This window comes from Cryptomeria japonica, chromosome 11, assembly GCF_030272615.1.
Source record: "Cryptomeria japonica chromosome 11, Sugi_1.0, whole genome shotgun sequence".
In the NCBI taxonomy this organism is placed as follows: Eukaryota; Viridiplantae; Streptophyta; class Pinopsida; order Cupressales; family Cupressaceae; genus Cryptomeria; species Cryptomeria japonica.
In genome coordinates, this window is record NC_081415.1 from 719,384,642 (window position 1) to 719,456,730 (window position 72,089).

Genomic DNA, 72,089 nt, shown 5'->3' on the forward strand with positions numbered 1-72,089 from the left:
TAAGAAATTATTGCATGCTAATCCTTTAAACAACAAAAAATGGATATATATATATATATATATATATTATGTTTGTATGTTTTTTTATTCACATATTTTGCAAAAACAAATTAAAAAAAAACTTATTTAAAAAAAATATATATTAAACTTTGCAAAAAAAAGAGGGTTTAAAAAAAAACCGAACCACTGTGTGAGAACACAGTGGCCGGTCTCACACAGTGGCCGGCGCGGCTCGGGCCGCCACTGTGGTTTCCCACAGTGGATGGCACGGGAACCACCACTGTGGGCAACCATAGTGGTGGCGCGGGAGGCGCCCGGCTGCCACTGTGTTTACCCACAGTGGGCGGCGCTCGGCCGTCATTGTGGGGAAACACAGTGGCGACCGGGGATACCTCCGCCCGGTGCCCTTTTCACACCGCCTTTCCCCCACTTCACTTCGCCGTTCGGGTCACCTCCGCCATTCCTTCCCCCATCCTCCTCCGCCAAAAACAAACAAAAAAAAAACCCGGCTCGGCCCTGTGCGCGCCACCGTGGGGATAGTAAGAAAGAAAAATAAAACCCCTTTCATGGCCGTTGCCACTCCTTCATCTGCACACACACACACACAACAAAAAAATAAAAAGTCAATCTCACACACACAACACTAAAAAAAAAAGGGAATAATAGATGTTAGCATATTTGCCCTAACCCTAGTTTCGGGTTAGGGCAAGCTCACTTAGATTTTAAAATAGGAGATGTGTGTGTGTGGGAGTGTATTAGAAGGGGTAGGGTTAGTAGTGTGGCTTAGTAGGATTTAAAAAAAAATATAGGTAAATATATATACAGATGGAGGTCCCCATTCTGCTTAGAATATATTCATATATATATATATATATATATATATATATATATATATATATAAGTAGTTTAATTTCTATATTTATTTGGGGGATCAAATAGTTATTTGTAAAATAAGGAAAGTTCTTTTAATTAATAAAGGAATGTAGGAGCAATTAGTGAGGAGAATTTAAAACGTTGGGTAGGATAAACCCTTGGGAAAGCATAATGATTTATGTAGTGCCCTGTTGGTCCATTTATTTTGAAATTTATTAGACACTTTTTCATTATTGGATATTTTATTTAATAGATTTATTAAATCAAGAGTTAGGGTAAATCAATTTTAGACCCACTGCAATTTAAAAACTATAAGATAAATATTGATCATTTAAATTTGAGATTAATTGTTAGGTTTGAGATTTTAATTATTTATTAATGGAAGATTAGGGATAACTCTTTTGGAGAAATATTAGCTCGCTGATGACTTAGTTAATTTCATCACCAAATTAAATTAAATATTTGATTCGCACAAAACATAGTTAAGACCAAACTAGATTTGCATTATTTTAATTAAGTAAGTCGTTATAAGATAAGTAGTTTAAAAAAAAAAAATTTATTCCGTTTGTGCCCAAAAGTTTGGGCATGACAAAATATATAGCGGACACGTTTAAATAACCCGCACAAGAGGGGAAATAAATCAAGGCGGTGGGCAAAGCCCTACCCGCGGGTAGTGCTGTTGTCGGAAGGCAACAACCACTAACTGCTGGTAGTGCTGCTACCGACCGGTAGTAGGCACTACCGCTGGTAGTGCTACTATCGTTCGGTAGCAGTCACTACTGACTGGTAGTAGGCACTATCACTGGTAGTGCTACTATCGTTTGGTAGTAGTAGCAACAATACCGGTCGGTAGTGACTGTATCATTCGGTAGCAGTCACTACCGACCGATAGTGCTGCTACCTTGCGTAACAGTCACTACCGATCGATAGTGCTGCTATCCGCGATAGCAAGACACTATTGTCCCACGTGGTGGGATTAGCCTGCCACATGGGCTAGTTTATTTAATTTTTAAAATTTAAACATCCTTTGCCCTCCATTACTGGTAAAAACCTAGTGCACAGACTTTCGAATTTGAAATGATAATTGTCAATAAGGAAATTTTGCAAATTAATAAAACACCAAAGCCCCAAATATATAAAGATCTTGGGCAAAATCAGAAGAATTAAAGAGAGATAAGAGGGATTTGATTAATTTCAACATCTCTTCTTACACAAGAAGAATCCTTGCATCATGCAAGAGACAATCTAACAATTTTTGCCAACATAAACCCCAAATCTTGGGCAAATAGAAACTTGTAATCACACAGAAAACCAAATATATTCCTTTCTACGCAAAATAGATGAAATAAACCAAGAGCTAGATTTTGCAAGAACATACAACACACAACAAATAGAAAAATGAACTATTTCCTTTCAACATACACACATTTGATTTGAATTCAACAAAATATAATAACAACTACTCTTTCTTTCAAATCCAATGTCGAACAAGAATAGAATCTTCAATAAGGTTTCACAATTTTGAACAAACACACAGGAAGAAAACTCAACATTCAAATTTTTAATTGCAAAACAAGAAGAAGACTCTCCAACCTTCAAAGCAATCTAGGAAGAAAATTTGTGGAAGAGGTCCAACCTTGCAAACAAATTTCAACTCTAGGTTCCTCCTTCCAAATGGTTTTCCAAAATTTGCATTCAAAAATCCACCTCCCTTGTCCCGTGAACTCCCATGAATATATATTTTTAACCTAAACTTTTAGGTTGAAATTTTTTCTCCACCAATCAGAATAAACTATTTTAAAAAGTAAAGGAAATCAGATTTACCTTTTCCATAAACAATTCTTTTTCAACAATATAAAATCTAAAAGCTAACAAGAAAGGTAAAAAGGCAAATGCTTTTATTTATTTATTTTCTATTTCCCATGATACTTTATTTCAACATAAGCATTTAAAATTTAAAATTTAAATGGCAAGGCATTTACTTATTTCTTTTCCCAATATTTAATATAACTATAACACCATATATTGAGCAAATTTAACCATTTAATTCTAGCAACTCATTTATTTAATTAAATCAATAAACTCAAGAGCATAGTAATTAACTAATTACGCCAACGAAATAACATCATTCACTCAATTAAATAACTATTCAGATAATCAGAAGCACACAAATTGAGGAATGATCAATGATGACTCCCCAAATGACAATACCAAAGCACTCTAACTCGCATACCGGTCAAACGGGAAAGACAACCAACTGACAACACTCACACGAGTGTAACTGCGGGTCAAGATAGGGTCCAACAACTATGTCCTCCACTCCCATCGGACAAATAAGGCACTCTTAGACCTATGAAACCAGGTGGAGTTGATACCCCGTACCTACCCGGTACTTGTACCTGCAATGTCCTGCATCAACGAACCACACATGCATATAGACAAATATATAAATAGACACGTCACACACATCGATGAAGGAGTATTGTGGCATTCCTTGTCTCACTGGAGTGAGTGAAGGAAAATCATCCCCTCGCATCCCATACATTTGCAAACACGAAACATACAAATAACACATCACACATATAAAGTAAATGTGTCAGTCCATGTCAGTAATCCATAAAATCACATTTAGCATACGTAATGAAATACTGCATGAAAGCATACACTACACATCAAATTAAAGCTTGAAACAACATCACATAAAGTCTGAATCGATATATAACAATAATGTTCCACTGAACAATCAACTGAAGTCAAACACAGAACCAAAAAGAGTCTGATCGAGAAAGGGTACTAAAGTTTGCGAGAAATAAAGACTAACAAAGGAACTTTCACATGGTCCAATCATAGAGTTGGAGGGGATCATATAGATAAGAAATTAGACAGGTTTTTTTTGGGAGGAAATTGAGCCTCCAAGCCTTTAATATTTGAAGCAGGGGGTCAAACCAATTGTTGCTTTAGATCGTTTTCCTATAGAACTCTTGATATGCCTAGACAGTGTTCCGATCCAATGTCCCTTTAAATTTGAAAAAATGTGGTTAAGGGACTCTGGTCTGAAAGATTTAATCAGTTGTTGGTGGATGGAAGCCCCTGTGGTTTATGGATCGTGGGCTTTAAATATTTTTTTTAGAAACTGCAGTTTCTTAAAGGGAAGCTAAAGGAATGCAACATGGTTAAGTTTGGGAATATTTTTGTGAACAAATAAAATAGAAGCAGAGCTTGAAGACCTGCAGATGGTCATTATGGACCAAGGCATGACAATGGAAACTTTCAACAAGGAAAAGATCCTTAAGTCTAAATAAAATAAAATTTTGGCTAGAGAAGAGGTGTATTGGAAACAAAAGTCTTGTGAAGGTTGGTTAAAGGAAGGTGATAGAAATACAAAGTTTTTTCATAATTCGGTAAAGGTCAGAAGATCCTAGAACAAAGTGACCACAACCAAGAGTAGGGCAAATGTGGTATTGGACAAGGTTGAGGATATTAATAAGGAAGCAGTGGATTTCTTTACAAAACTTCTGACAAAGGACCCGAGTTTAAATTTTTGAAATCAAGACACACTTTTGAATTATATTTCCCATGTTATCTCAGATATCCATAACCAAATCCTCTGCAAACCTATCCTGATCGAAGAGGTAAGACATGCAATTTTTTCAATGGTGGGGGACAAGGCACCAATGCCTGATGGCTTTTCAACATTTTTCTACCAACAATTTTGGGATGTGGTAGGCCCTAAAGTCTGGCAGGTGGTGGAAGAGGCAAGAATTAATGCAAGGGTCGCTAAAGAATTGAACTATACTTTTCTTGCTTTGATCCCCAAAGTCGAGAGACCGGTTTCTTTTGGAGATTTCAGATCAATTTCTCTTTGTAATGTACTGTATAAGGTGATTGCAAAAGTTATCATGAATAGATTGAAACCTCTTCTAAAGTATATTATCTTGGAGGAGCAAAGTGGGTTTGTTATGGGAAGATCGATTGTGGAAGGTATCATAATAGCTCATGGAGCTATTCATACAATAAGAAAAGCAAAGGTGCAACAGATGTTAATCAAATTGGATATGAGGAAAGCATATGATATTTTGCATCAAGATTTCCTTGTCCGAGTTTTGGAAAGGTTTGGTTTCTCTTCTCGTTGGATTAACTGGGTGAAGGTGTGTATTGATGGACCGTGGCTATCTATATTAGTTAATGGGGGCCTGCAAGGATTTTTCAAATCGTCCAGAGGTTTGTGGCAAGGTGATCCTCTCTCTCCCTTCCTCTTTATTCGGTTGGCAGAGTTTTTAGGAAGATTTATTCAGCATCTGAGATGTGAGGACAAGTGGAAAGGTGTACTTGTGGCAGGTGGTGTTGATGCGGTCACTCATCAACAATTTGTTGATGTTACAATTCTTTTTGGAGATGCCTTGCTAAGGGAAGCCCACATTATAAAAAAACTCTTGATGTTTTTTGTGAGGCGTCTGGGTAGCAGGTAAATTGGGCCAAATCATATATTTTCTTTTTTAACACTGATTTGAGGAAGTAGAGAGAGATTGTTAGGATTTTGGGTGTCAAAGCTGGATCTCTCTTGGGTAGATTCCTGGGCACCCCGCTATTTGGGGGACCAAATAGGATGACTATGTGGAAAAGATTGATGGACAGTTGTGTAAATAAATTAGAAGGATGGAAGAGTAAATTGCTTATGTCAGTTGGTAGGTTATTGCTGCTAGAATTTGTATTATCTGCAATGCCTATATCTTCCATGATGTGTTTTAAAGTCTCAGAAAAATTTGTAAGTAGTATTAACTAGTTTATGAGGAAATTCTTCTGGAATGGTAAGAGCGAGCAAGATAAGATCTCATTAGTTGCATGGGATAAATTTTGTCAACCTAAATTGGCAGGAAATGCGGGTCTTAGAAACTAGAGCTTGTTGAGTGAAGCAATGGGTGCAAAACTAATATGGCAAATATATGAAAAACTAGACCCAAAATGGGTCCAAATCCTTAAACATAAGTATCTGGACTCAAATGATAGAGAAATAATTTTTACAATTTGAAACCCCCCGAGAGGAGCTACGGTGTGGAAATTTTTGCTAACTTGTAGGAAAGTGATAAAAAATCATATTACATGGCAATTAAGGAATGGGGAGAAAGAAAATTTCTAGATAGATTCGTGGGATGGCAGACAAGCTTTGTCTTTAAGGGGGGGGGTATCTCAAATCATACATGTGACTGAGGCTCTCTGGGGATCAAAAGTTAAGGACTATTTGGTTAAAGTGAGATGTAATGAAGTGGATGAGTGGAAGTGGAAGGATCTTGATATGCTACCATTATCTCCTGAGTTAAAAACTTTGTTTAGTAGGATTCTGGAAGAGTACTCACCAGTTTGTGGTCTGAAAGATGATGTCCTCAAATAGTGTGGATCAAAATCAGGGAACTGTTCAGTCAAAGTAGGCTATAATATCACTGAAAATGCAAAGACTCAATTAGAGTGGCCTTCAAAGCTATGCTGGAGTTCTAAGTTCTTACCTAAGGCGGGGATGTTTTCATGGCTACTTCTGAAAAGAAGAATTTTGACGAGAGATAGAATGATCAAGTTGGGTTTCAATGGCCTGTTCTAGTGTGTCATGTGCAAAGAAAGGGAATAATCTTTAGACCACTTGTTTCTGCAATGTGACATGGCCTAGGGAGTGTGGAAATTATTATTAAGAAAACCGGGGTGGGAAATTCCTCTCCCAGATAAAGTAATTGATCTTTTCAAAAGTTGGTTCATGAAGTACATGAAATCTGCCCTCTCAAATGTATGGGTTGTCTCACCTTCAAATTCTATATGGTAATTATGGAAAGAAAGAAATAGATGAGTATTCTAAGATAAAGAAGAGTTGCTAGACAAAGTTTGTGATAGAGTGGAGAGGACCATTTCTGAAGTTGTCTCTTCAGCGATAGTTAATCATAATTTTGTAAAATATCTATGTGGCTTGGTGGATAACTTTATTCAAGCCAGGTGGCCTTTGATCCAGATCAAACCCGTTAATGGGTTTCCAAGGGTTGATGCTTTTTGTAAGGATCATGGAAATAAGGAGGAGGTTTGGTCAAAACTTGAGTAGGGATGGGTTAAGATCAACTTTGACAGGGCCCAAGGGGGCAACCCGGGTATTTCTAGAGCGGGATGTGTGGCTTGTGATGATGAAGGGAAGATTATTTTTAAAGGTGCAAAAAGGCTGCAAGATGGAACTAATAATGACATAGAGGTGCAAGCAGCTTTGTTAGCAATTGAAGGTTTTGAAAGTCCATTTGGAGGGAGATTCTCAAGTCGTGGTTAACACAATCATGAAAGGAGTAACCCCAAGTTGGAGATTAAATAAGTTTATAACCTTAATCTGCTCAAAATTAAAAACCTTTCAATTTTTTTGTATTTCTCATGTAAGGAGAAGTGGAAATGTCATTGCTGACGGGTTGTTCAATGTGGCATGCGATTTAGCTAAGGGAGAGGTGAGGTGGTGGGATGGTAATGATATCACCATTCAATGGATTTAAGATGACCTTCTGAATATAGTACTAATGACATACTTGAAATGTGCGAAATGTATTTTTTTTTCTACTGTTCATGTGCCTAGGTTGGCTCGAGCATTACGGGCAATTAATGTTGAATTCCTCTGCAACGGCTGTGGAAGTTGGGAGAGATTCATTAATAGTTAGAATGAGAATGTACGCTCATTCATTGTGGCAAATGAGTGAATTTGGTGGTGGTGAAAGCAATTTCTCTACAGAGAAAGGCGGTTTTGTGTGGTGCTCAAAATGGAAGCCAATTTCACACTGAAAATGACTAAACTCATGCATGCCTTTTGGGGTTCGGTTCCTGAAAAATGACTGCAAAATATATTTCTTGCAAGGGATCCCATGTTCTTAAGGGCTGTTAAATTGGTCCTAGGTGAGGAGGTGGCAGTCATTGGTCATAGATACAAAACAAGGGTGGATATCTACTCCTTAATTATGGCATGGGGGCTCGATTTTGGTTATTCATGTGAGGAGGTTAGAAGTGTGATGACGATGATAGTGTCAAAAGATTACCTTCTTAATATGGTTTCTCTGTTGGAGTGGGTGGTCCCGAGATGAGGCTTTAATGTTTCGGAAGGCATCCCAGAGGAGCATGCAGAACTTAGAGGTAGACATATGCAGATTCCTTTTTTGAGATGCCGAGAAGAAGTAAAAGCCAGATTTCATGAGGATACGAGGAGAGGGTTGGAGGGCCTAAAAATATTTGTTCAAATCATGGAATTGGAGGAGATCATAAGGCAAGCGAGGGAGGAAGCTGGGGTGGTGGATGAGGAGCGAAGGAAGCAACCGATAACTAGGCGTCTATCTGCGGAAATGGCTAAGAAAAATGAGTTGCTGACAATCAGACTGACTGGTGGTGAGAATAGGGTGGGTGGTGTTTCGAGCGCCTCGACTACAGAAGAAGTGAATAAAGAAAGATGATGATTTTGCGGGCCAAGGTACCTTTTGGTGCCAATTTCCTTTTTTTGTTAAATTTTATTTGAAAATCTTATCTTTCTGTTAGAAACTATTTGAATAGTATATGCCAAATACTAAATATGGCATGATGTATATGGAAACTTTCATACTCATATTAGTGGGGTGTGGGGTTTGAGTAGGTTACTCGTTTGTAAATTTCTTTTTGTTGATGGGTGGTTTGGAGTTTTTGTGGGTGGTTTTTTGGGGAAGTGGTTTGATAGTTAAATTCTGGAGATGAAGATGTACTATTTTAGCTTTATTTAATAAAATCACAAATATTACCGATAAAAAAAAACAAAAAAACCTACACTAACAAGAAATGCCCAACCCTTTATGGGTATGTTGTAGAAGACAGGTGGTATAAGGAGGCAATGCTCGGAAATGAGATGGGTAGGAGGGGGATTCCGTTTGGGCTAAATGGGGTTATGTAGTCTCATGGGGCTAGTATATCGGGTGTTTCAGGTGCAACGAAGGAATCACTGATGGTCAAGCCTATCATTGTTAATATGATAAAGGAGATGGAGAAAGAAGTGGATCATAATGAAAGGGTCTTTTCAAGATTAGGGCTCATTGGGCATTTCAGAGGACTATGGTTGAGTCTAGGTGATGTTCACAAGTGGATCTCTGATCATTGGGAACCCATTTTGCATGGTTATGTGTAGATTTATTCGCATGCTTGAGGGTTTTTTGTTGTAGTTTTCGAAAATGAAAAATATAGGAACACAATCCTTTGTGATTGTCAATGGTGTTGGGAGGACAGTCGTGTGTTGATGCTAACACCATGACATTCGACCTTTAATCCTCTATCAAAATCTTGTGACCAAATCCTTCTTTGGATTAGGCTTCTAAATCTTCCCATGCAGTTTTTGTTTGACTTCTGATTTGAGGTTGTAGGGAACTCTTTAGGTAATTTTTTTATGACTGATGAAGGCTCTTTAAACCTTTTGCACACAAACTTTTCTCAAATTCTAGTGGAGATGGATGTGTCTAAAGATCTTCCAACGAAGATCTTTATTAAAAATTCAAAAGGTTTTTGGGTTTAGCCTATGGACTTTGAAGGGGTTCCATTTAGATGCAAGAGATGCTTTAAAATTGGGCATAATGCCTCTTCTTGTGACAGGCGCAGAGTGGAGAAACTAGCAACTTGGTGGAAAGAGGCGACTCCTCAACATTATACGGTGGAGAAATAGGAGGTGAATTATAAAAGCCCTTAGGAGCTAAGTGGTGGGCACACAAATGCCTTTGAAATGGTGCCAAAGATATGCTCTAGTTCACTAAAATGCCTGAAGATAAAATAGGGATTTACAAGTGTTTTTGAAGCTAAAAATTGTGTTATTGCAGGTAGATGTGTTGATTAAGTAGGTAGAGAGATATTTCATGAGTCGAGGGTTATTCTTGATTCAAAGATGGGGTGTGTCACAGGGGAGATTAACGAGAACAATATTGATCTGCAAAGCCCAGAGGAAGGGGGGAGCGATGTGTTGTGGGTTTCAAAATTGAAGTTATTGGAGAATGCAAGAGAGGAAGGGTGGATAGAAGATAAAAGGAAGAGAGAAACAAGAGTTAAGGATGAGAATATTAGCAGGATTCTTGCACTCTTAGGGGATGGGGGAGTTAAACCAACAATGTAATCTTTGACCCCCTAATGGGTCAGTTTTTGTGACTTTGGGGAGGTGCCCCCCTGGATGTAGCCCCACTTGGTTTGGGCCACTTCAAAACTCAATTTTGATAAAATTATCATCTACTATTGATAAAAAAAAAAGATTTTTGTCCTCAATTAACATAGATTGAATAGATTGTTCAAATATTAAAAAATGGACAACAAAAAATGACTTTAACAACAATCAAACGAAAAGCCAAGTGCTCATTTTATAATTATCATTTTTTCAAACAATTGGGTCTTAGAATATGTGTGTATGTGTGTTAAAAAACCTTTTTATAATAACATCTTTAATAATTTGTCCCTTTTAATGAAATATTGGACCTAACTTCAACATTTTTATTTTAATCTAAAAAAGGGGTCATATGGTCTTGCCCTTTTTAAAATTATATACCTACAAACATTGTAAACCTAATTGTTCAACTATCACCATGCCAATATGTCAAATCATGTTGAAATATCCATAGAGTATGGACCTTGTATTTCAAATGAGACATTTTTTTGTTTCTTAAAAACACCATGCAAACTTGGATTCTCAAATATCATCATGCCAATACTATGAATCAAATTGTAACATTTAGATCTTGTATTTTTTATGAGAAAAATTTGGGCCAATAAGTACAACATTAGCCAAATCCATTACTCAATATAATCCTCTTTGATTTGATGATGCATTCCATTAAATCAAAAGTTGCTATATACTCATCATTGTGTTTTGGTTGCAACACTTGGTTTCTACCATGCGATGAAGAATCGAAGACATTTATTTGAGCTTCATGACTAAAACCTTGATTTCTAATGAATCCTCCAATGATGATGTAAATTAGATTGTATATGGGATGAAAAATAGTTATAAAAATCATAAAACACATTGAATCACATCCAAATTAAAACCATGGTGGTTTCCTTCAATTGAAACCTTCTAATAACATCATCAAGTGATGCAAATCTCTTAAGATGTGAAGGCTTCTAGTCGTTTATGATTATTTACAACAATTCCAAACCTATTATTTTAAAAAACAACAACATGACAAAGGTACAATAGTTGCAAAATTGAAACTTCCTCATAAGAATCAAGAATATAGGTAATGTCAAAGTTAGAAACAACCATGCAACGATTGAAAATACTCTCTTAAATCAATGAAAAATTGAAAATCACTTCTTCCCATTATAACACATGCAAATCTACTTGTATGTGTTGAAATGAAGCAATGGGGTGACTAATATGGAAATGACAACAACATTAATGCTAGAAATTATGTTCATAACTATGTTAAGTAGGTTTTCTTTTCCATTTGATAGTGGTATCTTATCACTGTTCATTTCTCCTTGTGCCCTATTGGTGATCTTTGCACAATTATCTAAATTTAGAGTTACTCCACCATGTTAATGTTGCACTACTCTATTTTTCATGTGAACTTTTACTTAAGACCTTGTTGTTGTGTCCACAACTTCTTTAATAAGAAGGATATATTGAAAATAATTCCTCTTTAACCATTGATGTACTCCTTAATGACAATCTTAATAGTGCAAAATCAAACACCATACAAAGTTGATCCAAAGTAGACCAAATACTATCATGACCGTGATTGAGGCTAAAGTTTCTCAACACAGTGCTCTTGGTCTCCTAGGTCCCAAGCTGCTCACCACCACTTTGGTTGTAGGAGTGTTTCTACTGAACATTGTTGTACCTTGCCTCCTCTTGGAGGTGCCACCTCTTGGTGGTCTTCAAGTGGAGCAGGGTTGTTGATTAGTGGTGGTGGTTGGCTAATGCTCGAGTCTTCTAAGTGGTTCCCTCATCTGGCCTTAGCTATTTCTTCAACACATAATGGAGACAAAGATAAGGAGAAGGAAGAAGATAAAATTGATGATGGGTGGTTCATTCCTGACATCACCTTGAACCTCAATGTATGGGGTAAACCGGATGATTGGGACACCCCACCTATTGGTGTTGCTCTTGTTGCTTAGCGACTTTTATTGTTGTTATTGTTAGCTTTCCAAGCGTTGTTCATGTGGACTTTCAGGTGTGATCTTGTATCCACCCACACTTTTTGTTGTGAATATGTGTATATTTAAATATTAATACTAATAGACACACTTATTCTTAAAAACAATTTGTAACTTTATTTGTATTTCCAATACATTTTTTCTTAGAAAGGATTGAATATTGTATGTATTTATAAAGGGTTTAAATATAACTTATAAATGATTCAATTGTAATGATAGCAAGAGAGATGTAATAGCACAAGTGGATAATATAAATCTCTTAATATACAATTGCCGTTCCTTTATACATTTTGAGGCACCTATCGAACCTAATTACTTTCAAGGTTTTAAATAAAATATTTAATATACTTATATTAATTACGTGGAGAGACATTATTTATTGTGGCATAAAAGACTCCAAACTAAATATGTACATAAAACTAAATTATAACTAACATATATTTGAAAAAAAATAAAACAATAAAATGACTTTTAGTAAATAAAAATAAAATAATTATTTAACAGTTTCAAAGTAAAATAAAATTACTATTAAGTAAATAAAACAAAACAAAATAAAATTCATTCTATAAAATAATTCTTAAGTAAATAAAAATAGTTCTTCAAATAAAATAAAATAAAATAAATTTAAACCAAATAACTAGTTCATAAACATTGTAAAATTCTATAATGTTGTGTAACTATAATTTGAAGTACATGGATATTATATTTGTTGTTCATGGTGGACATATGTATAATGAGTCACATATAAATTGCAAATAATCTAGAATAGTAGAAAGTATTTTTCTTCCTTTTAAATTATTTATTTGATAGATCTTAATTTAACATGTTAATAAATCATACGACAATATGCCACACAACAAAATTGACATCAAACTTAAGAGTAAACACCTCCTCTAAATCCTACCTCATTGTTTCAATTTAAATGGTTATTTATTACAATTTAATTACTTTACCTGTAAAATTTCTTTTTGTTTCTTTACAATTAAGAATTGTAAAAATAAAAAGATTTGTCTACTTCAAATGACATTTTATAAAATATTATACAAAATTTATAGAATATTTTATTATTATTACAATAATATTTTCATGAATTCCAGTACTATAAGATTGATTATCAACTACCCAAACGTAAAGCAAAAATATATTCCATTAAATTATTAAACAATTTTGTAATGAATAGGGTGGGTTTTATGTGAAAAAGGACATAAGTAATTCTTAAAAATATATTAACTACTATATTTTTGGGGGGTTGAATGTGGGGTAGTTGCTTCATATAATTGAATGCATGTAAGGGGGTCCATTTTACACATGGCATAATAAATAATTTCAACACATTTGACTTATAAATTATTTTTCTTAAAATTTATCAAATGTCATTTTATTTGTGGAAAGGTAGGAATTCTACAATTTTTGCTCATTGCTCTTAATTGATACATTTTTGTAAAGCTATCATTTGTTCTAATGTTATTTACAGATTAAAGTCCAAGCAAATAAAGTGGTGGTGGAGATGGATCACCTTCAACAATGCCTTGTGTAATGTTGCTAGGGTGTCCCTAGATGATTTTGCCCCCTACGGTTGTTCTCTGCCTCATGATCAACATCAAGGCCAAAGTTTCTTAGAACAACACTTTTAGTCTCCCAGGTCCTAGGCTCCTCGTCACCACTCTGACGATAGGAGCAATTGAACTAGACGCCAGTCTACCTCACCTCCCTTTAGAGGTGCTGCCTCTGGGTGGCCTTTAGGTAGAGCGAGGTCATTGATAGGTGGTGGTGGTGGTTGGCTAGTGCTCGAGTCTTTTAAGTGGTTCCCTTGACCAGCCTTGGGAATTTCTTTAGTGTGGAATGAAGACAAATATAAGGAGGAAGAAGATAAAATTGATGAGGGGTGGTCCATTCCTAATATCACCTTAGACCTCGCTAATGTATGGGGTAAACCAAATGACTAGGACCCTTTGCCTTTTACTAGTGTTGCTCTTGTTGCTTAGTGGCTTTTATTTTTACATTAGTATTAGCTCTTTGGGCATTGCTTGTGTGGACTCTACGGTGTGATCTTATATCCACCCACTCTTTTTTTTTTTTTTGTGAATATGTGTACATTTAAATATTAATAGTAACTGACACACTTATTCATCCAAAAAAATTGTAACTTAATTTGTATTTCCAATATATTTTTTATTAAAAAGAGTTGAATATTGTATGTATCTATAGAGAGTTTAAATGTAACTTATAAATGATTCAATTATAATGATAGCAAGAGAGATGTCATAGAGTGAGTGGATAATTAAAATTCTCTTTGACATTCATTTATAAAAGATTAAGTCCGACACCATCATAACTTAATATGAATTCTAAATAAAAAATAAAAGGAAAATAAGATCATGTTTAGAAAATATTAACATAATTTAGATGAAAGAAACATATATTATAAAATATTTCACAAAACTAAGTTTTTTAATTTTATTATTACAATAGTATTTCCGAAAAGTCTGGTACTGTAAGATTGATTGTCAACCACCCAAATTTAATACAAAAATATACCTCATTGCAATATTAAACAATTTTGTGGATTTCATATGAAAAAGGACACAACTAATTCTTAAAATAAATTACTATTTTTGGTTTAGGTGGGATAGTTGTCCAAATACTTAATTGAACGCATGCAAAAGGGGTCCATTTTTCACGTGGCATATTTAGAATAAACAATTTCAATACATTTGACTTATATATCATTTTTCTTAAATTTGATTGGGGAAGGCCATTTTCTTCCTCTTTCCACGCAAGCATGCCTTAACACGCCAACAAAGACAAATAAAATAAGTCATCTTTTGTTTTTGCCCTCGTGGCAAAAGTCAAAAGATGGTCTATTATGCCACGTCAGCACCAGATCTACGCAAATCATGCATGACCGTCGATATCCCAAAACCCTCGGAGCCGTCCATCGATTTGTCTAGAAGAATCGCGGCAGAATATTCGAGTAGGGCTGATCAGGACCGTCCGATGAAACCAACGGTGTAGATCGTTCGATGCCTAAAACCCCAACTAACGAAGGTGCCGAGGTGTTAAGGGATACCTGTGGCGGGGGTCTCAATATTCGTTGTGGAAGCATTTATTTTCTTTACCTGCTTAAAGCCTCTCTGCATTTGTTGCTTCAGGCGCAAGGGATCTACCGTGAAGTTGCTGTTCCCGGCGTGTTGTTCTCGAAACGGTAAGAGTTCTCTCCAGATCGTGTGCTTTTCAGTTTAGTCTGCTAAAATGGCGCAGAAAAACCCTGATTTTAGTATCTATCGGGAAAAATGGAGCTGGAAATTTTTTTTTAGAGTTGTCTGCGTCGGGTATTTGAGCGCAAATCGGCACCTGTTGTAATAAATTTTCGCATTTTATTTATTTCATGTTTTTTATTCATTGATTTGTTTTCCTATTTCGAAAGCACTATTGTTTGGTCATAGATCGTGTATTTTGCCGGTTCAATAGGGAGAAATGGAGCCGGAAGATAAATGATTTTGTAGTGATTCGCACGAATTGTTTTGTTAGACATTTAAAATTGTGTTGGAGATAAGTTGAGTTTTGTTTATTTTCGTTTAGAAGTCTGCTTGAAAGATGTATGGCTGATTTAGATGCCAATAATGCACAGAATGAGATCTAATGCGATAAAATTCGGCATTTTTTTTTACGGCTGTTTGAAAAAAAATTGGTCGATATGTCTTTGATTCGAAAATGGTAAACAGTTTGTTCAAGATCGGGTACTTCTTCAGTTAAATCGGTAACAATGGCTTTAGGAAATATTTATTTTCGAAATTGGTTTCTATTTTCATCCAATAATCTACTCAAATTTTGTGATTGTTTCAGGTGCGAATAATTCTACACCTAATGTGTCGGGGTTTTAGCATATTTTGTCTTTGGTAACGTCTCTTTGGTTCGATATGCTGTGATTTAGTACAAGATATCGTGATCTTATCGTCCTATCGATAAAAATGTTGTGGAAAACACACCACTTGAGGATTTTGTTGAATTTCATGATTTAAATGTTGCAAGACATAAATTTTTTTGTCGAGTGTTTTCTCTGAGAATTGTGCCTATAATATGTGTGTTTGCTGCAGGGGTAAATATGAGACAAAGTGAGATCTAATATGTTAAGATTTTAGTTTCTTTTCTTTTTAATTTGTTTCCCAAGATTGCTTGTTTTTGTGATTGAATTGGCAAACATGGTGTTGGAAAACATATTTCTGTGTAGTTCATTGGTGAAGAATTTTGTCAAACTTCTTGATTTGAAATGTTTAACACGACGAGTCAAAATTTGAGTGTTCTTGTTGAGAAATGCTTAAAACATATCACAAATTTTTAAAAAAAAAATGTAGTCTAGCATTTTTCTGATGTCTTTCACTAGAAAATGGTAAGATTTTATCAAATCGTGTTTGCATTCATCATGAGGGCACATATCACAAGCTGATTTTTAACTTATGCTTGGAAATCGGCTTAAACTTGTTCGTATTGGGGCCAGAATAATGCACAAAGCTTAGTGCCATGAAATTTACCGTTTGATTTTTTCTTTTGGCACTGTCTTCTAGTTGGGGTGGTTCGCTATATCGTTGAGTGAAACGCCTTTTATATTTGGCAAGGGGTGTCTCTGTTCAATATCAATTATTTGTATTATTAGTGTATTGGAGGGTTTTAAGGTAACTTATTTGAGAGTTAGCTTGGCATATGGACTTTGAAACTGAGTAGATCTTTTGATTTATCAGACCTCATTTGCAATGATGCGCATGAGTATGTGATGTTTGTGGGTGCTTATTTGCCATCACACAAAATTTGATCGGAGTATTTTATCGTTGATTTCGACAAATTCATCCCATTTTGCCTATTGCAGTAAATTAGTTCTTTACATACCGGCTAATCTACTTAATTCTTCGTCAAATTGTTTTGTCCACTGTTTCAAATTTCTTGGTGATTCTTATTTAAGTGTTCTATCTTCATTTATCTAGGATGTAGCGGTGTCAATAGCACCCAATGGTTGTTAGAGACTGATTTGTTGAGCACGAAAATTGTATAGGAGTTCCAGTGACGTCAGTTTTTGTAATAGTTTGGAGATGATAACCGTGAATAGATGTAGTACCTTCGATATCCCAATTATTAGATTTTCAATATATTTACAAGAAATGCCCAACCATTTTTATATAAATCAAGATTCTCTCCACAATGATGACTATTACTGGTATGCTATTGCACATTCCGTTCAGGTGTTATAAGATCCTCCCTTTTAGCAATCAAGAAGTTAAATCTCTTAGATCAGAATTACTTCTTATGTTCGACAAGCGAAGATCTATGTACAGGTTATGTTAAATGTGTCCACTTTTCATTATTTGTGCTTCTGTTGCTGTCGACTAATCTATTTCAAGTTTAACTTATTAGGATATTTTAAATTCTCTACTCACAAATATGTTCTTTAAACAGTCTTTTTCATTGTTAACTGTGCACGTAGTTTTAAATAACTTATTTGTGTTGCCTTTTCTTGAGGATTCTGGCCGCAACAGAGTTTTATATTTGTTGACTGTGATTCTTGTATCTTAGCGATGGATGGTTCGAAGTTTTTAACTTCTAATAGTTTTTTTATGGATAAGCCATTTTTATGGATAAGCCATTCTTGATTTATTTCCGTTGGGGGGATATTTAAGTAGTCTTTTTGCAGTTAAATTTTCCGTAAATTTTTTAGGATGCGGTCCCATGGAAAGGGCTTTAGACTCTTATTGTTATTTCAAGGCCTGTTTTATGGAATCAAATAAAATCCAGCAATAAGAATAAAGTGACTTTTTCTCATTTTCAGCTACCGTTCACAAAAAAAAAAAAATTCAAATGCTACAAAATTTTCTTAGCAGTACACTTGGAGAAATTTTAGTTAGCTTCCCTCCATGGGACTGTAGCTTATCACTGGGAAATTTCTGAGATTTAAGTAGAAACCATGATTTTGATTATTTCTCCTGCCTGTGTGGGGTATTGGAGGGTGTGTGGGGCCATCATCACCAGTCATGTTAAAAAGTTTGTCCAACACACTGCAGATTATAAGGAAGCTAAGTGGTTTCCTGCAGTCTATTTTTAAAAAATATCTTTTAATTGGTTGCATGGATGAGTTACTAATTTACTTCCCTTGTGGTTGTATAGATATTTTAGTGGTCTTTTACAGCTAAACGTTCCTGAGGTTTTAATTTTTTTTAAAAATAATGAAAGATACAGTCCCATGGAAGGGGTTTCAACTCCTATTGTTATTTCAAGGTTTGTCCCATGGAATCAAAAAAATTCAGCTCCAAGAATAAAATGCATTTTTCCCATAAAATGAGATGATCGCATTTTTCAGTTTTTCGGGTACTAGCTTTTAGGAAGTTTTGTCTGTGACACCTTGCATGTCATGTTTTTAAATTTTGATATAAAGTTGGATCACCCTTTTGCACATAGCTTATTATTTCTCACAAAAATTTCTTACTCGCATCTTAAATGTTTCTCCATAAAAAAGAATTGAAAATTCATGGAATGACTTTTCTAGTAAGGCCCCTGAATTTTCTAAGACCCTCAGAGAAATTTTGGATAGCCTCCTTCCGTGGGACCATAGCTCAATACTGAGAAATCTTTCGGATTTAAATGGAATAGATTATGTAAAAGAAACTACAAACATTGGTAGACAACTAAAAGAATTGAATGGGTGCTGCAATTCTTCAGTTCCTCCAGTGCTCTCCAAATGTTTGTGACATGTAGCAGTTGGGGCTCTGTAAATAGAGTTTTTTTGTTTGTTTGTTTCATATTTGGAGATAAATTTGCAGTAATGTACCTTCCATGAGAGCCTTACCTTAAGTAGAACTGTCCCCACTTGTATTGTAGATTATCATTTCCTCGTTATTGATTGTGTATGTTTTACTTAAAATGTTTTTGTTGAAATATTTTCCCAAGATCGAAATATTTTAACCATGATCTTTTCTAGCATTTGCTTTTATTTGATTTAGTTTTGTCATTGATTTGTCACTCTATTTTATTTACCATTGCTCTACAACTGGATACTACTAAGTACTAACCTATTGGGTGCCTTATTTCTCGTTCCTTAATAGCGTACATAATTTTTCTTCCCAAGCTACACGGTTAATTGATCCATATGTTCTGCTTTATCTTTGGATAGATTTTTTAGTCATATGCGTTTTAGAAGGCAGGCTCTAGGAGTAGGGTATAGATCACATGATTTCATAGTCCATAGTCCATAGTCCATTTTGTTCAAAGGAATTTTAGTGCGTTGCTACTGGATTTTCATTTGCTGAGTAGAAACTCTGAACTTTTTCAGGTGTTGAGGAACAGCATGGCATCTGCAACTTTATCAATGTCTAAGGTCTCGGCCCCTGGGTTCTCTTCATCCGTTTCTGAACCCCGTTTACCTGGGGCTGGAATACATCTGCGCTCTTCGGTGATCAGGTTTCCTAGCAAAATGTCTTCCAAGATATTTTGTGCCTTGAAAGCTGGCATATCCTCTGAATCTGAGGCAAATTTCTTTAGTAGTGAGACAAATGCAGTACTTAGGTCCTCTATAAATGCTCCAAAGTCAGCAGAGAAGAGACAAATTAGTGTAAAGGCTGGTCAGTCTTCATCTTCAGCTGAAGGCTTCAAAGTTGCCATTCTTGGTGCTGCAGGAGGGATTGGGCAACCTCTCTCGTTATTGATTAAAATGTTTCCTTTGGTCTCTGTTTTGAATCTTTATGATATTGCAAATGTGAAGGGAGTTGCTGCAGATTTGAGCCACTGCAACAGTCCTGCACAGGTTCAAGATTTTACCGGACCTACTGAATTGGCAAATTCTTTAAAGGGTGTAGATGTGGTAGTGATTCCTGCAGGAGTTCCTCGAAAACCTGGAATGACCCGAGATGACCTTTTCAACATCAATGCAGGTATTGTCAAGACCTTGATAGAAGCTGTTGCAGATAACTGCCCCAATGCCTTTATTCATATAATCAGTAACCCTGTGAATTCAACTGTGCCCATTGCGGCTGAGGTACTCAAGCAGAAAGGTGTCTATAATCCGAAAAAGTTGTTTGGTGTAACTACCTTGGATGTTGTTAGAGCAAACACTTTTGTTGCTCAGAAGAAGAATCTGAAACTTGCTAGTGTGGATGTTCCGGTTGTTGGTGGTCATGCAGGAATTACTATTCTTCCATTGTTGTCCAAAACCAAGCCTTATGTAACATTCACTCAAGAAGAGGTTGAACCACTAACAGTTAGAATTCAAAATGCTGGAACTGAGGTTGTGGAAGCAAAAGCTGGTGCTGGATCTGCAACTCTGTCCATGGCTTATGCTGCTGCTAGATTCGTCGAATCTTCTCTCCGTGCCCTTGATGGTGATCAAGATGTCTACGAGTGCTCTTATGTTCAATCCGAATTAACAGAATTGCCTTTCTTTGCATCAAAGATTAAACTTGGAAAGGAAGGTGTTGAAGCAGTGTTGCCAGATATTCTTGAGGGCCTGACTGAATATGAACAGAAAGCTCTAGAAGCACTTAAGCCGGAGTTAAAGGGAAGCATTGAGAAGGGGGTTGCTTTTGCAAATAAGCAAGCACCAGCTGGCGCTGCAGTTTGAATGCAGTCCTTTTAATCTATCACAGTTAGAGGAAATAAAGATGAACGTCACATGCTACAGCTTCATCAGCCCATCTCATTTTTGCAGTCTAGGCAGACTTTGCATTTTGGTCATTCTAATGTTTTGTATCTTTTGATTTAAGAGCGCCAACTTTTTTATGCAGGCATGTTGGTTTACAACTATTTGCTTTCTGATTTTCTTACAAGTCTCTAATAAGATCTTTTGATTAAGCTGACATTCATATTTACGAGTATGCACAGTTGCATGCCTCTGTTGTGGCACATAATATAGTGTTTTTGTTTGGTGTTTCTTTTCTTTTCTTTCTGGTATATTACTTAATTGCAGCAATGTGCTGGACATGTAACAGATTATATGTCATTGTTAATGAGATGTAAAGGACTTCTCGTTATCTTTGTTTTTTTTGAGTGTTTCATTGAGGACCTCAAAGTAGTCTTTTGGCGTGGATATACATTTAAAAATAATATGTTGCTTCTTATGTCTATTCTATTCCTCTTGCAAGAAAAAGAAGCACCCCATTGGTGATGTAACTAATTACTTGCAGGCACATATGCAGATTAGATCTGTTCATTGATGAGCTAAAATTTGAATAATGAGGTTCTTTTGATGTCAGATCAGGTCTTCCATTGTTTATTAAATATTTACCTCGGTATGAACAAATGGATTTGTTATTTACTTGTCTTGTGAATAGGGTTAGTCAAATCATCACACATGTTACACCAATGTATTAAATTAACCTTTCTGGATTGTTAAAGTTACGTGGTTACACAAAATCTGCTTTGGGGAATTCGGGTTTTTCTGGCGGACTTAAAGATTATAGTGGAGGGGGGGTTTTTATAGTGGACCCTAACTTTGCATCTCTCCAACTCCATCCGGTATGACAAATCATTTTCAGTTTTGTACATCAACATTCTTACGAAATTTTCTGTTTATAAATTTTAGTTTCATGGGCACACGTTCAAATATGATGCCATATCAGCATGCTTTTTGTTGAGGTGTCCAAAATGGTCCCAGACTGGTAGTTGTGCATTAAGTCATGTTTTATGGTGTGCTGATATGAGATCACATAATTGATTACTACTTTTTGGAAATAAGTTGAATATCATATGATCATTTAGTGTTTTATTAATGAGTCCATCTTAGTCAACCCCTATACTTGCTATACCCTCTTGCTCCACTATAGGACCCTCTCGCCTACATCAGTGGAGTTTAAGGTAGGCTACAGGGCCGAGTTATTTAGTTTTTGGATTTTTAAATGACATTTCTAGTCCGCTGTTTGTTTATCTTCTGTAAAATTCTTGATTTGTTATTTTTGTAATTTTTTTTTTAAAGAAAATTGATTATGTAGAAGGCACTGAAAAATTCTTTTGTATATCTACTTAAAAAACCTGTGATTCCTTTGGTTATTTTGTAAACTCGACTTTTCCCACGAAAATTGGGCTCATTCAAAGGCAATTCAATTGGATAGAAGGCCACGAACTGTACGTTCAAGTGGGGTTACAAAACACAAAATAAAAATAAAAATAAGTTAGAATGTATAAAACCATTTAGACATGTGTTACAACGAGTAAGAAAACTTTGTGAAGTGTTATTTATTTATAATTGATACATACAATAGCTCTGTTTCCTCTCACCTCATTTTGAGCATCAACTGAGTATTTTGGGTATGGGGTATGCCCCATAAATGCTTTGCTTGAGCCATTGACAAGTTGCCCTGTTATGCATGGACGCCTTAGTGGCCCATTATCTGATGAATGATGACATTTCGTATGGGGTAAAGACCCTTTGCAAGATGTTTTTACACATTGCTATTTGAACATTAATTATTATTTTTATTTGTGTTAGGTTATTTTTATTGACGTATGAGTGATGGGCTCTCTAAATTTTCATCATTCATGCTTTATTTCGATGCTTCTCGATCTCTACCGTATTAGAGAAACGTGGGAATAACAACTCACCTCAGCAGAGGAGAAGAAAACCCTTATTAGTTCTATCATAGGTATAAAACTATTGGTCCTTATTAGTTCTTATCATAGGTATAAAACTATTGGTAAAGGCTATTATTTAAGTAGTTATTAATAAAAATAAATTAACAAATTAAAATTGAGAATTAAAAAAAATATATATTAATTTGTATTAAAGTATAGATACAAATTTTTTAACTAAGAATATTAAGAAATTAATTATCTTCAATTTAATTGGTTTTTATGCTTTTTTTGTTGGTTCAAATGGTGAAATTGAATAATTTTGAATTTTAATCAAGAAAATTGATTTTTTTTTTTTAAATATTAAAAAAATGATTTTTAATTGTTGAAAAATATAAATGAATTTTTTTCACTTATTTTTAATATTTAAATATCTACATTTTTAAAAATATTTCATAGTAAATTGTTTTTTAATGGCTTTTTAGGTATCTATTCTTAAATATTGGTTTTTAAACATCATTAATATTTTGAACAAGTTAATTTTTAAATTGTGTAGAAAATGTTTTTTGAATTATTCTGTGTAGAAATTTATTTAACTAATAAAAAAAACATATTTTTTTTAATATTTCATAATAAATTGTTTTTAATGGCTATTTAATATCTTGTTTTAGTAGGTAAAATAAGATTTTTAGATATCATTATTATTTTGAACAATTTAATTTTTAAACTAGAAAAATGATTTTTTGGATATATATATAAAATTGATGATTTATACATAAAGAAATGTTATTGATTATTTATTTTGAGAGCTTTCTTACCTATTAATTTTTATTTATTATTAATTAGTGTGATAAGTATAGAGATAAAAAGGTTTTGGTATAAATGTATTTTAAAATAGTTCAAGTTACATATCTTAATATATTTTAAATGTTTTTGATATTTATAGCAGCAAAGCAAGGGTGCTTACCCTTAATGCAATAGCCCAAAGGGCATAAAGATAATCAAAACCAGTAGCAACACATTAATCACAAGCTATGAAGATAAAAAATAATAGACAAAAAGAGATTAGCCATAGAGGCACTTCCACAACACATAGTTGACACACAACCTAAAACCCAACTCAAGGATGGGGAGGAGCACCAAGGCCTTGACAAAGAGGGGTTTGGGGAAGGGGAGAAGATTTCCCTTTTCACCTACAACAAATCACGGTCCATGCGATACTATTACTAGGACCCTCAAGGGAAGGATCAAGTGGGGAGGACCCCACAAAATTACTAACAACAGTCATAGCAGGCTATTGTAGCAGAAAAATACCAGATTGTTGGGACAGAACACAACTAGGAGCAGGTTCAGCAAGAGTAGAACGAGGCTACAAAATAGGAGTAACAGAGGTGGGTGCCTCAAGAATAGAGGAGGCCCCAACAACGAGAGCAAGAGAATCAGTAGAAGGTTTAGCAGTAGTGAGAGGCACCTCATCTCGGGAGGAGACATCATCCTTTTGAGAGGAGCTAACAAAATCTGAATTCAAAGTATTAATCGTCAAGTGGTCAATAGTAGCATCTTTGCACCAAGTAGCAACACCCCTATGACGAGGAATAGAACAGTCTGAAGCAAGGTGACCCGTTGAGAAGCATTTTTGACAGTTAAAGGGGAGGCCTCATAATCCAACGACTGAGTCCATGGCCTATCCCCACCCATGAGAACAACATCCATAGGGAGAGGTGAGGAGATGTCAATGTCGATTAAAATGCGGCCTATCCCCATAGAAGATGTGACCTCATCTACCCTCAAGAAACGACCTATGGAGTTGCCAATAGCCTCGTAACAGGAATGTTCCCAAAAATGAAGAGGGAGATTAGGAAGGCAAATCCATACTGGACGCACATTCAGTGGTTCAGTAAGGGGATTAAAAGTGATCTCCCTAAGCCTATAACTTGTCCAACACCAAATCTTTATCCGAGGAAGAAGTAAAAGATGCAATGAAAAAACCTTTAGCACGATGAAAAAGCTTAGGCTATGAGCAACTAGGGGCTTCCAAGAGTCACTCACCCAATGATGAAGGTCTAGAAGGGAAGGCTAGAGCCTAGAAAATCTGCACACCAATGCATTACTTTGGTAGAAACCAATATTATCCATAATATCCTAGCCACAAACCACCACAGGGGATGATTTGGCACAGGGAAGGGGACAAACCCCCTTAGTAGAATGAGCAGTAGATCTAGCCACATGAGCAAAACTTCGTCCATTAGTGAAAGGAGGAGGTCTGGGAGGGACCCAATTACTCAAGGCATCCACACCCCTGCCAACAACACCAGTTGCCGAAAAATTCCTAGTAGCATCGCCCTCAGTAGTAGGGAGACCCCTCGACCCAACACCCATGGGAGGTCAGGGGCAAAGGCCCATACCAACCACAATAGCACCAAGAGGGCACTCCATAGTGGAAGGCTCGAGAGTAGAGTGAACATGAGGGACAAGCACTAAGCAAAAGGCTGTGGTAAAGGGATTTGCGAGCTCAACAAAGCAACCACCATCAAGAGAGCCATTTGATAAGGCCCCAACAACATCGCTACGAGCAAAAGGGTGAAGAAAGCCAACACAAACTGCGTTAGAGCCAGAGTGAGTAGGAATCACCTTGTTTGAATCAGAGCGAGCGGAAGCCATAGTCATTACTATTAGTGACATGTTAGTATTCCATAAAAAAATATTTAAAATATTATAAACTTACAAACGTCAGAATTAATTTGAGTTTTATTTGTATGAATAATTCAAAAGTACCTTTATTTAAATATTAAGTAAATTAGTTATATCACAATGGTAAACAAATATGACCTGGGTCAAACAATAGTGAATGGTCAATAAATTTAAATTAATAGTTGTAAAATTTCAATATAGATGAAAGAATATTGTAAAGAAAAAGAAACTAACATGCAAGTAAACTTGGTGTAAAAGTGTAAAAGTAAAATGTCTTTTAGAAATGAAAAGTAAACTTATGCATGCAAAAAGTAAATCAAACACCGCAAAATCTAGACAATTAAGCGCAACTAAACTTCCAAATTTTTGGCAAAAATCAACTCCAGTGCTTTCTTTATTTTCTTTCTTTCCTAAAAACCTACCACTAACCTTAACAATCTTACATTGGATACATGTAGTATGTTCTATGACAATATTCAACAAAAAAATTTCAAACCCTCCTTAATTTCACATAACATAACAATTTTCTACCTTTCTATTGGCTCTTGCATTTTATAAATCAAGGCATGGAGACATTAACAACACATGCAAACTTTTTGACATTTATGTTGTAAACTTTGCCCACATCTTTACCAATATATAGCATGTTGCTTTCCTTATACATATCTTTGTAATTATTTGGTATCCTATATGATTATAACAAAATAGTCGTTAACATTTGGCAATAACTTTGTTGCACTATAGCCTTGTTTGAAAAGGTACCACACAATGTGTTTGATGAAGCTTCTAGGTTACTAAGCGCGTAGAGGAAAAAATCAAATCTCGAGTCCTAACAAAGGATGGTATGGGTAACAGTATAATAGAATACATTCCAAAGCAAATGCATAACATCGATAAGATTTGAGGTACTATAATATAAAATTCTTCTTCATTCCACGTAACATTATTGATGGAATGATGTTATGCATTGAAGATATATTCAAAGTTGAATAATAGTGACTATAGTTTTAGTTGTGGTTGCTTCCACTTAAGAGAAACAAGAAAATCTTTAATAGAGAATTATAATAATTTTTTTTAAGAAATTTATTCACTAGAATATTTATGTTTAGAGGAATATAGGCAAATTATGGTGAAAGATATCATATTTGTTTATTATTCTATTTAATAATTTTTTATTTTTTTATTTTATATTCATTTTTTATCTTTATGTTTTTAAAAAAAATAGATTTTAAAGAGTAGATTGAGATAATTATGAAGTTAATTGTTGGATGATGGAGATAGATATGATTGATTATTTAAACTTAAAGCGAGTGTTAGTTGAGAGGTGGAACTGAAGATATAATTAGCATTAAATAGTTAAAAATAATTAAAAATATATTTTTTGTTTTCATATGTTTGTGTCAAAACATGTTAAATTAAATGCTTCTTGTTTTTATTGATGGACATTTTTGCATCCATATGAGTATAATACGGTTTTGTTGTAAATGAATTATGGTCACATCAAGAGTTTAATTAGCAAAACATCACATTCACATTTGTGAGTTCTATAAAAGTTTAGTGGAAGAAGATTAATTCTTGGTGGGAGACTATTGTGATTTATTATAATTAAAAAATTTGATGAAAGAAGTTAACTTTTTGAAGAGCTTTAGGCTTTTGAGATTCATAATATTTAGATATTAATCAAATTTTAAAACTTATTATTCTCGGAAACCCATCATTCACATGCATAAGGATGTCAATGAAAATAATTAAACACAATCATAACAATTAATAAAACTCAAGTGAGATTTACTGATTGTGTGTACACATTGAATAGTTTTTAATGATCAATTTAAGTTATTCATGCAAGGAGTTAGCTAATGTGGTTGGGAATAAATTCCATGCAAAGGTATATGCAACATTCTTAAAAATTGCTATTATTTCAGTTAAATGTTCTTTCATTGTGGTACCAAATATTGTGGTTTACTTAGTGAAAAAACATGTAATTAAAGACAATGAGGCACTAGAGGTTATATGAGGTGAAGATTGTCATAAATGTAAAAATGAGTCACAAGAAATGTGAGAAAGCTTCAACACGAAGACAAGGAACTATGAGTGATATTGGATGAGACTTTAACATAGAAGAGGGGAGAGATTTTGAGTTCGTCAAACAAACTTTAAAAATAGAATATTAACAACACTAGAGGAATTTGAGCTTTTAAAAAATCTCTATATCACTTTTTTTTTAAACATAAAAGAGGAAGTTGCTTTAAAAAACAAATCAAGTTAAAATTGTGGTTGAGAACTCTTATCCACCTACCAAACTAATGAAGAAATCTCATTGGAGGTTTGGTGCTAAAGTTAAAACCATCTTGGAAAGGACACATGTGCAAACTACAACATTAGGAAGGATAGTTACAAAAACTACAATCATATTTGGAAGGATGACTATGAAAGCTATGTAAATGAATGGACAATATGATATCTAAAAGGTTAGTTATTTGTGTCAAACTACATTTGGCTGCACTCTCATCTTACTATTGTTGGTCATGCTGCATGGTTGTACACCATTTCATTCAAGCTTGTGATTTTTTCACATAATGTTTGAAGCCACCTTGCCTAAACTTTGTCATACTAGTAGATCGACACCATGTAAAACAATGCTATATCTAGGGATCAACTTGATTAGAACACCTTGAGTTTGTGGCTAGACCCAAGGCTTCCACATAGTTAAAGTGCAATGTCAAACTTTTGCACTTGATTTGGCATGTTAAATAATGCTTCCAAAGTTTGTGTCACTCAACATACACATGCAATTTTTACTTGGGAGGTGAATCATCACACCGACAAAAGGCAATTTGTTAGCGATTACATAAGCCAACCTATTTCGTGTTGCTACAAATATAAGGTGTTTTATTTAGCTAGTTCATTGTCCTTTCACATTTTAAGTTTACTTGACCTAAGAATCTTTTTTAGAAGTTTTAGATGTCAATTAGATTTTATCTTATCTTTGTTAGAAAAATTGCATTTCAACCTTGCAATTACATAAGGTTACTATTTATAGTAAGTTTACATTTGAGCATGGATTGGTCCAATTTTTTTCAAAGCTATGGATTGGTTAAATATGAATTTTGGAAAATTTTCATTGCAAGATTATGTATGGATTTGAAGATATTAAAGTTTCCATTTTAAAAATTTTAGAGTCCAGTTTGAAGGCCTTGAAGGCATTTTAGTCATAACTAGTGTAGTAGATTCTAGTTTGATAGAGCACTTATAGTATTTTATGCACTTCAAAAAACTCATCAATTATACTCCTAGATCAAAATTTATGGCCTCTAGAAGTTGGGTCTCTTGAAATGGAAAATATAAAAAATGTGTTAAGACATATAAATGAACGTGTTGGTGTGTGTTTTGGCACATCATAGGGCATATGGGATTGGAGATAAGTTGGCTGCCACTTTTGGGGTTGTTTTAGCTCATGGTTTGTAATATCATTTCATATATCGCATCTCCTATATATTAGATTTATGAGATGGAGGTTGAGTGGATGAGTCTTATAGTTGTTGAATTATCTCTACATCTCTGATTTTGTGGTATTCCTATGAGAAGTTTGCTCTATAATTATATTGTTATCTTGCTGATTTTAGAATAATATATTGGACTTTTTTGAGTGTCAATTTTCTCTCTTGAAAGGGTTTTTGTCATGTAAATCGTTGTGTTGTATGCATGATGTTTGTGTTATTTATGTAATTATTATAAAATTCTGACTTTTTTTGCATTTCCCTCCTCTCAAGATTAATGTAGGAAGTTGCCCCACTACTTTAAGTTCCTTACAAGTATCAGAGCTTGATCACCTTTGGTTTCAATTGTGAGTTGTTCGGTTTTTTTCAACCAACCTAGATTTGATTGGAAGATTGTGTACCAAAAAGTACTTTATGATCTTGTTCGTCAAGTTTGAATAGAGGTGGTGAAATTTTTTGAAAATAATTTCAAGATGTGGAAATTGAATATGGAAGATCTTTTTGTAAATCAAGATCTATGTGATGTTAATGAGAATGTTTTCAAGCCAATAAATCCTATTTGGCTGCTCAATATGATTTTATGGACAGTAAAGCTAAGGGTATAATCAGATTGTGCTAGGAAGACTTTGTTTTAGTCAATGTTCATGAAGAGTCCTTTGCAAAGAAGCTATGGAAGAAACTTGGAGAGATGTATCAAACCAAATATTCAGTGAATGAGGTTTTCTTGAGAAATAAATTGGATTCATAAGAATGGAAGAGGGTAGACAAATTATAGACCCCCTGGAAGCATTTGATTTGTTAGTGGCTCAATTAGTATCTATTGGTGTCAAGATGAAGAGAAATTTCAGATTTTGCTTTGTTATTTGCTTGATTCTTTGGATTCTCTTGGTATGGCTCACTAATTCTTTTGTTATTTTTAAGATTGAAGATGTGGTGTGTACTTTGCTTTTTGAAGAGATGAGGAGGAAGGTGTCCATCAATGCCAAAGAGGCCCTAAATGTTTGTGGGAGACCTAAGAAAAAATACAAAAAGAATGAGAGAAGTGTAATAAATCCAAGTCCAAGGGGAGATCAAAATGTCCTACAAAGTCAAAATCTATTTGTTGGAATTATGGTAAGTTCAAACACTTCGATAAGGAGTACAAAGAATGAAGAAGAAAAATAATAAATGTTATTCTGATACAAAGTTTGAGAAGGAAGATGGTGATGTGTTTATTGTAGATTTGAAAACTCATGTAGATAATGATTCATGGTTAATTGACTTAGGTGCATATTTCCATATGACTTTTAACAGAGATTGGTCTTATGAATATGAAGAATTTGATGGATTGTTGGTTGTGGTAAAATTTGAATCACGTTTTCTGATGACAGAATTAAAAATATTAATGGTGTGTTGCATATCCCTAGATTAACACAAAATTTATTATCCGCAAACTTATATATGTAGGTGTTGGTATTTTTTTATGTAGGATGCAAGACAGTTAGAGTTGCTATGGTGATTGATAGAGGTGTTAGATTTGACACTACATACGTTTGATGCATGCATTGTTGAGTGCAATAATACTTCTATTAACAACAAATATGTGAGTACTTTGTTAGAAGAGGCGAGGGTTCCATTTTTAATAGATGGTCATAGTTTTTGGGTATCCAACGGTTCTCTTTCTTCTAAATCAAAGTTACGCATAGAGAACACTATTTTATGGCACCAAAGATTCAACCAAATTGGACAAAAGGGTATAAGGACCTTGAAAAATAAAAAAACTTGTCAAAGATTTAACAAATTGTAATCTTGATTTTGATTTCTATGAGCATTGTATTTATGGAAAATAAAAGTACATTTTGTTTTACTTACGATCTCATAAAACTTGTTGTGTGTTGGATCCTATTTTGTTGTTGTGCTTGGTTTTGAAAATATTCTTTTCATTGCAACATCCACATATTATGTTTCATTTGTTGATGGTTATAGTAGGACATGAGTATATTTTCTAAAGAGAATAGAAGTTTTTAGTTGATTTAGAGAATTTAAAGCAATGGTTAAGTTGTAGACTAGAAACAAAATAAAATGTTTGAGAGCTAATGACAGTAAATTTTGTAAAGATTGTGACATTCTAAGACAAAAGACTACTCCATATTTTCATAACATAATGGAGTTGTAGAAAGAATTAACAAGGCACTGATGAAGAAGGTTAGCAATATGCTTAGTGGTGGTTTAGAATAAAAGTTTTGGGCTGAAGCTATCTCCACTACTTGCTACCTGAGTAAAAAGTCTCCTACATCAACTCTTGTTGGTAAGATGTCTATAGAGGCATGGTTGAGCCATAAACCTTCAATGGGACGTTTTAGAGTTTTTGGTTGTGAGGTATATGCACATGTGCCAAAGGAGAAGCGAATATAATTGAAAAACAAGGTTGCAAAATGTGTCTTCATTAGGTATAGTCATGGTGTGAAAGGATATACGCTTTGGGACCATGTCATATATAAGGTAATATATATTAGAAGTTTAGGAGAGCTCATCTAGCTTTAGATCTTCAAGAGGGGAGGAAGAACCTCCACATCAACTTGTTTGAAGGTCTACAAGGCATAAACAACCACTTGAAAGATATTCACCTGATGTTTGAAGATGTATTTTTTGCTCTTAATACAAACATGGATAAACCTAGATCCATAGAAAAGGCACTAGGTATGATGTATAATCTTGAAATATTGTCGTAGATGAAGAAATGGTAGTTTTGAAAAAGAATGATACATGAGATCTTGTACCATTTCCTGAAGGATGAAAGCATGTTGGTTGCAAATGGGCGTTCACGAAAAATATTGGTTTATATGGAAATGTTATAAGAAATAAAATTAACTAGTTGTGAAAGGCTACTCTTAGGTTAAGGGTGTTGATTTGATTATGGTAATATATTTTCTCCTATTGAAAAAATGATATCCAACAAATTTTTTCTATCTATTGTTGTTTCTTATGATTTAGAGGTTGAGCAAATGGATTTGAAAACCATTTTCCTTCATGGTGATTTGAAGAGGATATTTATTTGACGATGCTAGAGCACCACATGGTGAAAGACAAACATAATTTTGGTGTATAAATTGAAGAAAATATTTGTATGACCTCAAATAGAGTCCTAGGATGTGGTACTAAAATTTTGATACATATGTGTTGAGTTTGGGATTTGAGTGTTCTAAATTAGATTACTTTGTTTATTATAAATTTGATGGTGGCCATTTTTTATACATTGCATTATATGTTGATGAGGTAGTCATTTTTTTTACATTGCATCATATGTTGATGATATGCTATAATAAGAAATGAATGATTTCAAAACTAAGTAGCTAAATTTGAAATGAAAGATCATGGTGCAACTAAACACATTCTTGGGATGAAAATTAGAAGAGTTAGTATGAATGGAAAGCTATTGCTAGGCCAAATTATGTAAATTTAGTTTTATAGAGGTTTGACATGAGGACTGTGGACCATTATGTGTTCCTTTTACAGTTAAAATGAATTTATTTTCTTTAGATTGTCCTACATCCACATTGGAGATAGAAGACATGAGCAAAGTACCTTACCAAAGTATAGTTCAAATTTTGATGTATGTTATGGACTGCACTAGACTAGACATTGTGCAAGCAATGAAAGTTCTTTCTAGATATATGCATAATCTTGGTAGAGTTCATCAAAATGCAGTTCAATAAGTCTTTAGATATTTGTGGGGCACCTCAAAGTATTCCTTGTGTTATCATGGTAATTTAATAGGAGACAAGTTTTCCCTTAATATTCATGGTTATGTGGATTCAAACTAGGCAAGTGATATTGGTAGTTGTCATGTGGAATTTTTTTAGGGTTTTCACGCAAGAGAGAGATAACCTTTTAATTTTTCCCTTGGAAAACATTACACTCAAAAGAGGAAGGGAATCCACTAGATTCAGTCACAAGTCACACAAGGCCTGAATACTAAATGGATTGAAATAAATTATGGATTTCCTCTTTTGTAAGTTGAAATCTTGAATTAAGGTAAAATGTTGAAAACTGAAGGTAAAACTAAGAAAACAGTGAGCTACAAACGTGGGATTTTTGCATGCACCTGGATCTGAGCAATATATGTAGATTTGGATATGATCCTTAAAAAAACTCCAAAAATGTCGAGACTGAGGAGGTGGGCACCTTGGTCCTCCTACTTTTTCGCATGTCAAAAAGGGTTGATTCATCTCTAAAAATAATGTTTATTTTAAAGATTGCAACTTCGTACCTATTTCCTACACATAGAAAGGAGAAAAAGGTTGGGAATATAGGCTTGCCTTAGTTCAAATCCCAATTTTGGAATTAACCATGAAATTGAAATTAATGTAACTAAAAAAACTGTAATAAAAGATGCTTCTTTTGAGGGAGATGTTGAATTATGCTTGAAAATTGAACAATGATACCTCCTTGTGAAGTTTTGCTTGCCTCCACATGGAATTACGGTTTATGAAGTCTTCAACAAAAACGGATGAATAATGTCTTCTTCAATGCTTGAACCTTGACTTTATTGCTGCTCCAAGGTTATAGGAAGACCGATTAATGCTCAATTTCTTTTGAATGCTTGAATGCTTTATGTCATGTGTGATTTCTTGATTGTTAGATGCTTGTGTACTTTCAAATCAGAGGGGAAATCCTCTTTATATACTTGCCCGACGGGAAAATTGGCTAATCTTCCAACATGATCCGACACGGAGAGGGGAATCCTACTCATTTTTTACATCCTAAAATAGGTTTTAAAAGGGCCCAATTTAGGGAGGACCAAGGCACTAATCCCTAGTCCTACCCTATTTTGGGTTAGGATTAAGGTGCATAATGAGTGGAAAATCAAGGTTTGTGTCATTTATAATGGGTGTAAGCATAATCAGGTCTTCAAACAGACCAAGGGGCACAAACACTAAGGTAAAGACCCAAATGCAGTCAATTTTTTTAAGGCTTGCAATTTTAGGACGTTACAATAGTAAATGATTCTCCAGTGCTTATGTGTTTACCATATTTGGTGGTGCAATCAGTTGGATGAGTAAGAAACAAGTTGTGGTTGCTTTGTCCATTACTAAAATTGAGTATATGGTGACTGATTGTTTCTAAATGCAATAGGTTGATGCAAAAAACTCAATTCATATGCTTAATGGACCAAGAGATCCTATATTAAGTAGCCTATTACCTTAGAGAGGTTCATTTAATTATCGACCAAGGACATATCTACTTGGATGATGCTGACACTATATGTGCAACCAAGGACTCTCTAAGTTGCCTATCAATTGCATAAAGTGAAATACCTAAATTCAAATAATTAATTGAAACATGAACAATGCTAGAATGTAAACCTATTTGCACAACAATTGTTATGGGTAACTAGCAAGGTGACTCAATAGTGGTTGTGAGTAGTACAATAGTATGACTATGTTGTAGATTTAATTCACAATCTATGCTATTAATGTCATCAATAGATTACATCTATTTATTTGTAGAAGAAAAATCACAACTAATTTGAATCAAAGAAATGAATAACTTAGCTAATACTAAAAATAAAAAAAATCTAACTATAAAGAGGATTACACTACCTCAAGTGACCCTTCCTTGAGGGTTACAACTTATGATCACAAAATAGTCTTAACTCGGGATATCATCAATCTTTCACTTTATATATTCCTCAACTATATGTAATGGGTATTAATAACTTCTCTAATTAATCAAAAAAACTAGCAAAATCTAGATTCTATCATATATTCTTATCTCCCAAACTCCGACAAGATTGGACTTTATACATAGTCTATTAGAGATTGGTCATTTTCTTCTCCTTATTTGCTCTTTCATCCTAATGATGAATCACATAGTGTGATATGAAACATTGATACAAAAAACTATCACACAATCAAATCTACAATATAATAACATAAACTATATGGATTGTGGAAATCTAAAATCATTAATGTTAGAAAGTGCTATGAATACCTGTCGATCCTCCCTACCACTGAGGTTGACTTATTCTCCTATAAAACTGAAAGCAATAAACTAATCTAGTAGGAGTCACAATCCTAATTGGACTCTTATTCATCAACATAACAAAATGGATAGGAAACACGCAAGAATCAAATGAATGACATAATGAAGCATGGCTTTAGTGTCTTGCAAACTCCTTCATATCCCTTGACTGCATTTATTCTTTAGAGACAAGGTCAACAAATCTCCTTAACATCTTTATTTCAATTGATACCTTATTGAATGCTTCCATATGGGTCGCAGTAGAACATTTTTCTCTAGCTATGGGCTAGTAGTCAATCCTTAAACTGCAAGTTATTATCTTAAAACAAACATTCATCCACATTATCACCATTTATAACATTATGAGATTATATGACCCATGAATATACACAAAGCATATTCATTCATTGTATGTCATATATCACCTATTAAGTTAAATCATAGTTAAGGATTAGGTCTTAAAACATATAAATGTTTTGTGAGAGTTGGAATGAAAAAATAAAAGAGAAAACAATATTATTTCTAGAGCCCATCACTCCCCCAACTAGATTTTTGCTTGTCCCCAAGAAAAATAAGGCCTAATATTATGTTATAATGCATCAAGCCTATAGTAAATTGGCTGATTAACACCTATACCCTACATCATATAGAAAACACCAGTGTATCCTTTCTTGATCCAATCATCAATACTTTGAACCTTTTGTAATCATTTGCTCTGAATTGAATTATTGTCGTAGACACATAATTCTGTCCACTAGATTAAATAAATATTTAATATTTATTTGATACACTAATATTCCTCTATTAATTAATTTCAAATTTAATTAATTCATTCAACCCCCATTCTGCTATTTTAATTAAATAAATTACATAAATTTATTTAAATTAAAATCCCTATCTATAACCTAGTTATTAAATAAATCTAATTTATTTAATTTCCCTCACTCCTCTCATTTGAATAAATCAACATTTATTTAAAAACACAAATCAAATTCCCCTTTTAAATAAATCAATATTTATTTAAAATCCCATCCCACTTGCATTCTCCTACAAATGCAAGTTGCACAATTTTAGTTGAAATAAATGAATTTTATTTTAATTAAAATCCTATTTTCTCTCACCCATCAAACCCACTTGCTCACTAACCCCCTTCTAGACTCTTCTAATCCCCTTCTAGATTCTTCTAACCCCTTCTAATTAGCCTAATCCCCCTCTCTAATCATTTGCACATTCTCAAACAAAGGTCACTTCTAAAAAATGTCTCGAAGTCTTTGAAATGCATTAAAGGCTTTGTCTTCAACAAGTTAACCCTCAAAGTCTTCCAAACCATTTATGGCTCTTACATAACCATTAATGGTTAACTCAACTCACCCACATGGTTAGAAGTTTTCCCTCTAACTCAACCCTCATCTAACTCATGTGTCTCTTCAAGCATTCATTGTTTTGACCATGGTTATCCCGATTAACTCTTGCACAAGAGTTTATCCATTGGATAAAAACTTTATTCACTAACTCAAGCCTAACCAAACCGTCCTAGGGTCACCTTTATGTCATCTCGAGCATTTAACGTTTCTCTCTCCTCTCAAGCCATCTCATGTTGACACTTGTCATCATGGGATTGGGTTGAAAGCCATCACATGGATCACAAAGCCATCAATCCTAGCCCTTGTTGAGATCACTCAATCTTAACCATTTATTTATCTATTTTTCCTATAAATAGAACCCATTCCTTCTTCAAAAGGATCAAGAAATATTTTATGTATCAAACTTATAGTCATTTTAGAGAGAGCATTTAGAAGCATTTACATTGTTATTGTGCTAAAATTTACATAGACTAATTAGGTGCTTTCTCATAGTAAATCACTCACACTTGCATAAGTTTTGTTTTGTCTTTCATTTTCATTATCACAATCATCTTGAATCTTCATAAGACATCCATGGATAGTGCAAAAAGCTGAGAAATACACTCATGTGGGACTTGGAGAGGAGAGGAACAAGGGAGGAATAACTATGAGCATTTTGGGGAGCATCTTGGGGGGTTTTCTTTCCCTTTTCCGTTTTTGTATGCTTCTTATTGTCTGCTTTATATCTCTCTTGATATACATGTTAAGGATTGTAAGTTCATTTGTATTTCGTTTTAGTTGTGACTAATTTACTAACATCTGAACTTGTCTTGTGCCTCCTTTTGCATAGCATCAATTGTATTAGCCAGTTTTTTTTTGTTAATGATTTATACATATTCATCTATAATCTTCTCTAGTTTTGTTGATTTTGTTCTAATTTGAGGAGGGGCTAACTTTTCCCTTTCCTAATATGCATAAAATAATTCTCCCCTATCTTGTTCGTTTCTAATGTAAGATGTAAGAGCCTTAAGTCGAACATCTCCTACATATATCAAGAAGTTCCTCTTGAATAAGAAATTAAAAATGACCTAGGTGTAATGATGGAAATAGAAATATCATTGTTAAGTCAACTAATTTGAGAACACAAATTTTTTTCTTGTAGATATAAGGCATATACTATGACTGATGGTCTATAGCTCCTTAGTTGATTTGTTGAGTCAACCAACTTTTGCAAATTGTCTATCATTTTCTTCATCTTTGAGTTCTTCTCTTCCAATTTGGTCTTCTTTTTCCTTCTCCCATTATTTCTTACACCATTCAAATTTTAATTTTGCACGACACAAATCAAGTCTAAGGGTTGATGTTGTAAGTGTTAGGGGTGAAAAAAGAGCATTTGCTTCCTTAGTAGGAGGTGGCTTATTCTTTTGTAGCACCTTTAACCTCCATTGTCTAATACCTCAATCCTCTTACTCAATCTCAACCCTCCATTTTATGTTGCACCTTTACCCTCCATTGTCAACATTAAGAATCTATAAATTGAGGTCTTTGCTCTCCTTTTGACCATCTTCCTTCTTCATATCCTTATGTCATTTTCTTCATCTTTCAATCCTAATCTCAACATCATACTATTGCAAAAAGCAACAACAATATACCATTCATCATTCATCAAAAAGAGCAAATCAAGTGGAGAAAGGGTGCAGTTCACTTTAGCTCAATTGGAGGAGAAAGGTTATTTGAGGTAAATGGGTTTAGTTTATAAGTTATCTTTATGTTATTACTCATTTGATTTCTTTGCTTTCAAACAATATTTGCAAGATACAATTGAATAGCTCCTCATGCCTTCATGTCCAACTTAGCAAAATCAACATCAAACATTCTTTTAGGTGTTTCCTCCATTCCAACAACTTTTCACTAAGCCCTCTCTTCCAAGGGATCCTTCATTTTTCAGTTTCTAGAACTCATCTCTACAACCATTGAATTTAATTTTTGAATTAGTAGGGGACATGGATTCACTCTCTTAAAATTTAAAAAAAAAATCACTTAAGTGAAAAGCTCCCAATATAGCCAAAACACTTGTGACACTTCAAAAAAGGCTTCTCCTTAATATAACCAAAGTTTTGATACCGAATGTTGAATAATAAGGTAAACTACTATAAATGAAGACTTATTCGTGCTAAGTTTGCAAATCTAAAATTCTAATTATATCATCATCGATTAACTATAAAAATGAATGTTCAAAGTATAGATTAACAATAAAAACAATCATCAAACTCATATAAATCAACACATAGTACCAAATGTATGCAAAAAAAACCTTCTAGGGAAAAAAGAGGGCACAAGTTTCTATTGATATTGAAACAAGTACATGGAAACACTGAAGTCCCACTCTTCAATTTGATTGTATTATTGGCAACACCTATGAATCTATGAAATAACATTTGAACCCTCTATCACAAGGATACAATATATAGAGCAAATGAGACAAGAAAAATCATGAGTGATTTGCAAAACAAGGAGCAAGTATTGTAGGCTCGAACTAGGTACCCCATAACCTCTATGCAAAAATCCAACACCCTATCCCACATGAGCAACCTCCAAAAATAGAAAGTGAATACCATCATCATTCATCAACATTTTTTAAATCTAACTTACCTCCATCCACTTGCATGGGACCCACTTGACAAATATAATGATATTTCACTCTCCCTCCTAACACCTAGGAATGAGAAAGTGTCATAAATGACCTCAAATCAGTTTAATACCATCACTATCATACTCTAGTTCCTCACTTAATGTGACTAAAAGTAATATCCTAAGCCAATTGGAAGAACAATACTATAATAATCCATCCCCAGGATGTTGGAGATAAAACATTAGACAATATGATTCTTCTTAAATATCACATTATCATCACATCTCGATGTAGTTTTATGTATTCAATGCATTTTTATTTTCTAAGACAGAGCCAAGTCAACCCTTCCATTCAATAGTTCATTCAACAAGTGCTAAATGATTAAATAAACTTTCCACTCTTCAATAGGGAAGCAAATGTCCTTAAGCACATAAAAATTTTTTTTTTTAGTTTATGATTCTTCATTATAGCACACCATTCTTGTAGTATTGCATTCTTCTCCCATAATGAGCTGGGCTTCCCTAAAAAATTTATCAAGTCAAAAACTATTTCTTTTGACATGCCATAAAATTTTACATATGCAATTTTGTTGTTGAATATGAAACCTATTAGCATACTAAGGGGGAAACTACTGACAATCTTGGGCTTTCAACCCTTGTCCATTCCTTTTCAATGTTGGGAAGAAAATGCAATGGATCTTATTATTGAATTGCCAATCTTTGATGACAATACATTATCCATGTGGTGGTAGATCAACTTAATGCATCAATTTCTCATGTATCTACTTCACCTCCAAGGCAAGTAGCAAAGATCTTTCTTTGAGCTTTTGAACAAATTCGATGGTAGTTGAAAGATTAAAGTGTTTGATTATGATCCCAAATTCATTACTAACTTTTGGAATAATTTTTTTCAATCCCGAGACACCCAACTTGATGTGAATTCTTCCTATCATCCACAAATAGATGGTTAAAATGAGTTAGTGAACAAATGTTGAAGGGGTCTCCTTAATACCATGAAAAAGGAATCCCTTTAGGCTTAGTAGCCTCCCCTAGGAAAGTGGTTGTATAACACCACCTACCACAAAACTGTTGAACACACCTTAAGACTAAGGTGGGAGGGGTGAATCAGTTTAGACCTAACACAAACTTTATTACTTAATCCACAAAATTTTTAATCTTATTCTTATCAGTAGTAATGAAATATATAACAATAAAACATCATGCATTAGAGAACACTAGATTTATGTGGAAAACCCAAATAGGAAAAAACCACGGTGAGAGTCAACTCACAATATATAAAACGATTACAATATAGTTTTAGGCTCACTGTCAAGAAAGCACACTGCTCCATGAGGGATTTGCAGGCTAGAGTGCACAACCCTAGTACAAGATACAAATCTTGCAATCTAAAGATCAATTCCCCAAAACATGATACAATATATGAAGCAACAACAAGTAGGCCTTCAATAATACTACTTACAACAATCTCCAAACATGAAGCTATCCTTGAATCTGTCTCACACGACTAACTCCACAATAATGACCACACATTGACTTTGTCACAATTGAGTTCTACAAATGATATAATCATGTAAGCAGAGAACACACATTGATCCATCCACACTCACACACTCATTCACATCTTTAACACTGATTTGATCTTCAATATATACCATCTTCTTCATTGCAAATATTAATTAGGCTAGCTAGAATATAGGACAAGAATAGGTCCTATAAAGTTGGCCACCAAAGCATAATTGTGGTGAAAGTAGTCTAATCCAAGAGATAGAGAGGACCTAAAACATCTTAACACTTCTTTCCAAGTAGGTAGGAACAATTCACATGTGCTTAATCATCCTCCAAAAGTCGACAACAAGGTAACGTGTAGATATACCAACCAACATGCCACAAGTTGGCCCAAAACATATCTTCCAGATGAACAAATCCAATGTGGATCCTCACATGCAAGGGTAGGATCCAAAAATAATGCAACACAAACTTCTAAGCAAGTGAAGGCATCAAAGATTCACTGCACACTAAGGAACAACAACAGTAGGCTAAAACAAAGCAGTTACCTTGAAACACATTTCAATCACCATGCATCATCAAACAAACCTTCTAGCATTATGCAGAGCACACTACGATGTTCCATCAACATCCAATGACATTCTCAAGTCATTCTTTCACTTCTTCATATCAAGATCATACTGACACAACATAGCTAATATTAAATAATTCATTAAAAAGAGCCAATCAAATACAAAACATGATATCATTACTTGCAGACTACGACACCATCTGATAATTGAATTGAGACACAACACAAATGTTGTAAATATGTCCTCCAAGTTGCACCACCAGAAATATCAATGTGGTTAAGTGCAAAGCATTTGCTAGAACACTTTTGAAAGAGAACCAAACTATTAGCCAACAACAATTACTAACCATATCAAGTGCAACACCAAGGACCTGAAAAAGATAGGACTGTAATATCCACGGAGCATAAAGATTGTATCCAAGTCCACACGACCATATCTACAAATGTGGAGGAATATAGAGCATTCTTACAGGAACACATCAAACCTACTTCTTATACCTACTTGCTCCATCAAGCTTCCAAGGACCAAACTATCCTGGAAACACCTTCTCATTTAGTACATCATCTTCAATATATTGTCATGCATCTAATCCTCATCTTAATATCCCAACCTATCTAAAAATCAGTGTATCATCACCACCACCAACATTATCAACAGTATCAATATAACCAACTTATTGCAGGCATCAAAGACCAAGGAGGTGGAGATCCACAAAACAACTGCAACCAATATCCATCTATTCCTCTCATCATCGTATCCTTAGTGATCTACTCAACCATACATACATGTACTTATGTTAGTTACATTAATACTGCTAACAAACACTTTCTCAACAACTACAACGCTTAATCAAGAGTCGGTCATCTCTATACTACTGTATATCTGATATCTTCATCAAATATCAATATAGTCAACCATGTTACCAAAGTACGTTAGATATCAACACCAAGATGGTGGACACCAAACACAAAATATCTACTCAACGCATCCGTGAGATCCTTCACAACCTACAACAATCCTTTGCACAAGAACATATCAGACACACTCAGTACTATCCAAAGTTTTCTTCCAACAATTGCTTATTTAAGTGCACCAAGTGACAACACTTGGCCAAGAATATCAACAACAAGAAAACATGCAACCACCATGGAGAACCATCAACCAATCTTAGTGTCGACATCATACAATTTCACCATTAATGCAACAAGCAAGCCAAGAAGCAGGCAACCACAATTACCATATCCACAAAGACACCTTAACATCTATCACTAGTTAAGAACCACATCATCAATGACACCTCAATATCTGTTTTTAGCAAAGAACCATACATAGGACAAGATATATTGTCAGACATTAGGTTGACATCAATGACAACACATATTGCCAACAAAAATTACCCAAATGATACCTTGTAAGGCCCTCTACGGACATTCTTTCCAAAGCATTAATAGTTATCTTCAAATTACCCCTGAAGGTGCAAGCCATTGATAATCACTTTCAACAAGTTCATCAAACCTTATTTACTTTCAAAGATAATCTCAAACTTGTTTAGAACTATACAAAACAAGTTGACAAACATCAAACCGAGTAAAATTTTCTAGGGGCTTTTGGAGATTAGGTACACCTTAGGCTCCAACCATAGAAATGGTCTCCTCTCAAGCTCATGGGAAAAGAAAAGCTTATCCCTAATTTCTCTGTTCATTAAAAGATCCTACAAAAATTGAAATGGAATATGCCATAATGTTACTTGCGACCCCTTATATACATAACACCTTTCATGTCTTGGTTCTCAAGAAGGTGGTTAGCCAAAATAGTGCCATATAAATTGAACTGCTAGACTTCAAGGAAGAAGAAATATTTCTAATAAAAAATAGGACAAATTTGGGAAAAAGACACTTATTAGCTTTGTCAACATACTATTTCAAAGTACCTTATCAAATGGAAAAAAAATCCACTTAAAGATGCTAACACTAGAAACCAAGAGACTTCATTCAACAACATCCAAACTTAACAAAACCTCGAGGCTTTTTAAAATGGGGAGGAAACACCCCACCTCCCACCTCCTATTTCCTTTTATCTCTTATCTTCTCTCATTCTTCTCTTTGTCCCACTTCCCTTAATTCTTATTTTATTTGATATCACATATATTACCCACACTCATTCTTCACTTTTTCCCACTCCACTTAATTCTTATTTCTTTAATACCACATATCCTAGGTAGAACTTGGCCATCCTTATCATCTCTGAATTGGTTCAATAAAATAATATGGAGAATAATTTAGGGTGCATCTACTACAATTGTCTCTTTGCCTTTCTTCTATATAATTTTAAAATCACACCCTTGCATATTTGTGGTTCATTATGGTTTTCACAAGAAACACTTTGAGGGGGCAAACAAATGAATTGATGTATAATAATTGCTTAACATGACTTGAAGCTATTGTAAGTTTGATTAGACACCAGACACCCAAATGTAGTGATAAATTTGATACTGATGAGGGCTATATGGTTTGGAAAACTTGAGGCTACAAGATTGTGTGCATCCCACCCGATTCCAACTATTATACTATACATATCAATGTATTTAATATAGGCTTATGAATTATTTAGCATGATGAATGATTGCATTTTCAATGCCCTTTACTATTTATGGCATAGTCGATTATTGCCCTAGTTTGAGAGCTCTTAATTTGATGGCCTCCTGAGATATGTACATTATTCACACATCACTTTCAAGAGAAAATTTTTCATTTGGTTTATAAAGGTTAAAGGGCTTGGATTCTTGGCCTAGACATGTTAAAATCTCATTAAGGGACGAAGGCGAGCTAAAAACTGAGAACTAGGGTTTTGTATTGTAGAGGTGGAGTAGGCAATCGACCTCCTCCATGTAGGTTTAGCTCTCCTTCCACGTAAGCGCCTCTTTGCCTTGGCTTTCCTCATTCCCTACTTTTGGTGCTTCATTTTTTGTGTGTTTATTTGTCTTATCAATCTTTTGAGGCGTCTGACGACCTTTGCTGAAGACGTACTAGTCATTTATGAATTGGCTTTTGGTGGTGTGTGATGCCTTCAATGGAGGGCAATGCATCTACCCAAGGTGATAAAGTCAATTCTCGTAAAATTGAAACTAAATTGTTTAATGAAGCACTTGTGGAAAAATCAGTGCTAGTCCTAGACACTACATAACCTTGTTTCTATTGGACGATAATGGCAACTTAGGAGGAGGACAAGGTAAGCCCCTCCTCATAACCCCAAGAAACTTACCATCTCGCCTAGTTTTGATATGCTTAAAGTGTTAAACCAAGAGAAAATTAGGTTTAAAAAGAATATAGCAATCTTTCTTGGTGCAATTGATAGTAGCAAAGTACTAACAAGAATTTTTTTAAATGAATGGTTTAGAAATGTCTAGTTAGAAAAAAGGGGTATTCAAATTTCTTTTTTAGACTGGTCCAAGAAGAGCTTTTTTTATCTTTAAAGACACCAAAATGCAAGAATTAGTTACCAACTAATAGTATTGGAGTATAGGCAATTGCGCCTATAGGGCCTTGAAATGGACTTTTAAAATAGTTAATGATGAGGTTGCACCACTTTGGTGCCCTAGATTGATCGTTGTTAAAAATGTACTGCCTGTCTAATACCTCAAATTCTCTTCTCCCTGGGCAAAGTTCTTAGGCAAGATGAAGCTAGGGTGACACTATCACACCTAGACGTCAAGGTTTTAATGTCTCTCAACCCTGGTATTGACTTTCTCGAGTTTGTGGAAATCAATATTGAGAATGACTCTTGTGGCATTGAAGTCTCGGGGAGTTTAAATGCTTGCTATCTTTGTCACAAAGAAGGGCATATTCGTAGGAACTGCCCCATTATTGTTTACAGGCTAGGTAGGATTAGCAATTTGTCTAAGTTGAGAGGGGCAACCGAGGCTCCCATGATTGATGGTTTTAATAAAAAACATCAGCCCTCTTGATAGTAATGTGTAGAAGGGGGGTTTCCTCTACCCTTGAAACCACATCTCATAACCTTTCTACCCCTACCTCTCTGTTGGTTTCCAAGCTTGACTCTCTAGAAGATGCATTTCTCCTAGCCCAATCCAAATTTATGTTTTCTCCTACCCCAAGCAATGAGCTACAGATTGTTGCTTTGATCCTCCCTCGAGGGATCTACCCTTTGAGCTCTTCTATACTAGAAACACCAGTTGTTGGAAAATTTAATGCGAACCCCCCTCCTTACTCTGCTATCTTGAAGTCGTTGACCCAAATTCTTGCTCTCAGTCCATCAAATAATGAAAACTCTGGCTTAAACCTTGCCTCTAAGCAACGTAAACCTAGGAGGAAAAACACTCAATAGCTTGCGGTCAATAAAATCATAGATAACATAGCTAAGAAAAGAGAATCCGCTAAAGCGAATGTAGACCAAAACGAAACAAAAGTGTTTAAGATAAGCACTAAGCACTAACATTTTTAAAGTAAAAGATAAAAATTCCCAAAAGAGTTGTTGTAATGTTGATCCCAAGCTTGACTCTAGCTGTATTGTGAAAATCATTGTTTGAATTAGAAAGCAAGAGTCAAAACATTAGGAGATTGCAAAACTCTATTAGTCTAACTGTTGCCTCTCCATCTAAGGATGATCTGAAATTATCTAATAGCTTCAAAACCCTTTCAAACGATTTCGATAATAATAATAATAAGAAGAATAAAGATGATAGTGAGAATCATGTTTGTTCCATTGCCTTGGAGGAGGCCCAAGCTGATATACATCTATAACCCCCTAGTAATTTGATCTCTACTAACTTGAATCTTGGTCTCAATTTGAATTCTACAATTGTACCCGAATAGGGGAAGACATCTGAACTTGTCTCGGATAGAATTGGAGACATTAGAAAATTGGAGTTAAACAACAATAGTGAATCTCAAGCATCGCTATTTGTAAAGAATTGGTTCCCTACAAAGAGGCTCAAGATACCCCTAGCAATAGTGGAGATGATAGGGTAAGTTCGCGGTTGCCACTAGGAAAAGGCTTAGCTCAAAAATTGTTGAAAGGAGGAAGGATCATAAGGTTATCTTCTCCCCCACCTCCAAGAAAGAAGCTAGTGATAAGATTATTTTGGTAGGAGGTAGCAAGATTAATGTTGTAAAGCATAAGAGGAAGAATAGAACTAAGAAATCTGCATCCCTTATCCATAAAAGAAAAGAAACTGAAGCATGCCTTCCTAAATGCTTTGCAAGCTTTAGGAAACCAATGGACACATCTCAATGATCATGACTATGGACTTTAAATGCATATAATGGAATGTAAGGTGTTTGGAATCCCTAAACAAAAAAGTATATTGTCAGAAGGTTTCTAAACTTGATTAAACAAAAAGATGCAATTTTTCTTCAAGAGGTAAAAGCTACCCACTTCACCCTAGATGTTAACATGAAGTGCATCTTGAAAGATGCATCTCAATTTTCTACTAAGCATGATAAAAGAAAAGGAGGAACAATTATATTGTTATCTAACAAGTGGATCTATCATGTTCTTGAGAATGGGTCTCCCCCCTGTAACATGTGTGGCCCTACATCTGTAACTACCATGTCATACATCTCAAACAATGCAACTGTGGATTAGTGTCAATCTCACAAGAGACAAGGAAGTTAACGAGACTTTGATTCCTTCTATTTGTTCAGCCATTTGACATAACGTTGCAACCAGTAATAGCCCACTATAACCGATGCTCTTTAACAACATCTTCAACATTTCGTACTGCATCTTTGACCATACGAACCCTCGATGACTCATAAGATGGGGCTTGAAACCCAAGACTTACAACTGCAATACATCTACCATAGGTTGCCAATATGGATTTCTAGAAGCATGAAATGCCAAGTGAGAGTACCAAAAATTACTAATTACCTTCTTAGCTTGTTCAGTGACATTTTTCCTCCATCTTGTACTCTCCAAAGTGGTTTGTGATCCTAGTGTAGTACGAGGTTGGAAGAAAGTATTAATGTTTCCTCCACTTGCATTTGGTCCACGTGCTATAGAATTAGGTGTTGAACCAAATTCCCAGAAACCCCCATCTTCACCATCCTCCTCACCTAAACGACTCCTTTTGGCATCCGCAGAACGAGAACCTAGTTCAACCCCAATTCTTACTTTTTTGGCCTTACTTTCAACAATCCCTTCAAGAGATTGTTTTGCTTGATATGAGACATTTGCAGGGCAACATTTGCATATCTCAATGCTATTTCCTTGTTCTTTTGACAAGTGTCATTTGAAATGATAAATTCCACCACCGATATCATCTAGACACCAATTGCACTTGCCCTTCATGCTACCAACAACTAGTGTGCAATGTGTCCACACAAAGTCTTTTTGACGTGGCATTGTGATCAAGAATGAGATTTGCAAAAGCATTTTAGTTCAATATTTAATGGCTCTCCAACAAGTTAGATGAATGATTTCAAATGGGACAATCTTCACATTGTAAAGTTCTTTTACTGATTGATTATCACTTGTCGATGCATCGTTTCCCTTAAAATGTTCTATTTCAAAACTGTCTTTATTTTTGTCTTTTTTTAAAAATGAATTTGTGGTGAACACCTACAACCTATTGAAGACTGAAACAAAAATACATCTGCAAATCTCACTAATTTGAAAAATGGAGAGATGCACAAAAAAAATATGTAGGCGTATAGCTATGCTCACAACCAGTAAGTATTCAATTCAAAATTGGTTAAGCTAGAGAAGGGAAAATATTTCATAGGCAAGAGAAGTGTTGTATTTGGTGAGGTTTGAGGGTGAAGTAACCTGAATAAGGAAATTTGTTTCCTCGTAGCAAGTTGATTTGAATTTTGACATTTCTTTTCTTTCAAAGCTAAAGCCTAAGAGGTCAAAGAAACAATCTAGATTAAAAGATGCTTTCATTCATTTTTATAACTGGCTGATAGAATAATTTTTAGATTTCATTCATTTACTTTAATGAACAATTCCAAGTTACAATGCACAAGGAATTGACTTATCTAATGAGCACTGCATATATTAACTTGTATTTTATATTGAATATTAAAAAATATAAACAAACAGAAAATAGAAAATATTAATAAAAATAGAAATTAATTTCATTACTTTTTGCAATCAATTTAAATTATTTGTATTTTATATTGTATTTTAATAGAAAATAGAAAACTTTACTTATATATTCAATTTATATATTTAAATATTTAATAGAAAATAGGAATTAATTTCCTTATTTACATAATTCTATAAATAAATTTGTAAGAAAAAATACAACATATATTTCTATTAAATATTAAAAAATACAAACCAACGTTTATATTTACATATATATATATATATATATATATATATATATATATTTACATATATATATTTACATATATATATATATATATATATTTACATATATATATATATATATATATTTACATATATATATATATATATATATATTTACATATATATATATATATATATATATATATATATATATATATATGTAAATATATATATATATATATATATATATATATATGTAAATATATATATATATATATATATATATATATATATATATATATATATATATATATGTAAATATATATATGTAAATATATATATATATATATAAGTAAATAGCTGCAGAGGGGCAGCGCCCTTGTATTAATCAAAATAGGAGAATACAAGGCCTGGTTCAGTGAAAGCGGTAGGGGGAAATAACCAGGAAGAAAACCCCCTACCCTAGCTCTATTCCTTATATAAAAAGAAACCAGCAATGGAGGCTGGATAAGTACAAAACACCAGTCGACAACCATTGGAAGAAGATAACAAAACCGGCCAGAGGCCTTTAAACAAAAAACAATAACCAGATAACAAAGAAACCGGAGAAAGGTGACACAACCGGAATCAATGGGAGTCTTCCGAGTCATCGTCCACAGGAGCACGAGCCGCATCCAGGATTATAGGGCATTCAATGCCACAGGTCGAGTGAGCCGCTGATTCAGCCTTCTCCCTAGGGAGTCGGTAGTCATTTGGGAACCACTCCTCGCCAAGCCCAAACCCACAGACATTGCCATCAACCAAATCTCCATTCTCCAGAATACCAAATCCTTCTGCACCCGCCAACCCTTCATCTTGAAGATATTTTTCCCTCCATTCCGACGTGAAGCCATTTTGAATGCCTGTCACCTTAAGCAGAAATTCAATATTCCTGGTAATGGCAGGCCAGGTTTCTTGAAGAGCATCAAAGTCCAGAGAGTTCACAATCACAAACTTTCTCACCTCCGCCCTGTTGCCCAAGGACATATAGTAATTTTGGGGAAGCAGTATTCTCAGGTTACCATCAATATTGTCCAACACGACATCAATTTCCCCTAGCAGGCGGTGTTTAAACACCATTTGAGTTAAAAGCTTTACTCTTTGCTTGCTAGTCCCCATGCATATCACCATTGCAAGGAAAAAGGCCGAGATATCGGCATTGGCTCTGTACCTGTGATAAGCCGTAAGGAATTCCTTCCCTAGTATCCTTTTAAGGCTATGAAGAATAAGAGGGTGTCGAGAGTAGAGGACCTCCTGCAAACGTTTGTCAATGATTTCGACCAAGAAGGCCATCTGTCGACAAGTAGCTTCAAGGAGAATTGGGGATTCCATAGCAAGTCACCGAGTGAAGAATGCATGTTTGATGGGAAAATGAGGGCATTCCATTGTTAAGTAGCACGTCATCAAACTAGGGGATACGGGCGTCAGGCAAGTAGCTCATGCCTATTGAATACACACATGCGTGAAGTGACAATGTCCAATCAACTTTTGATCCAAAGTTCGTCAACTTAATGTCGACCGTCTTTATCCATCAAGTAATTATATGCATATCCTGATAGGATCTAGTCGTAACTAGATATCAATTAAAAGTACACACATGTCCAATTGCCACAGGGCGCAAACCGACACAAACCAATAATGACGACAGTGAGCCACGTCTCGGTGGCAAGAGGAAACCTTAACTGGTGAACAAATCAATCGGTCGATCAATCCACCGGGAGCCACGACCATTAGATGAAGTAAAAAATATAGAGGCAACTGAGGAGGCAATGCAACCGGTTTGTGCCACAACCGGTAGTTCAATCGGAGAAACTTCTCAACCGAAAGGAGAAATGGAGAACGCAACCGACAAGTAACTCAACCGGTGAGCACCACCACCAGTGAGATAGTCGAGAGTCCATATCAACCGGTGGAGGCAATACTACCAGTTAGCACCATCACCGGTAGGTTAATCGGAGAAACATATCAGCTAGAAGGAGAAGACAATCAGTTGAGACCACAACCGACAGACTCAACCGGAAAGCACCATTAGTGGCAAGATAATCGGACCATATCAACCGGTGGAAGCTCATTTGGGATAACAAATCAATCAGAAAGACCCAATCAGAGTGCCAAGGGGGGTCACCATCGACAATCGCCATTTTAGAGAGTCTGTCAGCCTCTCCATTGCCTTCCCTATAGATGTGGCTAATCCGAAATTCATCAAAGGTGGCTAGCAGCACCAGAATCGGACGTTTGTTTATATTTTTTAATATTTAATAGAAATACAAAATAAATTCTACAGTATTTTTTATACAAACTTAATTTACAAAAAGAAAATCTAATAAAAATAAATATTTGATTAAAAAATTTAGAAGATAATATTCTTGAAATTTTTTCTCTAAAATTCGTTATTCGATTCATATAAAATTTCTAGAAAAAAAAAATCGATAACATTTAATATATGTGTAAACTGTAACATACCAAAAAAAAAAAAGAATTTAATACAAATTTTTGATTAAATTTCAAGGAATTTTTATTTATAAAAACGTAGCTCTAAGGGCCAAACTGGAAGAAAATGCTCCCTCGACCTGGCTCTGGATGAAGTGGATGAATTTGTTGTCGACCTGGACCTGCATGAAAATGCTTCCTTCAACCAGCAACTCTGTCCAGCTGTCAACCCCTTCAACCCGCAGCTCAATGGCAATCCGCAACCCGTGTGCTCAATGCTTTCAAGATTTTGCTGAGCAGCTCAATGCTCTCTTCCGGCAACCTGCACGCAATTTATAATAATAATGCAAGATGTTTTCTATCGATTTTCGCGCCGTGTTAGAGTTTTGCGGTAATTATTTTTGTGCCGTTTTAGGGCGACGTTTTATATCCGATTAATCCTGCGTTTTTTCGCGATTAATCGCTCTATAAATCGTTGAAAATCCCCAAAAATCGGTCAACGATTTTATCCGACCCCAAAAAATCGTTGCCGTCGCCGATCCACGATTAATCGTCAAAAAACGCTATTTTTTGCCGATTGTTGCTTCAGTTTGGTTGTTTTGTAGTTATCAACTTGATGACATTCAAAAGCAGATAAGGAGAGTGGGGGTTAGGCTCGAAGGACATTGAAATGCAGGGCATAGCGCTTGCATGTAAATGGATCATCAAAGCCCTAGAAAGGGATGAACCTTGGAAGGTGCTTGCTAGAAATAATATTATTCTGTCTTGTTCCCAAGCAAGCCAAGTCTGGGAAACTTCTTCCTCTCATTGATTTGTTAGCTGGCAACTTTCCTGTGGCTCCTGCTAGATCCATTGTGCTCAAAACGATATGGAAAGCTTGTGAGAATGTCAAAGGCCTTTTTACCAATAATTGTATCATTTCTGAAAACAACAAAATAAGTGGTGAGAGGTCCATATTGTGGAACCTTCATCACAAAGAAAAGCCTCTTGCTCTCTTGCAAGGATGCTCTGCTAAAAATTGGTACTTTAAAGGAATTAAGTGCTTCAATGACATTCTTTGTGAGGGGCATTTAAAGTCTTGGACCTCTCTGAGCCATGAATTTGATCTCCCTCACTCTAACTGGAGGACGTATTCAGTTCTTAGAGAAGCATGTATCCATCTTCACCTTCCTATGACTTGCTCTAATGATAAAGCTAATCTGAAGAAATTGAAATGGTCCGATGGGACTGTCTTGCAGAAAATTAATGCCAAAATGACATAAAAAACTTTGTGCAGCGATTCTGACTTAGTTGAGTATGTCAACCAGATCTGGCAGGTAATCTTACCAAGTAAGAGTTGACAGAACAGCTTCAGTAAGTTATGAAATAATACCATTGAGCCCAAAAGGGCCTGTTTTAAATGGCTATTGTTACTGCAAAGATTGCCTTATAAAATGTTTAGGAATGATGATGAATTATGCAGTCTGTGTAGGAGGCCTGATACTATTAAACATATATTCTTTGATTGTTTCATTGCTAAGGAAATTTAGAATCTCTTCTATTTAAATTTGAAAGGATGGAATAATAAAATTGTTTACTCTGAGATACTGTTTGGTAATATGCCTGGGTTGAACAAAGATTGTTATATTTTTTGGCTAATTTTCTCTACTAGAATTTTATGGCATATTTGGATATTGAAGAATGAGGAAAAGTTTCAAGGAACCAACATGGCACTTACTAAGTCTTGTAAGAGGTTCATATATGTCAATATTGCTATGCAGGTAACTGTAGCTCTGGCTATCTCAAGGTTCTAATTCATGAAATTATTGGAAGATGGCACAGTCCGGGTTAATTCATCTAAAGTTCTATATGGACACACTTGGGCTTACACCAAGGCAGAGAATAGACCTTTTGTGCAAGGACTGAGGGAATTTGTTAAAATGTACAATGAAGGCAAGCTTGAATGATTAAGACACTGAGAAGAAGGCCAAAGAGACTGAGAAGAAGAACAAGAAGACCAATGCCAGATACCACATTAACAAAGGAGAATACTCTGGCATTGAAGCGGTCAACTCTAATGAGGAAATCTGAAACATAGATCCCCCCATTGGGTGGAGGGACTTAGATCAGTACAGTGAGAGCAGAAACCTCTGAATACAAAGGATATCATGTTTTTTGCTGCATGACAGTTTTGATATACAATCTGCAACATATGATGACTTTTTTAGCAAGCAGCCCAGGCATACAAAGAATCCAGAATGCATATCGGATTGATATACCACTGCTACAGGTTGACATACAGCAAGATAAAGCAGAGGATTGGAACGCAAAACAAGGCAAATGTGTGCCCCTCAATTTGTAGTTCATGTTTACAAACTGATGTATATGTCATTAGTATATAGGATAAAATGATGCCTTTTGTGGCTAACTCATAGGCTCTGGTTTTTAATTCCTACCATGACAGCTTAATGCTGTCCTGAACTTCAGACAATTTGATATATGTATGATTTTCTTGCTATCTTTAATACAAAAAAAAGGTGAAAGGTAATGACAGTTAATCAGGTCAGTCCAAATAGGTCGCCAATTTAGTCAATGAGACCCTTTCTTTTTCGAGCATTTTACAAGAAAAATGTTTTTTCATTACTTTATATTTTGTTCAACAAGGTATACAACCCTACTTCTTCTCAATACAAACATGTGACCACCACTATGGAATATGAAAGCATTCACCATCAGGCCTACACATGGCCATACCTTATACTATGGAAGGTACTTTCTGGTCATGGCTGAATATGTTCCACAAACTATTATGTAATGTTGAAACTTTTGATATAAACCAAAATACTGACACACCGCCCTAAACTTTAGTCACTATTAAAATTATATGGAAAATAAAAAATCAAGCCTAATAATGAATTGAATTGGATAGGTACCTAAGCAAAATTGATGACAACAATAAACTTTTGACCTTCCTTATACAAAAGAGATCTTCAAAACGAATCAAATTGTTGTTTTAATTTTTTAACACTGAAGCAACAAGCAAACTATCAGATGATGCAAGCAGTATCTCTTCAAGCCCATTGCATTCAAGAATACCAGTTTACATAAAACATGTTTAGAAGACAGTTTTCAGCCGAAGCTTCAACAAGTAATTCATGAAAAAGAATCTAATCCAAACTCATTCAGATAATACCAAGTGACTTTTGATCAATTTTACTTCAGACAAGCACTTACAAATACCAACCATTGCTAACGGTGAAAACAATTCCCTTTATTTCCATTTGCTTGCATTCAATTAGCAGCACTCTGCAAGATATGAAACACTAAGATCTAATGTTACATTTGTTTGGATTCATGGTAAAGTGCTGTTCCTCTTTGGTAAATGAATAAGTGTTACGAATCAGTACTTTCCCCTAAATGCACACCATTTCAGTTTTAATTGAAAATATAGAGGAGAAACACCTGATATGCCCCGATTAAGGGTTGGATCAAAAACATTAAAATGTCTATTGCGAAGGGAATCTAACAGGATCTGAGCTGGTACTGCAGGTAAGAGCACAGGCAATGCAGCTTTGGGTACATTGCTTGAAAGCTCTCGAGCCTTTTCCAAATGAGTATTTGCAGTTGATGCAATTTCAAAGATGGTATTTTCTAGGGTTTCCTTGTGTTCTCCTCTATATATCTCTTCTTGTGACAATCCATGCTTAGCAGCTATCTCAAGAGGAATATAGGAACGCCGTCGACTGGCATGATATGCTGTTGCTCTGAGCAAAAGAACAAGGCCACTTGCTTTACCAATATGTGAAGCAGCATGATCTGCTGAAGTGGACTGGATTCCCCCAGCCTGAAGCATGAGGTATAAGAGGACAGAAGAAGTGTTCTCTGAATACTGTTCCAGGTCAGCAAGACTCACTGGAGGAGTTTCCATCTCAGTATCTTCAATCCGTGCCTTAATGGACCGGTTCAACCAGTGTTTGCTTAACTTGTGCTCATTAATAACTGATGCTAGAGACTGGGCTACAGGATGTTCAGCAACTTTGTTCTTATAAATGTTATCTATTATATCACGCCACCACAGAAGGCGTACCAATGCCAACTTAGCATCTGATACATTGTCCCTGGCTTTTGCTGTTTCAATATTAAATGCACGCAGTGCAAACGCTGCTTTCCGCAGGCTTTGTGGTAGGTGCAACAGACAAAGATAATGTTCGTAATCATAGGAATGCACTTGTTGTACACAATAGGAAAAGGCAGCTCGTAAACTGCTGGAATTAGAAATGCCATTCATTAATCAGTGGGAGTCCTGAAAAAGAAAAACGACCATGTGTATGCTATGGATCAGAGAATAGTTTCATATCCCAAAACTAAACTACCTATTATAAAAGAAAGGAAGTTCAAAATTTTAACGTCAAAGCACTAACCCTAGACAAAGGACAGAAGGAAAGAGACATGAAACCTCCCCCCCAACGCCCCCAAAAAACAATGATGCTGCCTTCAGTTATAGTTAACGTTGGTAGAGAATATTAAGGAATTGAACTGGAAGGGTGGGAAGGAGAGCAAAGCGGATCCTTACAAATGAAGATATAAATTCAAGAATATCAATAAGCAAAACTTTAGCAGTGGCAGCCTGGTGCCAATTACAACATAAGCATAAATGTGTAAAATTGGTGAATTTGGATATGAAAATAATCATAAGCAATAAGATATGTGGCTGTATAGCTTTCATTTGTAAGGTTATTACCGATTGCAAAAAATCTGTGACGGTTGAATGTATCTTCTTAATTTTGATCCTCAGACAGATAAATATGTTCTACAAGTCCTTAGATCTTCAACTGAAGAAGGTACATTGCAATCTGGATTTATGTTTATTGTTAAACCGATAGTAACACACGAGTCAAAATATCTTGTCATCATTAACATTCCTTAAGCAACATGCTGAAGACAAAATGGATGATTCGTAGGTAGTCTGTTTGTTTGCTTTGTACGTATGGATAGTGTAAAATACTAACATCTTTAAAACTAATCTCTTAACACACAAGTTGGCACCTCAACCAGTCTCTTAAATGGCCAAAAACACCAGTCTTGATTTGTTCAAGTGATGAGCTTCTTGAAAAGTTTCTTATCAGAATATGTTATGTTATTCTCAAGATTTACTTGAATCCACAAGACAATTTATTTTTTGATTGTGCAATCTCAAGCGACACAAAGTTTGTACCCGAGAATACATACCAAGGAATAACACAATGCTGCCTCAAGGGATACCTAAAACCCAAATTTCCTAGAAACACCCAAAAATAGAGCCTGAGAAGGCAGGATAACAAGACGTGTGAATATGCACCAACATAATCTTATGCCTTTTTCGCCACAGAAAGAAAATCACAACTCTGATGGAGAGCTATAGTACAAGAAACGGGAAATGCAAATGAAATGGAAAGGGGTTCTAAGGCTTGGGGTAAGAAAGGTTTAGGTTATTTATATACATATGGTGGACTTTTTGATTTCGGCTATCATGCAATAGAAGTAGAAACCAATATTGTTTCATATTCATACAAAGATATGTCATATTCAGATCTTAATCCTGGAATTTTCTCAACACAAACAAACTGTTTAAAGTCATTGGGATGGAAGAAAAATCTCAAAATTATGTAGATACCAGGTTGCACTTTTTCGCAGCAGAAATTCTGTGAAAGACCCCAACATGAAGCTGATTGAACAGAGCTTCATCTCATGGACAGATATTGAAATTGTTGCTGGATAACGGGCAGAATCAGTTGTTGGATTTTTGATATTTTTGTGCGGATTTGGCTGCCTATCTGTTGCAGATCAGAAATGCCAGTTCTTGAGATTCAGATATCAGATGGCTGCATCTCCTCGCCACAATGTTTCTAGTAAAATAAATGGAGTAATCCACCAACCCTTTTAAAATATAATAATAATTGCCTCTATCTCAAACAAAGGGTGCCTTGTTTGCGCATTCAAGAAATGAATCTCCAAGTATGTTGGCATTGACAGAATGTGTTTTTCTACCCAAAACCTAGTCCAGCACAAGAGCTTTTGGCATAGGAAATTGGAAGCCATACGATCAAATTTGTTAGAGATAACTAGCAAGAACATTGATCCCATCTGACTTTTTTTTTCTTTTCAGTTAGACAGTTAGGGTTGACAAAATGTTGGGTTATTTGAAGGTGAAGATGTCATAACTCTAGCAACGTAGCCAATATGTCATACATTTTGCTCCATGTTCTTTGTAATGATTGAAATAGACTGTATACAAATCTCAAACCTTGTATTATTGGAAATCGAAGCTGCGTTTCGAAAGGTTCCTCTTCATTGTACCACTATTAAATGTATTGGTTAAATGATTAAGAAATACATCTTATTAGTTTGATTAGGTTCGCTTTAGCAAGCAAAAGTATGAATTACGGAAAACTTACCAATTGTGAAGGGGGTTCCTCGGAACCTTGAAAAACTTCAGAAGTAAAAGTTGCCTATTTTATTCGTTTAAGGCCTTCCCATCAATTAAGTAGCTCTGATGCGAAATATTAATCTCGAGAATGAAAAGAAATCTAGGGTTTTCACAAACTATCAATTTTGCTTCCATCAACAATCATTTCCAGATTCAATCAGTGAAAAAATGCAAGCAAGTTGGATTGCTTCCATAAATTCAATGCAGATTATATTTTACTGTTAGAGTTCGTGATTTTGAAAGCCTAGATTACTGTTCTTAAACAAAAAAAATAGAGTAGCTTACTTGCGATAAGATATTTGGTACGCATGAGAAACAGTGAGCTTAGTAGCGTTGCAATGGCTTCGCGGTAAAGGCGTATATTTCAGAGTCCAGGGGCGCTTCTCGGAGTTCCCCTCTTGTTTTGGAAAGCAGAATCGAAGGTCATACGGACAGAGAGGAGAGATAATAGACGGTCACATGGAAGGAGGGGAGGAGCTATAAGCTATCGCAGGTAGGGAAGGGTCCATTAGTTGGATTACTAATTGTAATGGTGAAATTTGCATATTTATGTTGTTTTGAGATTTTATTTTTTTTCTTTCATAATTATCTACATCGTCAATGGGCTTTCGATTTGTTGGTGACATTATATGGTTCTTGATGAGCCCACTAGGGATCATTTCTTGCTGAGTGCATGGCTTTGACATCTTGAAAAGGGATGAGGTTGGGATGGATACCCTTTAGTCCTTGGCTCTTAGCCGAAGAGGTCTAGTGGAAAGGCTTGTGCACATTGTCTCGTGCATTCAACATTTGTACATTATGCGCATTCAATCTTATCTTTATCTTATTCTTATTTGCACATTGTCTCATACATTCAACATTTTCATATTACAATTATGCATGTTTCCACACATTCATCCATCACTTCAAAAGTAGCACTTATTTCTCGAGTCAATTCTAGGTGCCTTCAAATTTAAAAAAAAATCAAATTAAAATTTTTAGACCCATACCCTTTGTCATTATGAACAAACTTGGCACAAGTTTGTGTAACTTGGTGCTATGGTTTTGTATTTAAAGATATTTATAATGTAATAAATTCATATAAGGAGAAGGAAAAATCTTATAGCATACTTTATTTTCTAAGAGATAACGAATTAGAACTTGCTTCATAATCATATAGGCCTTGAGAATGCTATTTACAAACTATTAGTATGTGAAGTTTCTTTTCTTTGTCAAATGTTGATTAAATAGTTGATGACAAGTATCGTGATAGTACAACATGTAGTTGTACAACTCACACTTTCTATAAAGTCTTCTTCAAAGAGTATTCAATAACTTAGATGTTTTATAGTCAAGCTAGTTTTTTTTTTGCTCATGAATTGTGAATTGTTGTAATAAGCAGTTGATTCCTAAGATAATTTTACATGTGAGACCTTTTCTTGTGGTTTTTTTTGTACTACATTACTAGTTTTTTCACATAAAATTGTGTGTTCTTGGTTTATTGCAAACCATTTATTTATTTTTTGTATTATCAATTTTCTTAAGACAAACTTCCACTAATAACTATAAAACTAGTCCATTTAGGGGTGGGCTTGACATAAATTCACTATGGTGATCCAATAATCTCCCCTAAGGTGTTTGTAAACACCGCCTTGGTAGAATCATAAATAATAAGGAAGGCAAAGGTAAATGAATCTCTACTACAACTTTTAGTTAGGTTATTCTTGTGATATTCAACTTGGATCCTAAGGGACTTAGATTCAAACCATAAAGATAAATGAGATTGTTCAAAACCTAAGACATTCATTAGGCTTAGAGAATTAACTTTTTGTACCTTGGTGACTAGATTCTATGGAACAGCAACATTAATTCTTCATTGTTGATCTTAAAGCTAAGTACTCCTATCTGTTGCATTCAACTTCTAAAAATAACATTTCAATTTATTGAACTAGCTTTTAACTTGGTATATGTTAATTATGTGTTTATTGTTGACATTTATTTAATTTGCTTAGATTCATGTCAAAGATATTTTATTCCTTTATAATTTGGTGAACTTGTCTATTATTATACCTCTTGGAGTTTGACCTTAAGGTTATACCTTTATTCGTCTAAGGGTTATCATATTTTATATATTTATAATTTTATCATCCATGTTCAGATTTTTTAGAGTTTGGATTTGTCTTTGTTCACAAAAACTTGTCATGATTTGATTAGGGTTTGGATTTACATAGGGATATACCTCTTTTATCCCACCCATCCACTCTTAGATAATCTATCATAATGACTCTTCCAAGGTTTTTTCTTTAGCTATTATGCATGTAGATATTTTTCATTTTGACTTGTTCCTATCCTTTGTAATACATCAGCTATATCCATCATTGATGGTGTGATGACTTTTGATGCTATGGATGTGAACATGTTTTCTATGGGGCGTTGTTTTATAATGATCAAACCTTTTACCTCCTTTGTTGAGTTGGTTAATTTGTATCCTTCCCTTTTAGACAAAGTTATCTCACTTATTCATGAACTTGATGTTATTCCTTTATTTTCTATGGACAGTGATAATTTGATAGATATTTCATGTGGTGAGGTTTCATCTCCTTTAACTATTCATGAAATTATTTCACCTTATGATGATATTTTGTTTGCATGTGATGATAGAGTAGGGGAGGGGATTGGCAACCCTCAAGGAAATATATAATCAAAGAGAAAATAGCCCTCAATCACCTCAAACAATATAGGTTTAAGTATTAAATTGAATCTAAAAATAATTAGAAAGTAAAATAATAACATGTATATGAAAATGATGTGTTTATAACTAGGCTTATATAAGTGCAAAATATAAAGAGACCTAAATTAATTAAATTACAAGGAAATAAAATTTAAAAGCCACAGAAGTGAAAAGCACAGATAGAGAAGAATTTGCTACTAGCTAGAGACACTCTCATATGTAGATGCTAGTGTGTTGTAAAGACTACAGTGTGTTTGTGTTATCATCTTAACAGAATGAGCCAAATAGACTTTAGATTGTACATCTCTAGATCTGATAACATCTTGACCTGCACACAAAGAGACATGATTGTACATTTCTATTTAATATCTATCTCTAGATGTTTGTCCCTCTTTCTAACCTCATCTCTACCTCTCTCTCCCCATATTACCCTTTCTTTCTAAATCTCTCCACTTATGTATCTAGATATCTTCCTCCCTCTCCCTTTGTTTATGTATATCCTTATTGAAGATGATTTTTTTAAGAAGGTTAGATGCATAAAAAAAACATAGAATACTAATAAAGCAATCAAAATAGCAAATAACCTCTTATACCTTCTTCTTCCTCCTCTTGAAGTAGAGTGCACCCTTAATGTCCACTTGAATTGCTCCTTGAATGAGGATTGTGGATTGCTCTCCACTACACAATGAGAGATTGGATTGGATGAATGAATAGGGTGAAATGGATTAGCTTAGATGAGGCTAGATTTTGGCATTATGATGGTATGAGGGATGACTTGGGAGCTCAAATTAGCAGCATAAGATTACATGAAAATTGGATATGGGGAATAAAAGAGAAGCATAAGAATGCAATGGAAGTGGATGATTTGTGAGGAAATGAGACTACAATTTATAGATTGGAGGAGGCCAAAATGGAGGGCCAAGATTGATTTTGAAATGGAGGGCTAGGATTGAAAGAAAGAGCGTGAGAGGAATGAGAGGACAAGGTGTGGGATCCAAGAGATATGGCATAAAGGTATTTCTTGTCTCCACACCTCTCAAGTTACATGGGAAGGAGTTCCTCAAGTACATTTGGAAGAGGAAAGGAATACAAAATTCCTTGGGGGAAGGGAGAGGAATTAATAATTCCAAAATAAGAGGATGTGTGGGAAGACTAAATGAGAAAAGGAATTAAAATTTCCTTAGGAAGAGGATGCATAGGAGATTCAAAGAATTTAAATTTATTTAAAAGGATCAAAGTGGGTAGCATTTAAAATTAGAGGATGAGATGGGAAATCCATTTATGGCAGAGAGTTGACTCATCCATAATCAAGGTGATTAGGGATGTGCAAATGATTAAGGAGATTGATTAGGTGGCTTAATGAGTGATTAGAGTGCAAGTGGGAAAGTTAGGAGGATGTGACATGAGGAGAGAGAACAAGTGGAGTAATTTAAAATTGAGGAATAATGATTGATATGATTTTAGAAGAATGGGAAATAATTAATTTATTGGCAAATTAATTATCCGACTATAGTGATAAAATTAATTAAATTTGATTTAATTAATCTTTAAGATGAATAAGGATAAACATAATTAAATTAATTAATTATGTAGAAAGGTTTAAATTAATTAATTTTAGACATCTACACTTCTCTCTCTCTCTCTCTCTCTCTCTCTCTCTCTCTCTCTCTCTCTCTCTCTCTCTCTCTCTCTCTCTCTCTCTCTCTCTCTCTCTCTTACGGGCTCTATATCTCTAATCTATATATCCCTTTTTACTCATACACAAACACATCCACTCCCTATTCGTTCTCCCTCCCTAGAAATAGAAGTTAGAGGGGAAAGACACTCCACACACCTCATCATGAACTAAGATCCATATATCTCTAATCTATATATCCCTTTTACTCATACACAAACACATCCACTCCCTATTCCTTCTCCCTCCCTAGAAATAGAAGTTAGAGGGGAAAGACACTCCACACACCTCATCATGAACTAAGATCCAAATATAGCTAACACATAAACATCTGATTTAAAAGGATAATCAATCTCCGTTACCAATAGGGGGAGATATCTATAGATAAAAATAGAGATAGAGAAGGAGACTGAAAGAGATAAATATATAGATAGGGAGAGATAGAGATGTAGAAAGATAAAGATAAGGAGCTCAATATAAGGGTAAAGAGAGATGAAGATAAAAGGATATGGAGATAAATAGAGGTAGAGATATAAAAGGTGAAATGTAGAGAGATGAAATACATAGAAAAGAGATAGAGACACAAATATAGATATAGATATTAAGGTGGATAGGAAAAGAGAGGGAGAAAGGCATAAAGAGAAGGATGAATAGAAAGAGGGAGATGTATCTAGAGATACAAAATTGGAGAGGAAGATAAAGATGTAATTGAAGATAGAGGGAGAGAGAGACAAATGGATATAAAGATAGAGAGGGGTAAAGGCATCTAGATAAATATATAGAGAGATAGGGATGCATGGATAGAAAGTGGTGCATAAGGGGAGATAGAAAAAGGAAGAGATAGAGAGATATAAAGGAAGAGTAATATGGATAGATAAAGAGACGTGGATGGTGTGATAGAGTGATAAATAGTGTTTTGGGAGAAACTTGGAATTAGGGTTTCAATTAAGATAATAAAACCACTAAGAAGACAAATTAGCCAACACATTGAAATAGGGGTGAATCCAATAGATCTAGCCACAATCTGAATAAGGAACAAGCTGAAATTTTTATTAGATTCACTTGTTATTTATTTTTTACCCTCTTTCTTAGTTGAAATTGGACGGTATTGTGAAATTAGGATAAAACAATAAATAATTGAATTAAATTGTAAAAAACAGTCTGCTTCAGATATCCCATAGAGCCACAAATTTAGATTTGGACAAAATAAGATGTTCAAAACCTATTCCTAGAAGTTCGGCCTAATTTTTTGGGACCAAGTAGTGAAAATTCATTGTCATCCTCTAAATTTTGCTCTGTCAAAAGATGAACTTGTTCGTCACCATCAACTCTGCTAGAATCCCTGAGTACAAATCTTGAGCTTGTTTCCAACACATAGAAAAATAGGGAAAGATGTTGTGGATAGGGGTTTACCTTAGGTCAAACCTTGGTTTAGGAATTAACCTTGAAATTAAAATAGTAATTGAAATGGAAATGATTGCAAGATGCTTTCCTTTTGAGGAAAGGCTAGATCTAAAGTAAAATTATTGTAATTGAAATGTATACCTTGATGAAGTTTTGTTTGATCATCATGCAAGGGTTTTAGGATGCCTTGTAGAATGTCTTCAAAGAAGGTTGATCATGGATGCCATCTTGAATCCATAAACTTGAGTTCATTTCTTCTGTAATGCTTGACAAATGACTGATTGTTTCCTCACTTGAATCTGCTAGAGTGTAATTCAAATGGCTTAGAGGATTAGGTTTTTAAATGAGAGGGGTAGACCTCCTTTTATATTCGACTGCCCAAAAACTAATTAAATTTCTAGAGTAGGCTGACATAGGATCAAATTTACCACTCAATTAAGATGGTCATTATCAAGACTAAAAATGGGTCCTAATTTAGAGGGCTGGGGCGTTGGGCACCCCGGTCCCAATAATTAGGACTTAAGTTTGGAGGGAAGGAAAAGAAGGAGATGAAAATGTAGGTCTATGGGTGATGTGAGAATAATCAGAACATGCATCAGACATTGAAATTTGAAGTGCCAAGGTGAGGTCTAAGTGAGGATGAAATTGTATGCGGATACAATTTATGACACTACATTTAGCCCCCACTTTAGCGGGAGTATGAGACTAAGCATACTAACGGTAAAGTACAAAGTTGCATTGCTAAAATTTCACCAAGATATCAAAGAGACAAGACACATTAAGATAAAAGGGACAACACATGAAATGAAAAGAGAGAGAGCATGTTTGCATTGTCCTAGTAAGATTTGCTTACTATGAGTCATGAAAAAAGAAAAATACCAGACTACAAAGAAAGAGGCTTAGTTTGAAAAGTAACTTGAATATTGAAAACATGTCATGGTGCATACATAAAGTGTAACATTGAATGAAGTGTATTCCCCCACGTTAAAGCGATCACATATGCCTTATCAGGAGCAATTGTTTTAAGGTAGCATGCATCCAAAAGACAAGCATGTTACCAGAATGAGATGTCCCCAAGAAAGGAATAATAAAAGGATAATGGTCACAAAACATATAGGAAAAAGCACATAAGGGATCCACTAACTTTGGGGTCAGTATGCTCTTATGATAAATAATGTATATCAAGTATATTTGTATTGAATTGACCTCATCCCCCAAAGTTAGTGGAAATACAAACACAATGGAAGAAGATCACAAGAGAGAACAAACAAGTGTCTTTTTTATTCAACATTGGAGAGATCAAAAAGAGATCTCAACACTTTGCATCGTCTCCAAGTAGATAACACAAAACACATAGATACGACCAAAAAATAATTGAGATATAAATAGAAGAATATCACAATGGGTTTGTCATCTTTATTACCTTGCACCAACATAGTAACAAGGGTCATCCAAAAATAACCTAACATAACAAAAAAATATGTCAAGAAACACACCATGGGGGAAGAACATTATAGACAACCAAACACAAAAAAAGAGAATCTACAGCATGAATGAAGCTAGTCAAACAAATCATCCGCATCCCAATCTTGCTTAACATCATATAGGGATGGTGGACAAGATGCAAGAGGAGCCACTTCAAGCACAATAGATGAAGCTACTACAAGTTCCAAACAAGGACCATACTCTAAAGATGAGTCACTTTGTTTGTCACTAGGAGCTAGGGTTAATGGTTTTAAAAAATATGAAGATAATTCATGATTAATCTCAATGAACTCATACATTTTTTTGAATCAACATTTTTAGCATGAATAACATTGTCATCATATAGATTAATTAAAATAGGATCTTTAACACAAAAATAAGTTGAACCATCATTTTTCTTAAGCATTTTAATTTAGGTGATTTAATTTGAACTTCCTCCCTAGGGTTAGGCAAAGGTTTTACAAATGGGATCAAGTCAACATTTGATGTCTTCAGGGAGGAAATGGTTTTGGAAGCAAGCTCGTGAGCCTTAGCATGACATCTTCATCGACATTCTCTTGCACAATGATTCCTTTTAGTTTTAATCGAGACTTGTGAAGGTTTAGGATCAATGAACATAGACTTCTTTTCTTCCCTTATAGGGGGAGGAATGGAAGAAACCCTAATAGGTTGAGAGAGAATTGATGCAAATCACTTTCCTTTGTAGGAAGTAGGAGGCATGACAGGCATATATAGGAGGAATAGGAGTAGGAAGAATACCGGGTCCGTTATGAGGATAAGGGATATCCATAAGTGTGGGGTCTCTAGATTTACTCAAGGAAATGATCATCTCATTTTTCCATTTCTAATAAGATAGGAAAAGGATGCCAGTTCTAGGCCTAAGAGGCTCAATTTGTTTAGTCTAATTCTAATCAAGAGTGAAATTTCCACACTTCGTAGTGGGTTGGTAAAGGCTATGATTAAAATAGTTCCTTTGTGAGGGAATTTCAAACATTTATGAATTGAAGAAGGGATAACTTTCATGGAAGAGAGCCAAGGATATCCCAACTTCATAGGAAACTAATACGATGTAGAAATAAAAGAAAAGATGACATCTAAGAATTTAGTACCAATCTCAATGAGAAGAGTAATAGAACCAATAGTAGGACAAGAGAAACCATCATACACCATAACCATAATATCAAGTTTATCATATGTTACTTGATGCAACTATTAGTATAAAGACATTCTTCAGTAATCACATTCACCATACACACTAGATCAATGATCACCCCTTGTGAGAATTTGTCTTTGATCTTCACAGTGATGTATAATGGGCCATCAGGTGCAATAATAGTCTCACTAGGATCAAAAGTATTGTATGTCTTTTGGAGGTGTAGGTTTGTCAACAAGGTTCACATTTGCTATTAGATTCTATAACAAGGTCAGTAGGAGAAATATCAAGAGACTTGGACTCAACAACATTGGTAGAATGAGAAGGCAACATATTGATAAAGATTTGGAAGTTTTGATTAGGAGGAGCTATGGATTTATTCATGTTGTCATTGACGTCGGCTATAGATATGGTATTGTTATCAATAAATCCGTGGAACTTATTTCTCAACTTGTAACACTTCTTAGTATCATGGCCAGGTTGACAATGATATTGACAAAAAGCTTTAGGATCATGGTAAGATGGCAATGGTTTAGAAGTGTTAATTGGCTTGATGGGAGGAAGTTGCAACACATTAGCATTCATTAACCTCAACATTATACTGTGAAAAGACTTAAAAAGATTATTTAATTCTTTTATAAAGTGATGCTCTGCTAAATGGACAAGGTTAGTCTAAGATAAATAACACAAGACACAAGAAAATCGTTAGTGTTAATCAATCAAAAACTAATCTAAACAGGCATATCAAGAGAGATACTAAAAACATGAAAGCATATTTAACTAAAGAAGCAAATATGATGAGGGATCTCCAAAAACCTCCTAGCATGCCCCTAGCTCCTTCTCCCTTGTTCCTCTCCTCTCCAAGTTCCAAAATAGTGTAGCTCTCAGCAACTTTTTGCACTATGGATGCTTATGGAGGATTGAGATTTTAGTATTGTGCTCCAAATGTAAAATGAAAAGTTAAAATACTAGATGCTATTGAAATGATTGATTTTAACCAAAATAACAAGATTTTAGTTTGCTATGCTAAATGCTCTCTAAAATGCCTATAGGTTAAATGCATACAAGTTTTCAGGATTTGGATTATGAAGAAATGGGCTCTATTTATAGGGAAAATGGAGCAATGGATGGTTGAGATTGAGCAATCTCAACAAGGGTCAGGATTGAATGATTTCAAATCCATGTGAGGGCTTTCAACCCAATCCCAGGATGACAAATGTCAATGTGAGATAGGTTGAGAGGGGAGGGAATAAGCATTAAATGCTTGACATGACTCTGAGAGTTAAAGTCAAGGTTAGTTGAATGAATAAACTCTTTATTCAAAGAATAAAGCTTTTATCCAATGGATAAACTCTTGTGCAAATGCAAGAAGGATAAATATGGTCAAAGCAATCAATGCTTGGGGGGACAAGTTTGAAATAACCATAAATGGTCATGTAACTGATGGCTAGTGGATTTTTAATCAAATAAATAGCGAATATTTATTTAGTTAAGTTGGACAGATTTGTGTGACTACATTTGCCCCTCTTTGAGACGATGTGGTTTATCGCGTCGTTTCAAAGAAAGAAAAACTGGTGTGAAGAAAATGCCCCATAAAATGTAAATTTAATGGGTGGTATGCCCCCTCGAGAGATGGGCCGAAATTTTTTGAAAAATCGGGGCGATCTCTCGAAAAAGAATGAAAATTGGTAGGGTTTTAGAAGAAAAAGAGTTAGCCATATGGGTGAAAAATAGAAGAAATCGAGAGAAAAATGGAGAAATGGGGGGCTCGGGAAGTTTACGGGGACCACGACGGTGAGCGGGGGGGAAGTTATGGTGACGGTGAAGGGTATAAATGGGGTGAAAGGGATGAAAACATGATCATTTGTGACCGCGACCAGTGCGAAACCAGAGCTCTGATAGTGATGTTTTGGAGGAGCGAGTAGTAGTCAGGATGCCGATACCGATTACAGAGCACAGATTTGAGCGAGTCCGACAGTTCTAGCGACCAGACGACTACGGACCAGCAGTACGTAAATTGGAATTTTGAATTTTTAAGCATTTTTGATAGGTTTTTTGCTGAGTCTAAGTCGAGTCGAAGCAATAGTGCTGAAACTATGGTTTTGGTGCTTTTGCTCAATGAACTAGCACTATGGTGCCGCAATGGCGCTATTGGCCTATTGTTTGAGCGCTTTTGTATGTATGTTTAGGCGCTATTGATTAATAAGCGCTATTGCTATTAATTAGCGCTATTGCGTAGTTGTTTTAGCACATTTGTAGTTTGAGTGCTGTTGGATAGCTGATTGAGCGCTTTTGTTAGGGTTGTAGTGCTATTGTTGAGAAACTAGCGCTTTTGTTGGTAAATAACGCTTTTGTTTTAGGATAAAGAGATGCCCCAATTTGGATGAAGAAAATCTCCTGATGCCAATGATGGATGGATGGCGATGTGAAGTGGAAGTTGTTTTGAACCATAGCAGCCCGATGAGACTTAGGTCATTTTGAGGATAAATGTCTGTTGAAGTCTAGGTGGCCATGATTGCTTACCTGTTGAGACCCGAAGATACTTGATCAAAGTATCTGTTGATAGTCTAGGTTTAAACTTAAGAAAGTTTGAAAACAAAACAACTGATGGTGATTGATGAATGTCCATGTGCAGGAGGAGCTAGGCGTGTTGCAATTACGCGAGAGACATCCTGCGACACAGGGGTTGCGGGATCGATTAACAGAGGCAGAGAGAGATTGCATTGCTGCTAGTGGATTGTATGAGGTGATGCACATGCCCGTGATTCAGATGAATCATGGTTTGATCACAGCGTTAGCCAAGCGGTGGCACAGCGAGACGTGCACCTTCCATCTGGCATAGGGGGAGATGACAGTGACCCTAGAGGATGTGTGGCGCATCCTGCAGATTCCGATTCGGGGGGAGCTGGTCACATATGACAGATCTTGGGGGACCCTTGTAGTTCAGAGGTTTTTTGATGAGGACGTTTTTATTGATGATGGCTTTATTGCCTGGGAGGAGATAGCTGTGTTATATGAGCCTCTACCAGCAGTGCTATCAGGTATCGTGGGAGGACTTCTTTGTCCAGACAGGCGATCACATGGTTTGGTCGTGGGGTGGGGGCAGGTGATCGAGATGATGATTATCGAGGGGACCCAATTTGCGTGGGGGTCGTGCATACTGGCACACCTGTACCAGGAGCTTCATGAGGTGGTCTATCGAGGGAGGGGTTCCTTAGCAGTGGGCGTGACGCTGCTGCATATTTGGGCCTGGGAGCACCTACCAGTGACTCGACCAGTGAGTCTGAGGTTCCGCGTAGTAGATCAACTGTATATGTTCATGTATAGTGACATGATGAGTCAGCCCCACCGTGGGAAGTTAGAGTGGTGGCGCCAGGCATTGGACGATCTGGATGCAGTTATATGGTGACCATACCTGGAGTTTGAGCCATGGGATGATGATGCAGAGGCACTGCCCTATGTTTTCATGACCCGATTCCTCATTGAGAGGACCTCGTACCATGTGGAGAGACAAGTGCTTGGGAGAGTGCTGAGACAGTTTGGACGGCAACAGGGACTGCCTAGTGGATCAGGGGAGTATGCACGGGTGATTCAGGAGAGGTACACATGGGGGATAGTGCTATCGTATGATCAGGCACGGGCGGAGTTCCGGACGCTACAGGCGAGACCGTGGGACATACGACCGAGGGCCGTGGATGCAGGAGTAGTAGATGAGTACACGCAGTACCGAGCAGTGCACCCGATCCTATGGATATCGGATCCAACAAAGCCGATCCCGAATTTTAAGGATGAGAGGGGACGGAGATGGAGGAGAGCAGGAGGTCAAAGACCGAGGGAAGGTGGAGGAGTTGGAGGAGAGGGTGGAGGAGGAGATGGAGGAGGAGGAGGTGGTGGTGGGTTGGGGATGTGGATTCAGCAGAGAGGGAGAGGTGGACTGCCTCTACGGATAGCACAGGGACCATTGATACAGGGAGGAGTTCGGCTGGGTGGGAGGGGGATGGAGAGGGAGATCCCGATGGACAGAGGGGAGGGAGCTACTGGAGAGGGTGGTGCAGGTGAGGCGACAATGGATACCGGGGAGGGAGCCACTGGAGATCTTCAAGATCACATGATAGCACATTTGCAGACCCAAGTAGAGGATTTGGAGGCGGAGGTGGCAGCTAGGGATGTGCAGCTATTTGCACGAGAGTCAAAGCTGGTGGTGGTGCTGTAGGAGAGGGATAGTGCAGTGGAGAGATTGGCAAAGCTGCAAGAGAGAGTCCGAATTAGAGTAGGAGCACAGGGGCCTACGGGGGAGGTGATGAGGGAGATGCGGCGAGCACAGGCGGAGATAGACTACTAGCGGGGTTTATATGAGCAGGTGGTGCTAGCTAGTCAGCGAGCTCTTAGCTATTCTCAGATGCGGCAGGCCAGATCAGAGTGATCACAGAGGGTGTAGAGCAGTGGGGGTGTGATGGGTCCTCTGCGGAGGGAGAGATCAGGGGATGTAGGAGTGAGTGGTGGTTCGATGAGGCCTCCACGGAGAGATGGATCAGGTGGTGCGGGCACTGGTGGTGGAGCAGGTGGAGGTGGTGGTACAACATCTGGCCAGAGTGGCATTTGAGAGAGCATTTTTGCATATATGTATTGTATCATTGTTTATTATTATTTTTTTTTTGGACTGTATCTTGGATGGCTCTTGGTAGTCAATTTTGTAGACTTCATTGTACTCTAATATACGAGATGATATATATGAGGAGATCCCATTTTGTGATGATATGCATTTGATATGTATGGATGTTTATGCAGGATGATGAGTGATTGCTTAGATGGATATGTGTATATGTATGCTTTTGATGAGATGTTTCTTATATACATGTTTTTATGATGATTTATGATGTGGGATATTGACATATGAATGCAGGTTTATATATGTATGATTTGTTTGATTTTTGATGTAATGCTTTATGTATGTAATGCCATGATGATGATGTATGCTTGTGATTATTTATGAACAGGATTTTGGTGTTTCCTATTGTAATATAATGATGAGATAATTTATGTGATGATGTTAATGCAATGGTTGAATGAATGATTTTATGTATGAATATGCATCTAGATGTTTGTTAAATGAATGCAATATGGATAAACAAAATGTAAAGTACAAATGTTTATATGATAATGTCTAAACGAATGCATATGTAAAATGGATATATATAAAATGGTATGAACCAATGTGTTTTGGAAGCAAATGGTTTTATGATTCTAAATGCGTAAAGATGTTTAAGTAAAAAAAATGATAATATGATGATATTACAACTGATGGTTTTAATAACTGCACCTTAATGCAATTAAAAAGAGGAAAATGAATGTAATGTGAATGAATCCTAAAATGAGCATAATAAGATACTTTATAATGGATGAATGAATGCATTTTTTCACTAATGAATGAATGCAATAATAAATGATAAAGGATGATGAAATGATGATGGATAATTGACACTAAATGAATGCCTAGTAAATGATTTAAAACAATCAAAGACAATTTGATCCCATGAATGAATCTAATTATTTATGATTGATGTAATGATGCAAATGATTAATGAAAACTAATGTCAAAAATGAACGATATGCAATGTTAAGTTAAAAATGACATGAATGGACTTAATGCAAGATGCACCTAAATGCGGTGATGATATGACCATGAGGAATGCAAGGTTTTTAAGACTTTGCATGATGCATTGATGATATATCAGAGTACTCGGTCGTGATTGTATCCAAGACCAGCTTTAATGGTCACTTTTGCATATAAAGCCTACATATGAATGAATGAATGGATGGGTGATATGCAACGGAATGCAAGATATAAACAGATGAGATGAAATGACAATCCATAGTGCTCTATTTTCATCATTGAGCTTTAAAATGTTGGAAGAGAATACAAGCATCTTGACATAATGATTCAAGATGACCTGAGTATTCCTTACATGGATTTTATATAGCAAGTTAATACAAACGACTTGATATAAGGGTCAAGTCGACCAGAGTATTGCTTGCGGAACAGACAAGGATTATCTCCGTTCATGCATGACTTGGATCGTCCTCCTTGATCTTAGGCTGATCATATCCTGAGACAAGTGCATACCGTACGAAGAGATAAAACCTTTATCCAAATTTGGATGAGGAGGAACCAAAGAACGAGCATTGTACCTGCAAACAAACAATATATACATAAAGAATAAAGAATAAGGATCCTTGGTAATGGTTCATGCTCATATGGTCGAGGTATACGCTGTAGTCAGCAAGCCGTAATGATCTATGACTGCATTTGGCATAAGATCACGTAGCTTGGTGAACTTCCCACGTAGACACCATTAGTACATGCCCCAGAACTTCATCGGAATAATGCATTGAAGATACACAAACAATGTTGTAGGAACTTGATACAGATAAATGAATGATTGTACTCACAAATCAACCAAGTATTTGATAGTTTAACATAATTTTCTTGTCAAAGAAAATGTCACTTTTGTTGTTGTTTTGGTAAGGAAGGATGCATCCTTGTTGAAGACAGTTTCCAATTTGTTTATGTTGATTGTGTGGTTTGATTGGTAAATGGTCATCGTGTGAGTATTATGTCAATGTTTGTTTTGTATCT

At 35.4% G+C, this 72,089-nt stretch overlaps 2 protein-coding genes across 3 annotated transcripts; one reads left to right on the forward strand and one right to left on the reverse strand.

Moving 5' to 3' along the window:
• The first annotated feature begins 15,076 nt into the window (after positions 1-15,076).
• Positions 15,077-21,035, forward strand: LOC131061287 (malate dehydrogenase, chloroplastic). 2 transcript variants are annotated; one of them, XM_057994881.2, is made up of 3 exons: positions 15,086-15,232; positions 15,874-15,926; positions 19,343-21,035. In XM_057994881.2, exon 3 carries the CDS (start codon positions 19,358-19,360, stop codon positions 20,624-20,626), a length of 1,269 nt encoding a protein of 422 aa, XP_057850864.2. In that variant the 5' UTR covers positions 15,086-15,232; positions 15,874-15,926; positions 19,343-19,357; the 3' UTR covers positions 20,627-21,035. The 2 variants fall into 2 exon arrangements, with proteins under 2 accessions (XP_057850863.2, XP_057850864.2); XM_057994880.2 differs by lacking the exon at positions 15,874-15,926 and having other exon boundaries at positions 15,077-15,232.
• Positions 21,036-53,625: 32,590 nt separating this feature from the next.
• Positions 53,626-57,538, reverse strand: LOC131061286 (uncharacterized). The gene is made up of 2 exons (XM_057994879.2): positions 57,311-57,538; positions 53,626-54,862 (listed from the first exon to the last, which is right to left on the reverse strand). The coding sequence occupies exon 2, from the start codon at positions 54,845-54,847 to the stop codon at positions 53,960-53,962; it is 888 nt and encodes a 295-aa protein (XP_057850862.2). The 5' UTR covers positions 54,848-54,862; positions 57,311-57,538; the 3' UTR covers positions 53,626-53,959.
• Between the last annotated feature and the right edge of the window lie 14,551 nt (positions 57,539-72,089).

Bases quoted from the DNA above. Each gene is read 5' to 3' on its own strand.
- LOC131061287 (XM_057994880.2), top strand. From the start codon at position 19,358: ATGGCATCTGCAACTTTATCAATGTCTAAGGTCTCGGCCCCTGGGTTC.
- LOC131061286 (XM_057994879.2), bottom strand. From the start codon at position 54,847: ATGAATGGCATTTCTAATTCCAGCAGTTTACGAGCTGCCTTTTCCTAT.